The 58,407-nt window shown below is 38.0% G+C and overlaps 1 protein-coding gene across 2 annotated transcripts; it reads right to left on the reverse strand.

Annotated features, from left to right (window-relative positions):
- Positions 1–7,272: 7,272 nt before the first annotated feature.
- lingo1b (leucine rich repeat and Ig domain containing 1b) lies at positions 7,273–28,088 on the reverse strand. 2 transcript variants are annotated; one of them, XM_083549965.1, is made up of 2 exons: positions 27,616–28,088; positions 7,273–9,725 (listed from the first exon to the last, which is right to left on the reverse strand). In XM_083549965.1, the coding sequence occupies exons 1-2, from the start codon at positions 27,625–27,627 to the stop codon at positions 7,869–7,871; spliced, it is 1,869 nt and encodes a 622-aa protein (XP_083406091.1). In that variant the 5' UTR covers positions 27,628–28,088; the 3' UTR covers positions 7,273–7,868. The 2 variants fall into 2 exon arrangements, with proteins under 2 accessions (XP_083406091.1, XP_083406092.1); XM_083549966.1 differs by having other exon boundaries at positions 7,273–9,722; positions 27,616–27,979.
- Positions 28,089–58,407: the final 30,319 nt, after the last annotated feature.

Raw genomic sequence — 58,407 nt, forward strand, 5'->3', positions numbered from 1 at the left:
GTTCTTCCTAATAAGAAATCACTCTGATATAGAGTTTAATCTGAACTATTAAGAGTCCTGTCAGAGGACCAACTAAAGAACCCTTAATGAATTTTAACTTGTCGGGTTTCCAGCATGAATCAAATTTTAATCCTGATGACAATTCTGGCTTCTTCTCACAATAAATTAAACATAATCAGCTGAGATACAGGCGGATTTCATCACGAGCTCCCGATTTATGTTATGACCAATCCAAGGGTCTCAGCATGCTGGAATTACAGACACGTTTCCATTTTCCAGCTGCAGTCAAGTACATTTGAGAAATGTGGACAGTTGGTAGCTTGGGTTTTACAGATGTTCCTGCAGTAAATGGACGTGACGCGATACGATATTCTCAGAAATGTGTACTTCCTGACATTTCAGGTCTGACATTCTCTGCCAGATTGGGCTGACAAGTTCCTGCCTATTTTATTGACATACATGTATCTGGGTCTGCATCTGACTCAGCCACATGCCATGCAATGTCTCCTTCAGATCAAACATGCAGGCCAAGAATATCTATATATTTTTGTAGGAGCATTGCAAAATAGAAGCACGAAATATATTGATATCTATTCTGCTTTACTATTTCCTAAACCTTTGAGAGTACATACATATATATTTTTAAAAGTATTGGGTTACCTGACCTTTCCTGCTATACGTGGTTCTTTTACAAACTGTTACCACAAAGCCGGAGGCATTCAAATGTACAGGACGTCTTTAGATGCGCTATAATAACATTTTGCATTCACTTGAACTTCTAAACCCAAACCTGCTCCAGCATGGCAATGCCCCTGTGCACAAAGTGAGCTCCCTGAAGATCTGGTTTACATGCTTTGAAGAGAAAGATATTGAGTGGTCTGCTATAGAGCTCTGGTCTCATCCTTACTGAACACCTTTGGAATGAATTGGAACGCTGAATGCACCCCAGGTCTCCTCACCTACATCAGTACCTGCCTTTCGTAATACCCTTGTGGCTAATGAACACAAATATCCATAAGCACACTCGAAAATCTAGTGGAACATCTTCCCAGAAGAGTAGAGGGAATTATAAGAGCAAATTTGGACTAAATGTGGAATGCAGTACTTATGACAAGGTGTCCCAATACTTTTGAAAATATAGTGGATTTTAAAACACGTGGCCAGCAGTGGTGTACAGTAATAAAGTAAATGTATTTCATTACTGTACTTAAGTAGCTTTTTTGCTTATCTGTACTTTACTGAAATGTTTCCATTTGAGGAGACTTTGGGTTTAACTTCAATCAGGTTCAAAGTCAAATATCCTACTTTTTACCACAAATTAAAATCAATCTTTCCTTTTTATTTATGAGAATAAAAACTTCACTGGTCAAACATGCAGCAATCCACTAATCAGGTTCGAGCGTTTGCTCTGATTTTAACTTGTTTTGGTGGGCACTTGATGTATCTACTGATCACCAACATACAGTTCAGCATCAGTTCAACAGCAAGCAGAACATTTAGAGAGGAATAAATAATGAAAGAAACTCCAGACTCGAACTCGCCACAACACCCGTGGCCCAATTTATGCATTTTTTTTTTAGTAGTTGAAAAGAATGTTTTGGGCTTATGATCTTTTTACTAGATATCAATCAGTGTTTGACTCATTAATATCATTCTATTAATAGATCAGTGTGCTGAGGGTCACATCAGAGTCTTTTAACATGAACTAAGTTGATTAAGTAAAGAGTCTTGTGATAAAAAAAAATGATAATAGGAACTTTATAGTTATAATAAATCATAGTAATTTGAATACTTAATTACATCTGAAGGCAAAATACCTTTGTAGATTTTACTCAAGTAAAAGTTTATCTCTATATCTCTACTAACTTAAGTACATTGTTTGTGTACTTTGTCCACCACTGGAGACCAGTGTATTTTGTTTTAACATGGATTAATAGCATGCAATATTAAATAAAAAAAAGATTTTGAGCTTAACTTGATAGATAATTGGAATCTATGGTTGATCTATTTTAATGTATAATAATAGTTATTATTATTTCAGCTCTGATCAGGCAGTCACAATGATTTCTATCTTGAATTGAGAACAATATATAATATAATATACAGTATATACCTGGAAGCTCAATGGCTAAGATGTTTGCATTCTGATCGGAAGGTTGCGTGTTTAAATCCCAGCAGCGACAAGCTGCCCCTGCTGAGACCCTGAGCAAGACCCTTAACTTTGGTTGTTTAAATTATATAAATATAAGTTGATCTTGATAAGGGAATTAAATAAATATTATTAATTGTGAGATGATATATATGTAAATATACATACATATCATCCCACAAATAATGATAATGAATTAATTAATTGTTCAATTAAATAATTAATATGCATTTAACACACACACACACACACACACACACACACACGCACACACACACACACACACACACATATATATATATATATATATATATATATATATATATATATATATATATATATATATATATATATATATATATATATATATATATGTGTGTGTGTGTGTGTGTGTGTGCGTGCGTGTGTGTGTGTGTGTGTGTGTGTGTATATATAAATGTACCTCTTGGTTTCTCTCAGGCTCTCTCTATGTTTGTGCGTCACTGTGCGTCTTTGTGTGTGTGTGTGTGTGTGTGTGTGTGTGTGTGTGTGTGTGTGTGTGTGTGTGTGTGTGTGTGTGTGTGTGCGTGTGTACGTGCTGAGTGGTTGAGAGAGCACACAGTCTGCAACTGGATGCCTCACTTTCTCCCTCATTAAAGTCCAGCGTTCCCCCTTAGCTATTATGTTTGCACAGTAATAAAAGGCCAGCTGTTTGTGACTCACCTACAGTAGTGTGAAAATGTAATTATAATAACACAGCAAAAAAAAAAAAACCAAAGCAAAACAAACAAGATGGTTTTGAAGCTCTTACTCTAATGTATGTATTGTTATTTTGAAAAGCCTTCGTTATTTCAGAAAGCCTTACAGAATGAGCTGATGGTTTTTTTTTCTCCTAATTGGAGCACTGCATCAGCTCTGTCCTGCTCTTCATAAACCCCAGAATCATTCTTCATTTCGAAAACACCTGGTCATTATCGATACATTTGTGCAGATACAAATTTGTTAGACATCTGACCACCAAAACCTGACATCTGCAGCTGAATAAAAAAGCGTCTGAACTGCATCAGTAAAGACTGCTCACTTGAGCGCAGTGTTAATAATATCTTTCACACCACTGTAGCTGGAGGCAACGGGGAGGCTGGTCTTGAACAGCTAGCACATTCAGTTGAATCACCCAGGAAACCAATTTGTTTGAGAAAACTGAGATTTATAAGTTATATGCAAGATAAGTGCTGTTGATGAAAGCCATTTCCAGTGTTAGGACAAATTGTTCCTGCCTTTATTTATGGACTAAATCCAGCCATTAGCTTACATGTCCATGCCTTTTATTTGGAAGAGGTTTTGATTTGAAAAGACTTTCTGAAGGAAATAGAATCTAATTCGAGCACAGACAGAAGAAGCTGAGTATCAGCAACGGTTCTGGATTCGAAGCTCTCAGCCATGTGAATACAAAGAACCATACACTGCTGGACAAAATAAAAAGGCAAAATGTGAAGCTTTTAAGGATTTTTCTTTTTTTAACAAAACCTTTGGTCAGGAAACGAGCAAGAATTAAATGAATAGATAAAGTTGCTTACTAAGAAATTGCTTTTTCCTTTGGTTTTTTTAAATGCTTCGGCCTTCGGTCAAATTTTTGTTAAGAATGGGTGAAATATTTTTTACCAAAATAAATAATGAATACATTTTACATCATTTGTTAATTTACAAAAAATATAAAAAATGTAATACATTTTATATCAAACCTTTGAATCATTTACACCATTTAGCAGAAACCCATATCTACAGCGACTCGAATGTTCTTGCTTATGAATGGGGGATGGGATTTGAACTTACAACCTTCCTATAATAATAAGTTCACCATCTGCTTATTTCCTGGCCAAGTTCCTGATTTATTAATAAGACCATTAAAAGAGTAAGTGGACCATCCCACAGAGTCCTAGCGGTGCCTCAGTATACTGAGTTATGAGAAGGAGCATCCTCAGGAGAAGGAAGGTCTGAGGAGTAGTGTGGCAGAGCGTGCCACCACTGAATAGACCATCCCACAGAGTCTCATCGGTGCCTCAAGTATGCATCAAGGGATATCAACATCAAGTCCTACACAACAGATCTGATAAGACCATTAAAAGCGTAATATTTAAAACATTTTTCTTTTCACTCTAAGGATTATACAGTACAGCTTCAGAAGTAAAGATACTAATCTGTACATTTCCTTGTTGTTGGAATGGTTTGCTCACTGGTACATATCCTGTTTTCTACATCATGCATATTCTTTACCTAGAAAAGTGCACGCAGCTTACATTTAAAGCTTGGCAATAAAAAACATTCACGGTCCATTACTGTAGCAGAAATCTTTTTTTTAAATGTCCCTTGAGGGCACAATTGGAGCAACAAGAAAAGCTATGGTTTAGTATTGTTTATTTCAAAACTGAGATGAAACTAAAGAGATTATAGGCCTTGCTCAGAAAAATTCTACAGATTTTTTTTTTTATGAACCTGATGGACAGACATGTTTTGTGATTCTTCGTCTGATTAACATCAACTTTTTCTAATACTTGAAGGCGTGGCTTATCTGTCGTTCCTTCTTTGGTAAATTTCTCTAACAAACCTGGAAAGAAAGATGTAGCAAATACTCACTACCTGCTTAGCCAGTAGTACTGTGTCTGTTTTGCTTCAACGGATTAGACGATCATTAATTGCAGGAGTACCACTGGCCTGTATTACTAATCAGGCAGTAAAAAATACGTTCCATTCAGGAAGTTAGTTCATTTCAAAGGTCTCCTAATAGGCAGCTAATAACAAGATGATGCTACTTCCTCAATTAACACTGGGTCATCCTAGAGAGCATCAACTCCATTAACGTTAGCTGCCTATTAAGAGGGCTTTTAAGTATCATCATTATAACCGGGCTTGGAGGTCAGATACATGTAAAGCAGTGTTTAACAGTTAACACGCTTTCTCACAGAATGCCTTTCGATTACAAGATAAGCCTTTCAGGATGATGCTGTAAAAATACTCATGCACATTTAGCTAATAAAAATGTTCGCAAAAAACAGGGACAATATACCTAATAAACAGAGGTGTAAAGTAATGAATTACATTTATTTACATTATTTCAATTGAGTAGATTTTTGTGTACTTCTACTTTTCAAAGTAGTTTTAAAAATCTGTAATTTTACTTTTACTTAAGTATGTTTTGTTTTAAGTAACTTTAAATACATTTTAAATCGTATTTGATATTGAGTAAAAAACTAAAGAAAAAAACAACAATAATGCAAAAGGGGAAAAAACGCAACCTGGAAACTACTGATTTATTAATGGGTGAAGAACAAATGCTTAACTCACAATAAATAAAAATTGAGAAGGACAAGAAAGATGCAAGTGAAGCAGACCCAGCAGAAAGCGAAATGCTGAATCTGCATTTGCAATTTCTCTCATTATGATAAATGACCTTATACCAGGAGATTTATTCGTTTAATTTAAATTTGTTATTGTACAATAATTTGCTAAGATGTTTTTTCAATTTAAAAAGTTTGAAATCTTATTGACCTTTTTGAACTACACTAGAATCCCCCACCCCACCCCACCCCACCCCCGCTGTTAAAAAAAAGTTAATTTGTGTAAAAAAAACCTGTAAATTTTACTCTGAGTAAATTTTTAGACTGATAACTTTCCTTGTAGTTAAGTAAAGGTTCATTAATATAACAGTACTTTTACTTACAATAAAATATTGTATTACCTCTGCTAATGAATGCAAATCTGTTCAAGCGTTGATCTAATTATTGGAATTCTTCCAAAACGTATTCTTTGCCCATCTTTCCAGATTTTGCAGCACAATAGGGGATGCTTATATTTCTTGTGAGCAAACCCAATCAATATCATCAAACATGAAGGAGAACGTAGATAAGTTTCAGGATGTACGATGACGTCCTTCTATCTTTTCTATTACCCACATATCTTAAAAACTCACTTTTATGGAATATTATTGTCTTTTTCACCTTTCACACGGGTTCATCTTTGATTTGTGAATAAATATTTGCAAAAATACAGTATTTTTTTTTTTTAAATAATATCCAGTCCATGAGTAACTTCAATCTGCAATGTATGATGTCTTTCCTATTATATAATTTCATATATAGTGATTAATTTGGTTAGTTCATTTCATCATTTGGTGCAAAAGAAAAAAAAAACTGCCTATTTTGGACAAATGCCGAGACAATGACTACATTTAAAAAGAACAAAGCTTTTAGTCATGAGCAGGATTTAATGAGGATCCAACACATTTGAATGAATTCAAAGTATTAAGAATGTGTCGTATCCTAATCCTGAACAAATCACTTACTATAAGAATGTGCTGATACATTTGGGAGAGTTGGGACTCTTAAACAAACGACGGATAAAATCCTGTCCATCCTTTTATTCAAGTTATACAATGAACTGGACTATTCACAATATATATTAGTAATTCCTGCATTCAGTATGCATGTGCTGTATGCATTCACCTCACCTTTGTTTTCTGTAAATGGTTTGTGCATGCAGTACAATCTCCCTGCTCTGAACAGGGTGTGACCTCTGAACTGAAAGCCGAGGTCGATTAGACATTTCCGTTTCACAGTTATTATTATTTATGACATGTTCATATCCAAAAGAGCGTTTTTGCACAGAAAAGACCTTTTCAGTAAATGTCGAATGACAGTGCTAGTGAACCCGGATCGTACAAATTTGCACAATTTGCGAATAATATTTCTATTACCTCAAGCACCTTTATATAGCTGACTCACAGCTGAACCGTGAAAGTAAAAATGGACACTGAAGTAGAAAAATGCTATTATTTTTAATGATTTAAAGTCTGGCATTGTTCAAAATGCAAGGGGTAGACGAGCGTATGTACCTTTTATTTGCCTTTCGACCGTGAATTATGTATTAATAAATGGAAACTCATTAACAGAAATTATGAATTTGAGAAAGATTTTTTTTAAATGGGCTGGTAAAAAAACTTGAAGATTCAGAGTGTCATTTGTGAATATATCAATGTGAACACCAAGAACAGCTTTAATGGCTTCACCACACATAAAAAAAAAAAAAAAAAACACCAAATGGCTTTAGGGTCAAAGCTACATTTGGCTTAGAGATACTAGGCTTATATCTGGCAACAAAGTTATATTTATTCCATCCATTCAAAGGACGGTTTATTTCAGGATTAACACTTGACATTTATAATATGAGTGATTGTCAAGCATAATCATTCATTAACTGTAAATAAAAAAGAAACTGTATATGCCTTATAAAAACTTGGCAATAGACATTTACAGAAATGTAACCAGACACGTGTACAATTTACAATGTGTCCTAACCATGTAAGTACATCACAAGAATTCCAGTATTCTTAACCCTTGATTATGATTTTGCAATCCTTTAATTACTATATTCCCATGTACATAGAAAGAGTTATGTACAAAAAAAGGCAGAGACAATAACGAGTATGGATTAAAACTGGCCCTCTGTTTTCTGGCTTTTAAATCAGGTGGACTCGTGTTCATGTGTTACCAAAATAATCATGTGTCCCTTGAAATTCGTTCTGACTTTGAAGAAATAATCCCAACAGGTCTGAGCTGTGTATTTGAAAAAGGCTTTTGTTTCTTCCATCAATTCCACAACGGAAACAAAGACAAATTTACTCTCGAGTCTCGAGATAAATCTCTTGCCAGAGATTTTTCGTTCACATGGACTGAAGATTTGACTTTTACATCATTTTCATTCTGATCTTATGGGTTTCCTCAGTAGGACTGGTCTGCCCTTCTACTCTACGTGGCACATATTCAATTTCGATGTTTGGCTTGGCATTACCTTTCCCCCGACTCCAAAGAAAAAGGAGAACAAGACAAAACAAAACCACTCCAAGGAAAGAAATAAATCCCATAGTCGTCGCAATAATAAGAGTTTTCATATCAAATGGAAATGGGACTGATCTACCAGTCTCATTGGCACCACTGTCATTGGGCTGGTTGGAGATAAAAGCAAAGGTTTTATTAGGCTGATGGGGCCAGTTGGGTGAATAACTATGGACATGTAAATGAGCAAGCTTGGTGTCATTACCCCCTGCATTGGTCGCAATACATGTATAAGTGCCGTTGTCCTGTATTTGGGCATATCGTACTTCCAAGGTGCCGTCCAGAGACACTGACAGACGTCCAATACTTTTGGTAGTGATGAATTGTTTCCGAGGAGACTGCCACATGATCACAGGGGTCGGGTCCCCATCGGCCTGGCATGCGAAATGAACTGTGGTCCCTTCATCCACAAATCTCTGGAGGGCTTTGTGGTCACGAATCTTAGATTTCTGGCAGGTGAAGTAATTTGCAGGGAGGATATCCGGGAAATCTTTAAACTCTTTTCCTTGCACAAACTCAGGTGTAGCACAAGATGGCTGCTGCTTGTTGAAATTGAGCCTCCAGCGCCGGCGGAAAACCCATAACAAGCGGCAGTCGCATGCCAAGGGGTTGTCATATAGCGCCAGGGTCTCAAGATTACCGACCGAGTGGAAGGCAGACTCTTCTAAAGTGCTCAAGCTATTGCTGGAAATGTTGAGAACCTTAAGGTAGTTCAGACCTCGGAAAGAGTAAGGCTCAATAGTGACCAATCGACCCCCGACTAAGTCAAATACCTGCAGCCTCATCAAGTTGTGCAGTTTGTTGCCCTCCACAACCTCTATGGGATTGAATGAAAAATTGAGAGCGCGAAGGTACACAAGGTGCTGGATGGCCACATAAGGGATGGCAGTGAGGTTGCAGTGTGTGACACTCAGTGTGGTAATGTTGAGTCCGTGGAGGGACTTATCTGTCAAGGCTTTGAGAAAGGGCCAATTTGCTATCTCTAACACTTTCAGTCGGTAGAGTCTCCTAAAGGAAAACTCCCTAATGAGGTTGACATTAAAATGCCACAACTTGAGTACCAACAGGTTATGCAGATGGCTAAAGGCCTCTGTGGGCACCAAGGTCATGTTGCACCTCTCCATGGTGAGCTGCTCTAAACTGGTGAGCCCATGAAAGGCTCGATGAGAGATGAAGACCAGCTCACTATCTCCCACTTCCAGTTCTTTCAGATTGTAAAGGTCCTGAAACATGAAATCCAGCAAGATAACTATTTTGTTCTCACTTATATCCAGTCTGGTGAGGTTGCTCAAACCAGTAAACACGCCCAGCTGAATGAGCTTCAGTTTGTTGTTGCGCAGTCCTAACGTCCGTAATCCAAAGAGATTACTGAATGCACCTGGCTCGATGACTGAGATGACGTTCTCATTAAGCTGCAGGTCCTCCAGGTGGGGATAGTTGATGAACTCCTCTGGGTTGATGGCTTTCAGGCGGTTTTTGCTCAGGTCCAACAGTCGTGTCTCAATAGGAATTCCCTCTGGAAGGGCTACCAGCTTCCTGCGGTGGCACAGAACAGAGCGCTCCTGGGCATTGCACTCACAGCGTGACGGGCATCCTGTTGTGGAACCCGACAGCACGGTGCCCAGCATTAGGATAAGAATGGGCTGCCAGCATGCCACCAGGTAGCTGTGCCCACTCACCACGCCAGCCACCATTCTGCTGGTTACCTGCTGAAACACAAGCCAGAGGTACTTGGTCAAACTCATTGCCAGTATAAACATATAGATGTTTTTCTAATGTCATACTTTAATATTAACAGGCAAAAAAAAAAAACACGCAAATAACATAACATTTTCCCAAATAGATGCAGCTGAATGTTCATGCTCATACTCGACTCTCCTCGCACAGACTTGCTGCATAAACACAGTGAAAGCCTTCTAATTAATGATAGCACAGTTATCAAGAACAAAGAAGTAATGAATATGAAAATTATTAGCTTTCTGCTATTCTGGTTGTTTATGTTGTTAAGAAAATGACAGCATGTGGCCGTGTTGTTTTTTTTTTTTTGATCAATTCAAGTCAAGCAGAAAAAAATTGTAATACAGTGTAATGATAATACATTATAATCCTAATATTTAAGGAGAATAAATTGCAGTGAACAAAGCTACAGCCTCCAGAAATCACAATAGAACACTGATAACTAGTTTTCAAAGATAAAATATTCTTTAGTGCAACATTGGAGGGGGACGAACCCCCTGAAGATGACAGTACAGTACGGAGAAATATTGCGAGTCAGGAGTTATTAAATCCTGTGCGACTTAAACTCGGGAGGGGTGTTTTAACTGCAAAAGCCTTCAAGCTCTACTTCCCAAAACTGATCACACAATCCTCTTCTTACTCCTTACAGCTCTGTGGTTTAATAAAGATGGCGCATTAGTGCCGCCGAAAGGGATTTTTAATATTTAAATCTGTACAGACGCATACCATCAACATGCTACATAGTTAAGCTAATGCTATTTGCTTAATGCTAACCATTTCGACATCATTCGATCGGAATCTCCAGGCTAAATGATGAAGCTGTATTTTAGCCTTGCTGTATTTATAGACATGGTCTATAGTATTGACAATGTCTTGCCTCGGCTGTCTAAAAGCCCTGCTTTGTTACTGATAAAGCCTAAATTTGCAGCTCCATAAAAAAACTATTTATAAAGTAGTGATCTAACACATTAAATACACATAAATGTTGCTGCTGTCCCTCAGCTGCTCTCAGTACCGGATCATTGATCCGTTTTTTTTTTTTTTTTGCTAAAAGAACCAAGTAAATATGCATCAATAAAAGTAATAAAACAAGCTCAAAATGTAGCAAACCTTTTAATTATTATTATTATTGTTGGATCATGCATATGGAATTCATCCGATACACATATATTGACCTGACATGTTGCCTGAAAGCTGATGAAACATGACCAGACCTTTACTGAAATAATCAATACTGGGGCAGTTTGATGTATTTCCATGCTGGAGGTGATTATTTTAACTTATTAAATAATGACATGTCCTATTTATTTTAGCTTTTGAGGGTTCGATGTAAAGATGAGAATCCTCCACGAAAAAAAAAGTGAATTAATCGCCTGTTTTTTTATCTTCATATTATTCATTTCATATTATCCATTCATCTGTTATTATTTATATCTATCATATATCATACCCTTACCAACGTGAACATATGTAAATATTTTACACTGCTACCAATGCACTTCGGCTTAGATGCTATCTGTAATTCTTTGCCTTTTACTGTAACTTGTGCAATGACCATAAAGTTGATTCTAATCAAATATGCTAGATTCTTAAAAATAAATTCAGAATTAAGCCTTGGACTACGGTTCCTATCAGTCGTTGCATCCTCACATGCCATGCCACATGATCTCTGCACCTGAATCACATTTTTGTATTTAGCACAATTATATAAGCATCACATCACCCAGTCATTTCTTCGTCTCATTCTTGTCTTTCAGGCTCGGTGTTATCTGATCTGCAATGGCATTCGCTCTCCTATTTATTCGACATAAATGATAATAAATAAAAAAGCTACAGAAACAACAGCATGTACTCATAAACCTTTAATATGCTCCTAATTATATTTAGAGCTCATGTTACAGAAACATCAATATTGGCTAATCAGATTCATGAATTATAACAGTGCTGTGGTAGAAATACTTTACTTTTAGGCTACCTTAATAGACTGAATGGTTCTTATATCACTGATACCAGACCCATGTACATGGTTTAGGTTGCATTTCAGCAATAATGCATAAAAAACGACTTGATTAGTCATTCATGCAAGTTTTTGCAGAAAGATCTGGTTATATTAATGTTTACACTCAGTTTATGAAATATTAACACCCTAATTATAATATGTCTACATTTTATAGGGTTCTATACTAATAACTTCTATACTGAAAGACATTTACTTAGCTTGTCTTTCTTCCCAGTGAGCTTCTTTTAAATTTCAATCACTCCCTCTTGGTTGGGGTTTGGGGACTAGAGAGGTTGAGAGATTGATGAACTATAAAGATGGATTTGGATTGTAATTAATAAAAACTGTTTGCTATAATGACTGAAATTGCCATGAACATGTTTTGCATTCAAACATCCATTAGTGAAGACTTAATAACCTAAACAATGATGGAACTATGATGAATGGATATTTAGTGTCATCCAATTGAGAATGGGTTCCCTTTTGAGTCTGGTTCCTCACAGTGTTTTCTCTTCAAACCATCTCAGGGAGTTTTTTCTTGCCACTGTCACCACTGGTTCACTTATTAGGGATAAACTGAATTCGGTAAAGCTCCTTTAGGAAAATGTTTATTGTTAAAAGCATTGTACAAATAAAATTAGATTGAATTGAATGGATTGTGAGAACTCTAGGCTTTTCCACAATCACTTATTTAAATGCCCATATCATATATATATATATATATATATAAGCAAGCAAGAGTCCTTACTAGATCTAGAAAATATGATCACATCAGCCCTTGTTTTAATCAGTCTACACTGGCTCCCAATTAAATCTCGCATTGATTAAAAAAAAAAACTACTGACGTATAAAGCACTTAAATTCGTGCCACAGTATCTAAGTGAACTTCTGTATCAATATAATCCACAACGCCTACTTAGATCAAAAAATGCAGGCTATTTGTTGGTACCTCAAATAATGAAGACTACAGCAGGGGGGCAGATCTTTCTGTTATAAACCCCACAGGTAAGGAACAGCCTGAGCTTGAGACTCAGACACAGTGTTCAAGTCGAGGCTGAAAACATTTTTTTTTAGTCCTTTATCAGTAGCTTTTTCTTAGGTAAAGGAGCAGATCTGGAGGGATCATGGATATCGAGTGTTTGGTGAACTGGGATATTTGTATGCTCAGGTATGCTCCCCTCAGTCTCACACATTCACTCGGGTTTTTTGACGGTGGTGTGGTGGCGTCTCTTATCCCAGAGATCCCTAATGTCTGTGTTACCTTCTGGCTCTCCCTTTTTAGTTATGCTGCTATAGCGAGTCTTGCCGGAGTCCCCAAATGCACAGTATCCTTTACTTTCATACAGCAATAAGGACACATAATAATCTGTGTGCTTCTCTCCCAGTTACCACTCTCTCTCTCTCTCTCTCTCTCTCTCTCTCTCTCTCTCTCTCTCTCTCTCTCTCTCTCTCTCTCTCTCTGTCTTTCTCTTAGTTGAGTTAAACATGCCCCTGTGGTTCCAGTGACCACTGTTTCTGCCCCTCTCCTCTCCTCGGATCTGCCCTCGTCATCTTGGCCTGCCTCTGGATTCTCTTTTTCGATTGGAGGCCACTCTGTGCAGCTGGGGATGTTTCTCATCAACGCCCTGGGGTTCCACGAAATTACAGAGTAAGAACAGGAACTCTAAGGATTTGAATTTGGACTGTAGTTAATGTCAACAGTCTGCTACACTGACTCAGGACTACAGTTTGCATCTGATCCCCATCACTGCACACCTCAACATCGTTTATCTCTAATAAATGGTGATTCAGTGCCACACAGATGAGGACGGGTTCCCTTTTGACTCTGGTTCCTCTCAAGGTTCCTTCCTTATGCCATCTCAGGGAGATTTTTCCTGCCATAGTCGCCACCGGCTCACACATCAGGGACAAACTCACACTTATACACAGCTGTGTAAAGCTGCTTTAGACAATGTTCATTGTTAAAAGCACTATACAAATAAAAATGAATTGAATTGATCATTTGTGAACACTCAATAAACGCCAGTCTGAAGATCCAGTCTCATGTCCACTGCCTCTGTCACTGAATTTTTTCACACAGCTTAAATGTACATTGATTAATTATTGATTAATGAGTAATACCAACAATTGATCTTACGAAAATAACTAACCAACTTATACATAAACCCATTCCTACAATCCCCCAATCTTCTATAACAAGCCAGCTGTAAAGTCTGGACTGGTCTGTGTGTGGGCAAATGTCTCAGTAAAAGTTAACCTCAAATTAAAACCGAGCCTGTACCCACACACTGCGGCAATAAGCAATATGGCAAATTACTGAGCTATTCATCAGCATTGGAGAAATCTGATTTAAGCTTTTGGGTTCAAATACACACTGAAAAAACCCGAAGCAAAGCAAAATACCAACAAAAAACAAAAAAAACCCAGATATTTAAATCCATAGAAACTTATGCCAAAGCTTCTTTTTATTTAATTGGTATTTAGCTTTAAAATAATTTAATTATAACGTTCGTACTTCGTTCTTTTAAAATGGCGGAAATTAAAACATGCATAAATACCACTTATTATACTTATTATATAATGTCTCTGAGAAATTTTATGTGTTATGGTTTCATCAAAACCTGATAGAATCCTGAAAGAGCTGCATGCTATTAATCAGCAGAGCTGAACGATTTAGCTGAACGAAGAAAAAGCTTAAAAAAAGGGGCCTCCATGCAGCCATCTGTTTATTGCAGCTTTGCTGCAGAGGCGCTGAAAATGGCTCCATCTGCAAATGTTTCCAGGTGTGTTGGAGCGCAATGGGAAGTGCTCGAGCGGCAGTGTGAAATCGAGTGAGTAGCTCAGAAAGCATCTACTGTTCATTAGTGCTCCTTAGTTAGGTTCAAAAAACAGCGTTAGAAACCCACAGACCCTGACAGTCATATATCTGCTGAGTGTGATCGGCATGCATCTCGCCACCCTGTGGGGACCTGCTTGGTCGGCGTGTATGAATTGCAGAATCGATTAAATGACTAAAATAGCAGTCACAGCGGAGGTACGGTTGGGGGGGTTTGAGTTGTGAAATGGTGGGAGTGGAGGGGGTTGTGAAGGTCATGAAGTAAGCGAACCCACCATAAACATGGTGTTTTAATCATGCTGTATTTACTGCTGATCTCATCCTCCTCAGAACATCCTGTCCCCCAAACACCACAAACGAGGCAAGGATGTTTTTGATTAACCTGTTGTAATGATTGATAATGTGATATATAACTCATGTCCGTCTCTTTCTAACTTTAATTGCAGACGCATATCTGCAAAGGTTGAAAAACGGGATATCAGACGATTGTTGTCAATTACACTGAGTAATTTATTTTTGCAATAATTAGATGTGACCATGAAATTCAAAAATCTACATTTCTGCTATAGTTTTTGCAGAAAATAAGCCCCGAAATGTGTCCCTGATTTCCCTCTGATTGAAAGCTAATAGTAAAAGTTGTAATCTAGTGTAGATTTATTCATTGATAGAGACTCAAAGCACTTTTGTACGTCGCTCTGGACAGGGGCGTCTGCTAAATGCCGCAAATGTAAATGTAAAAGTAATGCATGTAATGCTTGGCTCCTAATTTGGAAGCTGCTAAGAGGCAAAATACATCCTAGTACAATAGCATCGTAATTATCCTGTCTTACTCGCACAGACATACTAACTAAAGGGACTTACTAAAGGGAACAGTATATAGAAATATAACCTGTCTAACCAATATACATTGTCATAAAAAGAAAAAAGAGAGTCAAAATGAAAGGCAAAGAAAAGGCATTAACAATTGTTTTGCTTCAGTGGTCAGCTGATGACAATAGAAAAGTCCATTACTCAACCCAATGGATTTATTATCCAATTAAAAGATTAAATCATTGCTCAGGAACACTCGCACTCCGTTCAGATACAAATCAAAGCGTAATCTGGTCATCATGAATTATGCATGAAGATTAGTAAACACAGCTTTACTCTGTTTCAGGGTTAAACCCCCACCACACACACACACACACACACACCCAGAAAGCTCTGAATATGGAGGACTCAATAATTCTCCAGTATCATACAGTTATCAATTTTGGAAATGACTTTTTATTTCACAAAGCAATTTCAAAGAAAGGATCCCTTTGTAGGAAAATGTACCGTTTAAGCTCAAATGGCCGTCTTTGTCCATTTATCCTTCTATATTTGAGAAAATTAAATATATATTACCGTATTTATAACTGAAGGAGGTTGTAGCTCATTGGTATTCTTGAAAATGATTGTAGAGCCAGGGAAAAAAAAAAAAACCCTTTCATTTACTATATCACAATTGAGGATTCATATGTTGACAATGGGACAAACAAATTTTTTTGTGTTTTTCGATCGAAAAAGCATTGTGCTAAATAATAGAAAAGTATAAAATAATCATTTTTAATAATAGTTTTATAAAGATTTTGAACATTATTAGTATTATTGTTATCATTACATAATTATAATAATGACTATTATAATATAATTTATATTCATTTATTAATAAACAGCAGGTCATCATTTAAACTGAATTTGAATGTTGTTTTAAACATCTGCAAAATGTATTTGTTTTGTTTTGTATGTTATAGTAGCTATAAACTATAGTTTTTTCACCAGCCAAAAAGCGTTTTACGTTTACAGCGTTTGACAGACCCTGGAGGTGATAATTTTTACTTATTAAAGAATGGCACGTCTTAATTTTTCTGTATTTTAGGGTCCGATGTAAAGATGAGGAACCTCACCACCTCAGTGAATGTGGCAAATGCTTCAAATAATTTATTGCATTTGAGGAAAGCACTTATCTTACAACTCTACTCTAACAATTAAACGGTTAATACTCTTGGGCCCAGCAACTTTGTGGTGCTGGGATTTGAACTTGAAACCTTTCAAACCCAATTCCTTAACCATTGAGCTTCAACCTCCCTGGTTAAGGAATTGGGTTTGAAAGGTTTCAAGTTCAAATCCCAGCAACTTTGTGGTGCTGGGATTTGAACTTGAAACCTTTCAAACCCAATTCCTTAACCATTGAGCTTCAACCTCCCTGTTTTAGAACCATTCTCTTTAAGGAAGCAGTCAGGAAGCGTATGGATCCATACGGCTGCTGTGGAGGGTTAAATTCTGGAAACAGGAGGCTTTGGACTGTGATTAGTGTGGATGGTTTGCCACAAAGACTTCGGGCTACAAAGGCATGAATATAAATTTTTTCATTCAGGTGTCCATTATTGAAGAGTTTATAACCTCAAAAATGATGGAACTAGTTTTTTTTTTTTTTGCCACTGTCACCACTAGCTCGCTTTTTAGGGATACATTTATAGGGCTTTATTTATGGTGGTAAAATGTTTATTTCCATTTAATTAAATTCTGTAAAGCTGCTTTTGGACAATGTGCATTGTTAAAAGTGCTATACGAATTTTTAGAATTGAATTGAATTGAATTCTTACTGACTGTTACAAGCTCCCTGTGTGTCCTCTCTAAAAAAATAAAGATTATTAAGTGATTCATTGTCAAGGTGTTTGGTTCTATGAAGAACCTCTTACATCAGTGAAACCGGTCCATTGCAGAAAAAGGTGTTTGTAGTAGAAAAAGGTTCTTTATAGACTGAAAAAATCAAAAATCATCTCAATAAAAAAAGCAATTTACTTTGCTTTGACCTGAACTTGTTGAACAGAATTAATTGTAAGATTTGTTGAATTAATAATGAATGTTAATATTTCATATTTTAATTTAATGTCAAAATGTTTCTTTTTGCAAAACTTGTAGAAACTTTGAATTTACGTTAATTTGATCATTTATTTACAATTGTTAATTATATTTTGATTTAAACTCTAAAGTTTGAACTGGAATATTGCTAGTAGTAATAGAATCTTCTAAGAAACTTTTACTATCAGCTTTTTCTGGAAGCAAAATGGCTCTTCTATTGCATTGATGTGGGAATCGCCTTTTGGTTCTCCGTGGTATTTTTATTTTTAAGAGATAGTATATGGTGTACACAAATTTGAGTTACATATTGGGATTCATGAGTCACCACTTGTATTTTCCAAAACAGGCAGGATAAACCTTCTCATTCTGTCTTCTTCACACATGGTATTGTCCAGATATTTCAAGCCGAAGCAGGATTGTAAGCTAGTTATTGGATTAAAAAAAACAAATAAAAAAAATACTTCAAATACTTAAAGCACATTTAAGAGCCTTAACAATGAGAACAAGCACAATCTGAGAGGCTTCAGTACGGAAATCGAGTGCCAGTAAGAAAATATAGTAAACATTGATGCGCCGAAATGCGAGTGTTGTACAAATGTGAAACATACAGTCAAAAGAAACAAAGCAACAAATAGTTAAACAAGGAAACAAGAACCACAACCTGGAACAAGAATAACAGCAACTGTGAAAGACGATAAGCGAAATAGGAGAAACACCGAATTCAGAAGTTTTAGTGACACTTAACAGGAAACAGGTGTGGGTGATAAGTGTAGCATATAATTTGGATGGGTGAGGTGCAGTGACTGATTGGAAATGCAGTTGGGGGCCATAATCATTTTTTGTGATTAAAAGTGAAACTGTAAGAATTTTATGATTGAGATAAAAATGGCCAGCTCCTGAAACAGAACCCTGAAGCATGGTCAATTTCCTTGAACACATCATGGCCTCCAAAGACTGCAACAACCCAGTGACCTCAATCACTGTCTCGTTCCCATTCGCATGATTTCACACACACCTGGATTCACCACTATATAAGCACATGCAAAAAAGTTCATTGCGATGTTTTAGTGTGGGGATGTATCAAGCTGTGTGTCCGTGTTTATTTTTCTATTATTCTTTGCTTTAGAGATTCTGTCTGTAAATCGGCTGGCCCTCTGCCTGCTATTGACGATGATTATGCAAAGTTTTGCTTTTATTATTTGCCTGCTGTCTGCCATCATTAATCATATTTCAAAAAGTATTACATGCAGCTGCAGTCATGTCTGCCAATAAACGTTAAACAAACCCCTCTAATGTTAAATAAGACCCTCTAATCAAATTCATAGTATTAACGATTATATGGTAAATAACGTTTTGAAAAATAATTGGTTGTTATAATTTGATTTTGAGGTAAATGTGCCAAACAAGGACCTGTATAAACAATTACTATGCATTAAAATGAAATAAAATGTAGCAGCTCAGTGGTTAAGGATGTGGGTTAATGAACAGAAGGTCGGGGGAATCTAAAATTGCCGAACTGCCACTCTTTGGACCCTTGAGCAAGACCCTTAACCTTCAGTGATCCAGGGGTGCCGAAAAATGGCTGAACCTGCACTCTGAGCCCAGGTCATTGCTGGGATATGTGAGGAAATTATTTTCCTGTGGAATCAATAAAGTATTTAAAAAAAAATCACTATTTACACTCTATAAATAAAAGTGAATGGACACATGTCTATAAGATTGGTATGTGCTTGTTGAACACCCCACATTTATTCCACATTTCCTGTTACTTCCACTCTTCTGGGAAGATGTTCAAATAGATTTTGGGATTTGTGTGAGATAAGGTACTGATGTAAGGTAAGGAGGCCTGGGGTGCAGTCAGTGTTCCAATTCATCCCAATGTGTTCAATAGGATTCAGATCAGAGCTCTATAGCAGGAGATATTCCACTCCAAATCATGTATATAATATATTCATTGAGCGGATTTGGGGCACAGGGGCATTATTATGATGGAACGGGTTTGAGTCTCCCAGTTTTAGTGAAGGGAAAATTGTGTACCTTAGAAGAACTGGCTGAAAAAGCCAATTGTCCCAGTACATTTGTCCATAGTGTTTTGTCATTGAAAATAATCCCATCTACCAATCAGGGTTGAGAAATCAATAATAAAAGAGCATAGTGTTAATATAATAGTGCACCCATCTGCTAGGTCTTGGTGCACAAACTAAGTAATGAATCCCATCAAATGCTAGGTTTTTGAAGGACAAGCATTAAATTGTACAATAAACCAATTTACTATGCTTTGACACAAAAAAGCTGCGAGCTGGGGCTGTTTAAATCGTGGCAGCTCTGTTACTGAGGCATCAAACATTCATGCAGAGCTCGAAAGGCAACCCGAGCCTTTCATGTGCAATGATAAAAAAAACTATTTTTAGATTGAACATGGTACAGTGACCTTAAGAGCGTGAACATTCTGAAGTGAAAGATATGTTATCACGTTTTTTTTTTTACAGCAACATTATAATTGTTTGAAATAAGTGTTTTCTTTTCTGTGGCTGCGCGAAGCATTATGACAAAGCTGATCGTCACCTTTGTTTCCGTTCGGGTGCGAATCGGTAAGAAGTCAGAAATAGTATTTCCTTTTCGATTGTATTTCCGTTCGCAATATGAGGCCATGACCGCTCGGGTTTGCACTGTAGCTACAGGCAAGGAAAGGGCCATGAGTGGCCATCATAGGTTTATTTTAACACAGAATCCCTCTGAGAGGAAGCCTCTACTGTTCTGTATTCGTGAATGGAGTGCCCTATATTTCCCGAAAACGCAACACCGTGTCCGTAGCTCGAGGAACAAAGAAAAAAAAAAGAGGTGTCTGGAGATATATAATAATTAAAGCCCTTACACTCATTCGGATGCACACAACTGCCATAAACATGCGTGTCGAAAGCCATATGACCTGTCAAGGTCAATCAAAACTGACCGACCACATTGACGGGGGCTCATCACCGTGATGTCATTGTGTAAGACTTTGCAAGCTCACACTTTAATTATCTGTTGATTGCAAGAGAGACACACAGAGAGGCAAAGAACGATTTCTTTTTCCCTCTCAAGGTGTCCGTCTGCTCCTTTTTTTTCCCTTCTGGGTAATGAAGATTTTTTTTTTTCGCTTCTTTGAAACACTCGAAAGTCAGGAAGTTCATAAGTATGCTTCTTTAGAGACATGTCCTCTTCCTCTTCATCAGTCAAATCCATGGCCATCAGTCAACCCAGACGAAGAAATCAATTCCATCTCCGATACAGCGGAACCGCTTTATTTATCTATTTAAGGCCGAGAGCTTCTACATCCTACCAGTGGAAATGAGTAATGTGTTCAGCTCACAACGCTATTTACGTACGATCTTTTAACTCGAACCAAACAAGCAACACGAACTTCGCGTTTATACAGGTGATATGCGTTTGTGGAGGAAAGATGTGATCTGAAATGGATACAAAAAAAAAAGCACGTCTCTCACTTACGATTCTTTCCTGAGAAAAAAGGAGAAAAATATCGTAGTGGTTCATTTCTTTAGTCTCCTCAGTTACGCTGCTGATTTTATGACCTTGTCTATGAGGCCCTACTCAACCGAGAAAGACAAACAAGAAATGAAGAAATGTGACCCATGTGCACATTCCAGTAAGGCTGGTAGAGGATATGACAACTCCAAATGACATAAAAAACCAAGATGATGCTCACATCCAACTACTGTATAAGTAATTCGAGTCAGTGTGAAGCAACACGTTATTATAGTCATTATATAAACTATGCAGTATTAGCTGTCACCATTGTAAGGCAGATTCATTATACTGTATGGAAATACAATACACACTTACTATCTACCTAATCAGGAAGTCCTGTACCCTTGTACAGTATGTTCATGCAATTATTCAATTAGCCAATCAGCAACGTGATGCTTAGGATTATGTGTGTACAAGTCAAGAGCTTCAGTTAATGTTCACAGTGACTTTCACCATATCGAGAATGCTGGAGCAAGGCAGGCTGTTAAGTGCTTTAGAAGCTCCGATTTCTCCTGTGATTTCCACACACAACTCTCTGAAGAGATAGCACAGTGTGTCAACAACAAAAAACATCCACAAAGTGGCAATTCTTTTAAAAAAATAGCCAGGAGGAAATGGTCAGACTGGTTTTTAATGTCAGGAAGGCTACAGTAACCCAAACAAACACTCTTTACAGCCGTGGTGCGCTGAAAGGCATCTCAGAACGAACACGATTCGCTGACGGTATTGGAATACTGTCAAGTAATATAATGTAAGCATGAGACAATTGATTCCTTTAATGATCTTAACATACAGCTATTAATATAATCTATTTCTTTAGGAAAAAAACAATTATCTAAAGATTGTAATTGAATGTATGCTTATTTGTGTGGATCTATTTTCAGTTCTGGTCACGTGGCGTAGTAAACAAACCAATCAGAACCTTTTTGTTGGCTTGTCAGAAACAGAATCAGGTTTATTGGCCAAGTGTGTTGATACACACAAGGAGTTTTGTTCCAGCTTTATAAAATTTATTAATAGAGACTGTTAACGCTCTATTAAGAGTCCTCGTGTTCTGTTAATGCTGAAGTTTATGGTTCAAACTAATGAACATACCCACACTACCCTAAATTAATTATTCATACTGTTATTAAAAAAATATCATGCTCAAATATGATATATTTTTTGATTTTACACATTCTGCAAGAAAGGACAGCCAGGTGGGAATGGTCAGACTGGTTTGGACTGTCAGGAAGGCTATGGTAATGCAAACAAGCACAGGGTTCAGTGGAGCTTTAGAATAATGAACCATGTAAGCATGGACCTTGTTTTTTTTAAAACTAACCACGTTAAAAAATATTAAATAATGTAATCAAATTACCCTTGAGTAAAACATTGCCAAAAGAAAATGTCTATCATGTAACTAAACTAAATTCCAGCGGTTTACAGTAACGGAGTAAATGTAATTCTTTACTTTACCTAAGCAGCTTTTTTCGTGTATCTGTTCTTTATTAAAGTATTTTCTTTAAATAAACCTTTACTTTAACTTCAAGGTTAAACATTCAAAAGTCATATATCTTACTACATTTTGGGACATCAGTCGTTCCTTTTTATCTATGAGTGGATAGAAATTGTATTATTTCTATTAATTATATAATTTTATTAATAGTGTAGCAAGTGAATTTTTAAGTCATAGAGGATCTATTGCAGCTTTAAAAAAAATACATAAACATATACCTATACATATACATATACAGTACAGACCAAAAGTTTGGACACACCTTCTCATTCAAAGAGTTTTCTTTATTTTCATGACTATGAAAATTGTAGAGTCACACTGAAGGCATCAAGGGCTATTTGACCAAGAAGGAGAGTGATGGGGTGCTGCGCCAGATGACCTGGCCTCCACAGTCACCGGACCTGAACCCAATCGAGATGGTTTAGGGGTGAGCTGGACCGCAGAGTGAAGGCAAAAGGGCCAACAAGTGCCAAGCATCTCTCGGGGAACGCCTTCAAGACTGTTGGAAGACCATTTCAGGTGACTACCTCTTGAAGCTCATCAAGAGAATGCCAAGAGTGTGCAAAGCAGTAATCAAAGCAAAAGGTGGCTACTTTGAAGAACCTACAATTTTGACATTTTTCAGTTGTTTCACACTTTTTTGTTATGTTTATAATTCCATATATAATTCCACACGTGTTCATTCATAGTTTTGATGCCTTCAGTGTGAATCTACAATTTTCATAGAAAAAGAGAACACCTACTCAACTTAAAATGTAGAATTATTGCAGATTTCACCAGGAAAAAAGTTTCAATACAGTTCACCTTAAGTACAAACCAATAAGTTTACGAAAATAAGCCCAATTATCTAGGAAGTCAGGCTTTGGTTTAGATCAAACCACACACTCTTGGGACTGAAATAATGATTAATTGCTGTTTGTGAAGATATGACTCAGCATCCTGTAGCACTTTATAATGCTTTGAGTCTCACTAAAATCTAGTGTATGCGAAGACTATGGAGGATATAGAATAGAATGGTGGAGTAATGGGATCTAATGGCTCCTCCTGGCCTAAAGGGAAGTATATCTCTTTTTTTTCCTTCCATTAACCTCATTCATAACATCTCGCTCTGTCTCTATCAGCTCTGAACACATTGCAGGGAACTAATAAAGAAAAGAGCGCAGACTCGTCAGATTTACACACCCACGACTCCTAAATATTTACACGACCCACTTAACAGATTATAAATGGCCACTTATCAGCGAATGATGACGGAGTTATTCAGATTTTTGTAACCTTGTGTGGCCCTTATTAAGGTTTTTTAATTTTTTTTTAACAGACACTTAGTTAGCAGAGCTAGGAAGGCAAATCGATTTCCTTGATGAATTTACTTTTAATAAAGATATCGTGCAGCCCTTTCGGCTTATAGCGTTCATTCTTTCAAGCCTACCAGGTGGTGAATATCCAAAGCCGTGGTTAGGAAAACCAAAAAAAATGGGATATCTTTAGACTTTTTAAAACTCTACAGGGGGTCGATGGCAAAGTCGTTATGTTAATCGGAAAGATTTATGTGCTAAGAGACATTTCAAATTGAAGTGATAAACCCTGCTCTTGTTTAGAATGGCAAGTCTGGAGACCACCATCCATTACGACATAAGCAGATGTCTTTATCGGTATTTACAACAGCAGTTCATCAGGCAGGATCAGGCCAGATCAATAATCGCCTGCCCTAAGCATTCATTTTCCTCCAAACACTCACACCACCAATTTTGTATGGGAAATCCGCTCATGTCCCGAGAATACAGATGCGGCGAGATGTTTTCTTTTGCTAGCGTGTTTTCCATTTGACTTCCAATTTCATCATCCGTTTGATCTTGTTTCTTGACTACTGTAATGTTTAGATAAAAGCCTGAAGTTTGGAGTGCAAGAAATGGCAAAGTTCAATAGGGTGTTGAAATTATTATACACATATATATATATATATATATATATATATATATATATATATATATATATATATATATATATATATATACACACACACACACACACACACACACACACACACACATATTTGTTGTAGAACTTCTACAGGTCATGGGTTGGCTATCAAGCAAAAGTAATATGTTTAATGCCAACATTAATTAACAAAAGAAGCTTCTGCCTCCAGCCCTACATGTGATGTAGAAATTTGTTGCACTACATTCGCTTGTAAATGCTTATTTGTTTTTCAGGCCTTAAACTTCAGATATGCAGGAATTTGTCAGCGATAACACAGAATGCATGAAATGCGCTCCGAGCTCACACATGGCCTTAGGTTTGATAATGAGGTACATCCATTACAAGTTGGAATCATCAAACACACTGAGTGGTTAGAAGACATTATTGCACTTCTCAGGCCACGGAGCGAACGAGTTTGCACCTGCTTCTTGCGGATTGTCGAATATCCTGTCATGCCAAATCTAATTGGAAGGCATTCGAACACAAATCTGTCTGCTCTGCAGCACGAAAATGGTTCATAAAGATCCTATAAAATGTTCCTCTTTCCTCATTAACGCTCTTGAAATTCACTTGAAATTCACCACTAGCAGCAGGCCTAGGCCGGTAATTACTCCAGCCCCTTTCCCTCCTTTACACACACAGGCCTCTTTGTTTTGGTTTTAATTGAAAAAAAAAAAAAAAACGGAGAGGAGAAATGGAAAGAGAATATAGGACAAACATAATCCCGAAAGCAATCTAACTCTTGCTACGCTTTTTGGAGTTCTTTATCGAGAGTTCCATTAGAAAGGAGCTTATCTCCCAAAATTAGCCTCAAGATAATCACTTTCAGGCTTCCTGAATTATACCAGCATTGTTCCTCTGGCCAGCTTTCCATCTCAAGCTAATAATTTTATTACATTGATGCGATACGATCAATGATCTCTTCCTCTCATTTTACACAAAGGACCAAACACACATTAACAGCGGCACCGGCAATATGATCAGGTCCTTCATCCAATACAGGCCACTCAGACATATTTGCTGGGTCTTGAAAATACAGATGTCATTTCTGATCCACATATGGAATACGGATTTATGATCAAATTCGTATAGCCAGACGGGGAGAATGAAATAGAAATGAGGACACGGGGGCCCTGCCCATTTTCCAAACTGTCTGGTTTTTTTTTTGGTTGTTTTTTCCCCATAAAGCTGTTTTGATTAAATATTAATAGGAGAGAGTCTGGTGAAGTGTAGTGACTCCATGACCTTCTGAAAACAAGTGTGGGAGGCTGGACTGAGCGTGTTGTGTCTCAAAATGCCACTCGTCCATCTCTCTCTACCTCCATCTCTCTCTATCGCTTTTGCCGTCCTTTTTAACAGTCTCTCATTGTGCGTGACAGGAAAGAGCCATTATGCATTATGATAGGCCCTCATTCGTGTATCAATCTACAATGAAATCAAACACAGCCTGCCGGTTTCTGTCCCACATCAGCGTCGTTTAAGCACCAAGCACTTCTAAACATAGCAGTGAGAGATGGCGGTGGAATGATGAGAAGACAGATAGAGAAACCATGGGAGAGCACAAGATGAGAGGAAGAAGGAAGGAGGGGGATGATTGGTGATTGGTGAGGATCTGAATTATAATCACTCAGGAATGTCGCTCGTTCACAAAAAAAAAAAAACAATCCTAATCAGTGAATATCTGCGAAGGAGAAGAGCATGCAGGAGTCATGTGACTTATCTCACTTATCGTCTTGGCTCGCTTATCAAGTCTGCAGAATTATCATAATACCATTGGCACCATGTGGGATGACAGTGTGCCCAGTCGAGGGGTTTCTTTGAGAATAAACTTCCAGCTTTTTTATTTATTGACAGATTTGTATTTTTTTTTTTGGTCCAAACTGTTTCTCAATTTATCGTACCAGATTCTCTGTCCAGTAAAAATATCACATCAGTTTGTCCCCTCGAATTTCTATATGAACGTGGCAGGCACACATTCTTGCACCACAGTTGCTTCATCCCCGGTGTTTTTTTTTTTTCAATACATGCTTACATACATATTTGCATATATTACGTGGTGCTGCATGTCAATCTGCTTAGAGAAAAGGCAGGAAGACGTTTGGCTCTATGCTCGATGCTTGGGAACGAGTGCCACCCAAACACTGCTTCACACAGTATGTCGCTTTATCAAGTGTCACCACATTCGGGCTGAGAAGTTAAACCTTTTATTATGCAAAAAACCACCTGAAAAACTCATCCTTGTCACCTCGTTTCTATTTTTTTAAATAAGGTTGCTTTTGTTCTATATTAAAAGAAGAAAAACGTCCAGGTAGTACCATTTGTAATAGACACACAGCTGATGACAAGGAAGAGCCTTGAATCTTTAATGCGCCAAATATTCATCTGTTAATTCGTTTTTGGCGGGCTGCCAAGATTAAGCCCTAAAGTGCATTACTGGTAGACTCTAAAACACTACCTCATCAACTGAGAAACTGTATTCGCTCAGAGGTTACAGAAAGGAAAAGAAAAGACAGGATAGAGGAAAAAGGATGAATCTAATCCTATAGGTAACGGTGAAGCGACTGTACTGCAATTAAGAGTGGGCAATGACAAGGGGGTGTTTGCAGATTTTTCCCAGCACACACTGAATACTCATCATATTTTATGTAGAAATAATAAGAGCAACACTACTATAATAATCAGGCATGCGCTTTATTTTGTTAGGAATGAACAAAAAAAACTCAAAGCAGAAAAACAGAAAATTAAGGTGGAAACATTTTTTTATTCATGGAACAAAATGTCTGTTTCTGTTTCTGTTTCCATTCAAATATCATGATCTCTTCTCTAATCCATATTAATCTCAAATCCAATATACAGTAACAAATTCAGCAGCATCATTCAGCACCTTCCTGTCTGGAATATGCACCCAACACACACACACACACACACACACACACACACACTCACACACACACACACACACACACACACACACACACACACACACACACACACACACACACACACACACAGATACATATATATATTTATCCTGAACATTTCAGGCACTTTGATTCTTGTCTTTATTGCAAAGCCATCCTGAATCCTGTAACTGAACCTGTACACACAGTAGTGTACAAAAAAAAGCCCCCTTACCAGAAATGTCATGCAGAGAAGTAGTCTAATTCTGGCAGGTCCATTCTGCTGGGGCGCTGTTTAGATCCAAACTGGGCCGGAGAGCCAGTGAGGCACTGAAGAGGCCTTTGAAGAGGAAAAAACAATCCCTGAAGGTGAGCTGAGCTTCGGTTGAACGTTCAGAAGGTGGAACAGGAGCAGCTGCGGTCCTCTGAATACACGTGATCCTGCCCCAGGTACAGGCAGCCATGTAAACAGGAGTAGACCGGCTCCCTCTGCCTCGAATACATGCTGTATCTAGCGGAGCGAGAGCACGAGTGAGGGGAAAAAAGGAATATGGAGAGGGAGGGGTAGCTGCTGTGCAAGGTGGAGGGAGGAGCCGTGGTGCATCGAGATCGAGGCAGAGATGGAGGGAGAGGAAAGAGGAAAGAGTCAGGGGGGGGTGTGTGTGTTCATGGAGCGATGGGGAGCTTGCTGAAGATTGCAAAGCCGAGAGAATGAAGAGACCGAGAGGAAGACAGAGAAAGAGAGAGAGAGAGAGCGAGAGAGAAGGAGAGGGGGGGAGTCTGCACAATGCTCAAATCAGGGCCAATGTGACTAATGAAATTCAGTTCTGAATTCGTTTGTCTGAGTGACTGCAGTAGATGATGGAGAGACCGAAGAGTAGGCGATGGTCGCAAGGAACACATCCATGTCATAACCATGTGGGCTATTTAAGAGATGATCGCACTTCCGTAAAGTCTTTCCTCCCTCCTCCATCGCGGAGTCAGTACGGATCCGCTTAATGCCGGGGCTTTCATGCAAGGTGCAGTCCTCGTCAAAAGCATGTCTGAGCTGCAGTGTGACAAACAAATGACTCAGGCAGGTAAACAGGCAGAGACAAACAACAAGCAACAGACCTAAAAAAGAAAAAGAAACAGGGCAAGCTTGAGCTCCACTCTGACAGACAAGGCAAATGCAGCCGCTCTGTCTCTTGCACCATGAACTGAAAGGTCAGTCTGGTCTATAAGGACTCGCCTTGTGGGAAAATAATCAGGTGTAAATCCCAGCAAAGTCTCTCTTGCGATTATTCTCAACAATAAAAGGGAGGCAGGCACGGCAGGTAGAAGGATGTGTGGGATTACTTCGGATAACCGGGAAGGAGGGAAAAGCTTGGTGTCGAACAGAAAGTGTGGGAGCTCTTCAGTAGCTGAGAAGCGAGAAGAGAGCCAAGAATTCTCACTGCAAGCAAAAGGGGGAAGGGAAAGAAAAGGAAAAGAAGGGTGCAAACACAGAACACAGCACACCATGTGATGGATTTATCTTCATATAGGCCTGGTAAAAAGCAGACGAAGCGTGCGTGTAAACGAGTGCATGCGTGTACAAGATACAGCTTTGATCAGTCCTAGTCGTTTTGTTCGCATTTCATAATCTCCTTATTGGAACACGAGCACAGAGCTGGCATATCAATGACTTGCAGTTTCAACTGATGCTTGCTTCGTGGTGACAACCGAGTCTGCCTCTCGTGCCTTACGCTATTCCATAGTGTTCCTGCTCCTGGTGTATAGCGTTTTCAAATAATGTTCTTTTCAGCAGATGCTGTCAGAATAACACCAGACTTTATCGCATCTGCCATCACAAAACATAGAAATTATTGTTCAGGATGCATCACATTTACGTGATAATAATTAACAAATGGCGGGATTGGCGTCCCCGATTTGATCGTTGACTCGCCTTCCTGTCCGCCCAAAACCTTCCTCTCCCCTTGTCCAGAGTGGTTTTCTCCAGGTTCTCAGGTTTCCTCCTACCTACCTACCTAAGTAGGTGGACTGCCAGATCCAAATTGTCTCTAGATCTAAATGAGTGTGTGGTGTGTGACTGATAACACATTCAGAATGTATTTTCACCCCCAATGTTCCCATGATAGGCTCGGGATACACCTTCCTAGGATAAAACTGCGTCCTAATAATGAACGACCAAATAATTTCGCACAAATACACTAATTCATGAAGGATGTTAAGCTAATCCATTTGTATGTTAAATAAATGTGCAATAAATTAAATAAGTATGTTCAGGCTTGCCGGCTACTTGCGAGCTGGCAAGTAAAAGGGGTTGAGGAAATGTATCTGCCGTCTGAACGTAGCAAAACAGCAATGAGGTTAATATTTGAAGATTTCTGTACAGCGCACTAGACTCATGCTAGGAGACGCAAATAGCCTTGAACACATAGGCGTATGTTTGCAGGACCATTTTGCTAGAAATAAGATTAAATGTCAGAGCCACTAATGTCAATGCTGGTTCGGTTGGCCGTTGCACTCAAATAGGTCATGTCCTCAAGGTGTACTGAAAAGACGATACGGCTTTAAGCAAAATACTCCCAAAATAGCTTTGCTCCATTTTCGTTTATGATTCCTACTATACAATATTTGTAGGTATTAAAGATTGTAGGATTAGAGTTAACATTGTGGTGCATTGTTTTTAACATATTTGCATTAAAAACTAAATTTATACCAATAATATGTGACCGATATTTGATATGTAGATTGATTTCTCCTCGCTAAACTCTTTCTCGAGCGAGTTCTCTCAGCACCACTGCTGCTACGTGAATATCACAAAACCACAGAAACCGAAGGCGTGTCCTGAGAGTGACATAGAATAAAGATTAACATGGCAGAGGTAGAGCTGCGTCTTCCTGGAGACAGAACAGGAAAAGAGCATCTGGTTCTTTTTAATCTTTTGTTTGTGAAAGGGCCATGCGTTAGAAGTCAAAAGGCACTTGTGTAAATGTATGATTTGCTGTCTGTCTGAAACAAAGAAATAAAAGTAAAATGAAAAGAAAAGATAAGAAAACTATTTGTACCTTGTTAAATTGCATAGCATTGTATTTTTCCATCGCATTGCATTGCATTGAACTGTATGGAAGGATATTCCAGACACTATTAATAGGATTTGCAAATTTTATTTGCAATTGCGTTTTCCAAATGTGGACACATAAATTGTGGCATGGCTTGTCAGACATAGCAACAGTAACTAAGGAGGACAGGTATCTACCTTAATCTATGCAGAGTATGAACTGTCATCAACGTGCTGCGCAAGCAACATGATGTCCGCCACAATTTTCTCAGACAATTTGCATTGTTCAAAACATTCTGCAAAATCGTCTATTACTGGTATTTCCCCTGTTGGCCTTCGACTGTGAATGACTTCACAATACAAACAGAGACTTGACTGACAGACTTTCAGTGTAAGAAATCGGAAATGCGGAAATGCGAAAGTGAAAATGCAAACGTGGTCATTAATGTAGTTATTTAAACATGACATAGTCATAACTCGTAAGACACGGGAAATACATGCGTTTGGATTATTTCACAATAATGTCCACATATGGAAAACACAATTTGCAATTCCTTTTGAATATTTTCCGGAATATCTATATTGTAATAGAAGTGAATCGTATCGCATCGCATCGGTAGCTGCTTCATATGTATCTTTATTGTATCGTATCGTGGCTATGCATCGAGATAAGAATCGCATCAGCCTCAGTTATGCAGATGAACATCCCTAATAGGTATGGCTTGTTGAGTTGAATTTGATGAATAAAAGGAGAAATCTGCAAATTATAATAGATATGTAAAATGAAAGTAAAAGATGCGTTGAATTATTTAAAGGGAAACTCCACCCTCAAGAAATGTATTTATATTGAAATATTTATGATGTCCATAGTGCTAATTTGTCAGTTAAGGCTGTTTTTATTAATTTTTTTCCAGTGAAGTTTTAAAACAGTGATGTCAGGAGGAGGCATTGCTAGAGACATGCTTTATAATATAAACAATTTCAGTGACCTCAAACACCAGGTGTAATGGTTAGATCAAAAACAAAATATTAACATGGACAAAAGAGGAAATGAGTGAGCTAGACAAACTGATGGACTAAAGCTCTGCTGCATTGCTCTTTTTAGATAGAAATGAAGCTAGGTTTAAAACCGTGCACTAGAGCGACTATCAGTAGGTAGCCCAAGACATTGTGTGTAAAAATCTAGAAAAGTGTGGTGAAATGTGAAAACAGACCAACATATCAAGGAATGAGGTTTAGAATCGAAAGTGAAGTCAGAATTTGATTATTAGAGGAAATCATGGACACCACTGAAGATCAGATGCTAATTATTAATGACCACAGGGTGAATCTTTAACCAGTGTTTCTTTATAAATCCTTAAAAAATCAGTCTCTTATCTAACATATTTTTTCCTTACAGGTTTATAGTTTCTAGCAGGGGATTTTGAATTAGTGACTAACCATTTGCTATAGCTGCTAGGGTGAATTTACTAATGATTACAACAGAATTAACAAAGTTGGATCTTTTCTAATTTTCTGGCTGGTTCAAAATGACTGGGACTATATTGAGACTACAGTTTGTGTCATTAGCTAACCTTATATTGAAATCAGACTTAGCAATACATATCTTTATGTTTGCTCCCAGCTCAAAAAAAATACAGGCTCTCTGGTAAAAGCTAATATTTGTATTAGGTATGGAACAAAAATTTAAACAGAAGCAACAACATGAAATTTAAAAAACTAGCAAAACAAATCAACTAATAAATTGCGTGTCACTATTTCTAATTTTCTGAGGTTTTTTCCCCCAACTTTTTTGCTAATTAGGAATCTAGAAACACATAACACCTTCTGAACTAGCTTCAGGACATTTATACAGGACAGTCGATTAGCCTCGTTTTCTTGAGTCAATTTGCTGAAAGAAACATTTCCAGGCTGTAGAATTATTTGTTTCTGCTAGTTTGTTTTTATGTCAAAGTGAATATAAAAAATTCTGACTTAGCTGTTGGTATTCCAGGGTGCACTTGCTTCTCTTTTAATGCAGAGTTTGCTGCTGAAGGATTGAGGGGAAGCATTATATTTTCCCTGACATTTTTATAGACTGTTGATGCATCAGCAGCCTTCCTAAGCAGTGTCTGAGCTGATCGCAGTCTTATTTGTGGATTCCTACTGCAAGCCTGTGCATTGCTACGTTCTTTAGTAAAGGTGGTAGCTCAGTGGTTAAGGTGCTGGGTTACTGATCGGTAGGTCGGGGGTTTAAGCTTCAGTATTGCCAATCTGCCACTCTTAGGCCCTTGAGCAAGGCCCTTAACTCTCTGTGCTCCAAGCAAGCTGGGATATGTGAAAAAAGAATTCCGCTGTAATGTGTATGTGACAAATACAGACTATTCTATTTAGCATTTCCTCCTGGTGTTTAATGTGGTAATAACAAAGCAAATAACCGCCAATAAATCCTGCATCAGAAAAACCTTTGCTTTTTATTTCAATTTACAGGAGTTGGGTGTCACCCGAATACCTAAATTGGCACCGTGAAGCCACATATCCTTTGTACTTTATTTTCTTTGTTATTGCTACACTGTATCAATATCCCGGAGTCTGAATCACACCTAGCCATGCTGGGAATAATTGCGTTTGCACATTGGTTGTGGCTGGTACAGATGTGCTTCAAAGGGAACAACACTTTTCTCGCTGCTCTCTCAAGCGTCTCCCGAACCTCTCAGGTACTGACACCCAGCCGCAGGTGGCAAATGACTACATCAAAGCGCTGCTTTAATCAAACTTAGCTTTTAATCCTGCCATTTATTTTAATGAGTCTGGCTTGGAGAAAAGGAAATCAATTTCTTCTTTCTCGATGCGTTTTGAGTGGCGGATTCGGGAGGTGTGTTTATGAGTTGTCTGTGCAGAATCAGAGAGATTTCATTTTGCCCGTGCCCTACAGAATTCCCCCAATTTCTTTTCCTGTCATAAATGCAGCGCTGCCATGACTTTGGTTTGGGGCTGTCTAATTTCAAACTCATGGGACTGGGAGTGTGCACAATACCCGGGGCAATCATAAAATAAATATATCCTGCGTACATCTGAACTGAATTTGAATACATCTGTTGTTGTTGGTTTTTTTTTTGCACATGCTGTTAAGTCACATAAACAACCGATAGAGGAACAGATGACTTTGAAGAGTATATTGAACGGAAAGCAAAGCGGGTAGAACAATAGAAGACGTATAGACATGAACTGCAAATCCTAAAAAGATCGTTCACCAGTGCCTGACAGAACCTCGGAACATTAATTATAATTAGTACCCAAGCCTTCTGTCACGTGACGTTTTTTAAAGGGAACAATACACACAGTTTCGACCAATTTCATGTTAACCTTGAGTACCAATAGATTAGTATTGCATCCTTCAAATCCTCGAAGAGATTAAAGTTTTATTAGATTTATTAAAGAACAATACAGCTTTACGCTTCTCTTTAAAAACAGCCAAGGTCCTGGAGGCGTGCCGTGGCCAGGGATAAAGAGTAGCGAGTACACACAGCTTTTATGTAGCGATCGTCTGCAAGCTATGACATCGCCGAAAAAACAGGAAAAAAATCTTTATAGTCTTAAATAAACTATGACTAACAATCAGATCCAGCCGTACATATTTGATCCAGAATCGGATCCTAAAATTAAACATCAAGAGCAACAGCAGCAACAGCGACTACAGCATGACGTCTCTATATGGTTAATAATGAACAAGGTTCCCTCAAATCCAAAAAAATTTGTTTTTTTAGAGTCGTTCTTTTAAAACAAGTCCTGTGCAGCTCTACCTTTGACCTTAATTGAATGAAGCACAGTGATGGGTGCACTCTTGCTCTCACTCTGGTTGCTGTGAGAAGTGCCCAAATATGGAATTTTACCCTTCGTGATGTCATGATACTCGAAAAAGAAATCCTAAAAATGTATAGGAATTTGGAAGGAGTGTATTTTTCCCAGAAATCTTTTTTTTATTGGCCACGTTTAGCATGAGAATCCAACGCTTTAACAGTGTCAATAACTGTGGATTGCATAACTGTGTAATCTATCATAAAAAGAGAGAGTGTTTCATACGTAATGATAATCATTGTAGTTTTCATTGTGCACTCATGTGCCAAGCAATTTATGTTTAGAGCATCGGACTTATATTGCTCTAACCTTTAACATCATGCATGACAGAACCAAAGGGGGTGTCTAAATAAAGAATTAATCACAACAGGGCATGCAGTTTAAGGAAAATAATCAATGATCCAGCTGGTTGATGAGGCCTGGTGCGAAATGGAGAAATATAATTACTCTGAAGATTTTTAAAAAATAGAAAAGCGTTTTGTTTTTATTTTTCCACAGCAGTTTATCTACAACGGCACAAAACCCACAAAGCCCTTCATCTTAAAGACTCTCTTTAAGGTTGAAAAATTTACAGCATTAAATTGAAGGCTCCATTCGAAAATGCTAAAGAGACATCTTCTCAAATAAAACTTCCTTTAATTCATGTCTATCCACCACACAGGTCTTAGTTGTTAATAAAGGAAGTGGTACTGGCTAAGACAGTGGACCCTTAACCTGCAACTGCTCTGTTGTGTAAATTAGATCATTGTAAGTCTTTCAGGATAAATTTATGTAAATGTAAAGAAATTGAAATGGGCAGTGGAGGGGTGCGGTTGCAGGGAAAAGAGGTGGAGAAGGTGGAGAAGTTCAGATACCTGGGGTCAACAGTGCAAAGTAATAGAAAGTGTGTTAGAGAAGTGAAGAAAAGAGTGCAGGCAGGGTGGAGTGGGTGGAGAAGAGTGATAGCAGAAGTGATTTGTGAAAGAAGAGTATCTGTGAGAGTGAAAGGGAAAGTTTATAGGACTGTGGTGAGACCTGCGACGTTGTATGGATTAGAGACAGTGGTATTGAGTAAAAGACAGGAGGTGGAGCTGGAGGTAGCAGAGCTGAAGATTGAAGGTTTTCTATGGGAGTAACAACGATGGACAGGACGTTTTGGAGAAAAGGTGAGGAAGGTGCAATTAAGAGGGCGTAGGCGTGTGCAGAGGAGGGACATGGGGTATATCTGTAGGAGAATGATGAGGATGGAGCCACCAGGAAAGGGGGAAAAGAAGAAGGCCAAGGGGAGGTTTATGGATGTGGTGAGGGAAGACATTTGTAGATGACAGGGTAGTATGGAGACAGATGTAAAGGACAGGGTAGTATGGAGACAGATGATCCGCTGTGACAACCCCTAACGGAAGTAGCTAAAAGAAGAAGAAGAAGATGAACATGGTTGTGATTAGCAACATTGAAATCTGTCACAAAATTTGTAAAAATAGCCAGGAAAATGACTATTAGCTAGCTAATATGATAATGGATTGAAAAGATTCCAGTACGTATCCCACCCATGCACTTTTAGTCATTACCCTGGTTTATATTTGGATATTACAAAGCTTCTTCAAACATAAAATTATTATCTACACTAAATCTTCTAATATTGGTTAAAGTCTGTGGTTTAAAATGCTTATGTCAGGACCAAGGATACTGCTTTTCAGATAGTTTTTCTTTTTTTTTTTTTTTTCATTTTAGCTTCTGGCACAAAACAATGTTCCCTGGGAATCATGTCACAGAAGTAGACTATGAGGTCTTGAAGTCAGCAAGAACAAACATCCCCTAAAACTTTGACGTTATTTTTTCAATTTTTAGCTGACTGATGGAAAAAGTCGTATTTCTCTGTTTCTTTGAAAAAAAAAATTTCTCCAAGCTGTAAAACACCCATGTTTCATTAATATTCATCATAACTCTAGTCCACATTTCTTTCGCTTCCAAAAGAAATCCTATTTTCCGGCAAGTTTCATCCATAGGTGAATTTTGTGATGTCATGTACAATACTGCAGAAACCCCGAGGCGAAAAAAAAAAGAACGATGCAGTAAAAATGAACGAATAATTGACAGTGTTTCTTTTTCTGAAGTCTCACATGTTTCTTTACGGGGCACTTTGTTCATTCAGGAGAATCTGGATTAGTTGATGGAAGGTCGCTGCTAATCTTTCCAGATTAAGCAAATTTAATCCAGGGTGTCTGAGTGGTTAGGGAAGCAGATGGATTTGGCAGGCTTGTGGAGCCTATAGTTGATGCGAGTTTGCACAAATCCATGAATTATTAAACGACACCAGCAGCAAATCCTGATCTTTTGTCCACCACCCAAAAAAAAGGCTGGCACCAAGTTTACTTGGCTTTTGCTAAATGCCCTCCTGTAATGAAGTCATGTGCAGGGTAGGCTTGTCTCCCTGCGTCCCGCTGGACAAAAGGCAACAGCAGTTCTTATTACTCAAGTGAGTCTTCAGGCATTTACGGCTCTACGTCTAACAGTTCGAACACAGCAGTAAAGACGATCTTTTTTTTTTTTTTGGCCAGATGGTGTTTTTTACAACGCAGTAGACTTGCTTGCGCTGGCATTTTACACAAAATGTCTAGCTCGCGGTCTACAAACGTGGGCAGGTTTTCTAGTCAACTAAGCAGAGGATTCATTACCGATCCCTTCAAATTATTAATTTATTCTCTTTTTGACAAGCAAGCCTTTTCATCATCCGAAATGGTAAATATCAAAGTGCTGCTCTAATGTATTAACGGACTCCAGGGGTGGATTGGGAACACAAATCTGCCCGGGGTTTCGCTTTAATGCTGCCCCCCTACGTTCATCTAAAAAAAAAAAAAAAATGTAACGGCATCAACTTGTATTAAAAAATGCTGCCAATGGGTGAGGTCCAACATTCAGTATAAGAAAATGATAACTAGAAGCATTTACACATTTCTATACATGATTAAGAGTTATTTTTTCCATTAAATTTTTAAAAGCAAGTGGTTCATTTAAAATGTTTACATTTATGACATTTTTTCAAACACTTTTCCAGACCAACTTACATTTATCTCATTCATACAACTCTGGGGTTAAGGGAATTGCTCAGATGCTCAGGAATGGCAGCTTGGTAGTATTTGCACTCACTACCTTCGGATCTAAAGTCCAATGCCTTAACCATTATTTGTCTTTAATAAAAAATTCCCCAAAATACCAATTTACTTACTGCCTTAAAGGGTTTAACAATGCTGGCTTTGCAGTGGTGGGATTTTGAACCTTCAGATCAGATTTTCTATCCATACACTGAAAACACTAATCAGGCATAACATATGACCACCTGCCTAATATTGTCTTGGTCCCTCTTTTGCTGCAAAACTGTTCTGTACCCATCAAGTATTAACAGCATAAACTTCTTCAGCAATTTGAGCTACAGTTGCTCGTCTGTTGGATCGGACCACGCGGACCATGTGCATCAATAAGCCTCGGCTGCGTATGACCCTGTCACCGGTTCACGACTGTACCATTCTTAGACCACTTTTGATAGACACTGACCACTGCAGACTGGGATCAAAATGTTCATTTGCTGCCTAATAAATCCCACCCATTAACATGCCACAATGAAGAGATAATCAATGTTATTCACTTCACCGCTCGTAATGTTATAATGTCCTAAAGTTATGACTGATCGGTGTATATACCCTGAATGAAAACAAGAACGTTCTCCCAAATCATTCACATCACATGGCAACATATCAGAAATGCTTTCCTGTTCTAGAACAGCACGAGTCCTGTAAAAAAATATCTCATACTTGCAGAAAAACTTTCCAATCCAATCTATTGATCACCATTATTACTGATGCATATTAACATTTAACAATACATTTTAATGCTATAATATTTTGCTGTTTAGGCTATGCCACTGACTACCTGCTGTCTCAGCTGTTCATTTTTATTTCTGCAAGCTTTGCTGCATTTGCCAGCAAAGCCCTTCTGTTCTTTTCTCACACATTCTCCACTCTGCCTTTCCCCAGCCTTGTCTGGTCTACAAGCATCCACAAAGACAAGGATAGTTGAAAATTTGGCAGGCTGAAATCATCCCAGGTGTAGTATTGGATTAAACGTGTCATGAACGGGGTGAAAATTCCTGAACTTCCCACTCGCTGGTCCGCCCCTGAGGGAACGCTCTGGTAAAATGAAGTGCAGTTAAGAATAGGGGGGAAGGGGTGGAATTGTATAGCGTTTATCTGGTACATTATACACCCTGAGGAAATCTTGTCTGTCCTACACACACATTCATTTTGATACATCTGAGATATTTTTTTTTTCCTCGTCGGAAGAAGCTAACATGTGATGTGTGTAATGTAATGCCAAAAGATACAGCGGGAACGCACACGGAACAGTCGCGCCGTACAATATATCAAACAAGCACAAATCATTTTTCCACTTCGCACCTGTCAGGAGGTACATTCGATCCGTCAGGACTTCATTCCACTCTGCATCATGTGCACAAACTGCTCAGGGACACAAAAAAACCTGTGAAATGGTGCTGCAGAAATCATCAGCACCATGACAGGCTGCCATTAGACCAGACGACTCTGTCTGTTCAGTCATTATGAGTCAGGTCCGCCGGCAGCCACCTTTTGTTCCCAAGCCGCCCAGCTCTACTGCTTCAAAGGACGATGAATGACCTCATTACATGTAGGCTGCAATATCTGTATCACCAAACAAAAGCTGCTTCACACATCCAAGTCTCTTACAGCTCAGGTAATTTATGGTAGGAATAGGCAAGAGGGACCTGGGACTATGTTCCAGAAAATCCCATCGGCTGCTTCGAATATAGGACAGGGCATTTTTCTTAAACGTTGACCCACATGCCATTTTAGCCATTTGTAATTTTATTGCTATGAAAATGGCTGACTTTAAAGCCACCGTCCAATTAGGGCATCATTATTGAATGAAAGGTGACTGTGCTCAAAATTTGCTCCAGGAATAAACAAGAATTATTTCAATCTGTATGTTTTTCGGATCAACACTTGTGGTCAGTATAAGATTTGCGATACATTGTGATTCCATGAAGGCACATCAGTATAAAGGTCTTAACATGCACTACGTGAGAAGTTACCTTGCCTGAGGCCCATCATATTTCTTGCAATTTGAAGCTTTCCTAATTTGTATTCTCAAGGAATAGATAGTCTGAAAACTACTTTGAGAGCTAGAGGGCACATGAGAAGAAAAAAAAGCAGTGACCTGTCGCAGCAGATGCTATGCATTATAGGTTTATATTAAAACTGTGGGTGGGCAGAATCCTGCAGATACAATGACAAGTGACTGGTTAATCCTAGAGTATAGCATGACGTGTTGCTCGAGCTGTTAGCTGTTTGGTAATTCAGTATTAGATGGATATCTAATAATACACAGATGATGATTATGTGAAAGCAATGCTGAGGAAAATGAGCTTCTGCCTGCCTGGGCCCAAAAAAAAAAAAAGATATTGATTCAGAAGTCAAATTTGACTGACAGATGGTTGATTTAAAATGCATCTACTATCAAATCCACCCTATGACCCTGATACATATTTTATACAACCTGATGCAAGTTTATCTTCACATCAGGAACAAGACCTCAATACATAGTTTATGCTTATTATATCGAAAAAAAAAAAAAAATCTGATATTTTATCTTATATTTTTATCTTTTTTCTGATGGCTAAAACTGTTCCAGTTCACAGAAGGTTGGAGACAAAATGCTGTTCCTGAGCGCTCGGAACCAAGCTGTGAAAAAACACAGGACTTTACAACAAACCTCAAGAGCAAAACACTAATATGTGTCAAGCTGACATGGCCACTCGCCCATTACGTCCCCTAGAGAGGACACTGTCGATGGAGAGGAGCAGTAGGCTGAGAGACGGCATTTAAAAGGTTTAACCAGTCACTTTCCTCACAGAAACCTTAAAAAAAAAAAAGAAAATCAAGCAGTTGAAACTTCAAGACAGGATCAGATTTGTCCTTAATTAAGTTATTGATTGATCTGTAGGTCAGCAAAATAGGAAATATTAAACTTTTCCAATAAACGTACAGTACGTAATGTCTATTCAACTTGAAAACGGGAAGCTCTTAACCTACTTCACGGAGTCTAATTGCTTCGTCTTGTGCCTCAGTCGGTCTGTCTAATGCTGTCTAGTCGCACGAATTTGATTCGACGGAATGAATCATTGTCCCGATCTGATGTGTTTTTCCTGCTTTGCTGAGCTGACGACTTCGAACAATGCTATCTCTTCCGCTCTGTTCTTATCCACACTCCATCCTTCCCACATCAACTACTTGAATTATCATTAATATGGAGAAGTGAGTGAAATGCCTTGAGGAATCTCGCGGCTGAGTGTGAGGATTCTGAGAAAAACCTTGAACTCATAACTGCTGATTAAAATTCATTTCCTGTCTCTGCATCCAAATATTTTATTTTTTTCATATCCAGGCACATATGAGTTTGAAAAGGAAATAGAATGTGCTTCTCAAGCGCATACGGAGATGCTGGTTTTGTTACTCTTGCGGGGACAGATGTGATCTTTAGCAAGAATGCATGTCTTTTTCCAAAACAAGCTCAAACAACAACAGGCTTTCTGTGGAAAAAGCTCGCCTCAATATCCTAATTACATCCTCTCAAATCGACTGGACGATTGCCTGGAAAAAATATAATGCTTGTTTTTGCCACATATAATCTGTACTCTGCTTATATAACATATTTATTATATATATATATATATATAACATATTAGAATAATACACACAGTATTAGAGAAATATTCATGACTGTATATAGTATCTTAAGGTTCTTTCAGGTTGTAGAATATTTTGTCATAGGTTGGGGTCACCAATGTACGTGTTTTTTTTCCGGTAATACTTGTCAAATATGGTCCCTGGTGGTCTAGTGGTTAAGATGCGGCGCTCTCACCGATGCGGCCCGGGTTCGATCCCCAGTCAGGGAACCAACCCCAGCCACTCTTAGTGCCGGTCCCAAGCCCGGATAAATTGGGAGGGTTGCATTAGGAAGGGCATCCAGCATAAAACATGTGCCAAATCAAACATGCGGATGATCCGCTGTGGCGCCCCCTAACGGGAGAAGCCGAAAGAAAGTTTTATTATTTGTCAAATATACGGGGTGTTATCAAAAAGTTTTGATACTAATAGCGCTGGTGCTATTCCGACCACGTGCATTACCACTTTTGCGATTTCATCATGGACAGCAAGAGCAAACGTGAAATTCGCCATAAAATTGGGTACAATCTGCCACATTGGCATGACATACCTCTGACATATGGCGACGAAGCAACGACTCATTCGAGGTGTTTGAGCGGTAAGTGTGTTTCAAGAACAGAAGAACCTCGCTGGAAGACGACGAGAGATCAGAAAGAGCTCCAACGAGCTCAAACTCAGAAATGTCGAAACCATTCAGCAACTTGCGCATGATGATCGTCGGAGAACAATCCACACGATCTTTTTTCAGCACCCACCCTACTCGCCAGATTAGACTACTGCAGACTTCGCCTTTTTCCGGAAGATGATGATCCAGCTCAAAGGTCTGTGTTTTGACACCGTTGCAGAGATCCGGCATAAATCACAGAACATGCTCATAAATCACAGAACATTCCAGAAGTGGCAGGAACACTGGGAGAGCTGCATTACTGTGCAAGGGGAATATTTCGAAGGTGATAGTGTGTAAATATACAAAAGTACATTATTGTAAACGGAGCTAGTCTAGAAATTTTTTGGATACAAACTTTAAAAAAAAATTTTTTTTAAATATCTGATATTGATTACTCCACATCATATATTGACAAGGTACTAAAGATTTCCTTTAAATTCTGTTCAAAAAGGGGGTTGTTGTGCTTCTTCCTCAATATAAGGAAAGACACTCTGGGAAGTGTTTACTCTTGCCCATCATGTCATGCCAAACCTAAAACAAACCCAAGCACTGGCTGAGTTTCAAACCTGGGCCACTAAAATGTAGATGAGGTTTATAACGACAGAGAGTAGTGATGTTTTTGTGGGTTTGTTTTGAGAAGTAATAGATTCTCTAGCACATGTATAGACTAAATACATGTTATGTGCATGTGACCTGGTTATGACGAAGCTAAACTTGTGTAGAAGTACTCAAGCTTTTCAAAATTGAGAATAAATATCGACAATCAAAAAGTGGTGTATGTATTTCAAGGGGATTTAAATTTTTGTCTGAAAATCTAATTTATATTTTTATTTGGTGTCTTTAATCAGTAGTACCATATGCTTGCTGTCATTCGGGCAATGTTGTTTTTCAAATAAATGACCTCTAACTTTATTAAGCATTGAACCTAGTAAGAAATAAAATATATGGACAAAAGTTTAAGGGCATCTGATCATAAGATTTCTGCGTTTTGAACATTCCACATTTAGTCCCTATTTGCTGAAAGAGTCTCCACTTTTATGGGAAGATGTTCCACTAGGTTCCTATTGTGCAAATTTGTGCTGATGTAGGTGAGGTGAGGAGGCCTGGGGTGCAGTCAGCATTCACATTCATCCAAAAGGTGTTCAATAGGGTTGAGGTCAGAGCTCTATAGCAGGAGAACCACCACTCCAACCTGTGTAAAGCATATCTTCATCAAGCTGGCTTTGTGCACAGGTGCATTGTCATGCTGGAACTGGTTTGGGACTCAAATCAGTGGAAAATGTTATGTTACTGTCTTCAAAGACATTTTCTACAATTGTGTGCCTTCAGCTTTGTGGTAACAGTTTGGAGACTTCAAGAGTCTTGATAATTTATAGTAATTTATAGTAATAGCAATATATTATGTTAACCGTTCACATCCTTCTGTAAATCTCTGTGTATAGTAATAGGCATCTGTGTATCATGTTCACAGTACATATATATTCATCTGTATATTATTGTTCATAGTACATATATATTCATATTCATCTGTAAATTATATTCATAGTATATATATATATATATATATATACAGTGAGGAAAATAAGTATTTGAACACCCTGCTATTTTGCAAGTTCTCCCACTTAGAAATCATGGAGGGGTCTGAAATTGTCATCGTAGCTGCATGTCCACTGTGAGAGACATAATCTAAAAAAAAAAATCCAGAAATCACAATATATGATTTTTTGACTATTTATTTGTATGATACAGCTGCAAATAAGTATTTGAACACCTGTCTATCAGCTAGAATTCTGACCCTCAAAGACCTGTTAGTCTGCCTTTAAAATGTCCACCTCCACTACATTTATTATCCTAAATTAGATGGACCTGTTTGAGGTCGTTAGCTGCATAAAGACACCTGTCCACCCCATACAATCAGTAAGAATCCAACTACTAACATGGCCAAGACCAATGAGCTGTCCAAAGACACTTGAGACAAAATTGTACGCCTCCACAAGGCTGGAAAGGGCTACGGGGAAATTGCCAAGCAGCTTGGTGAAAAAAGGTCCACTGTTGGAGCAATCATTAGAAAATGGAAGAAGCTAAACATGACTGTCAATCGCCCTCGGACTGGGGCTCCATGCAAGATCTCACCTCGTGGGGTCTCAATGATCCTAAGGAAGGTGAGAAATCAGCCCAGAACTACACAGGAGGAGCTGGTCAATGACCTGAAAAGAGCTGGGACCACCGTTTCCAAGGTTACTGTTGGTAATACACTAAGACGTCATGGTTTAAAATCATTCATGGCACGGAAGGTTCCCCTGCTTAAACCAGCACATGTCCAGGCACGTCTTAAGTTTGCCAATGACCATTTGGATGATCCAGAGGAGTCATGGGAGAAAGTCATGTGGTCAGATGAGACCAAAATAGAACTTTTGAGTCATAATTCCACTAAACGTGTTTGGAGGAAGAAGAATGATGAGTACCATCCCAAGAACACCATCCCTACTGTGAAGCATGGGGGTGGTAGCATCATGCTTTGGGGGGGGTTTTCTGCACATGGGACAGGGCGACTGCACTGTATTAAGGAGAGGATGACCGGGGCCATGTATTACGAGATTTTGGGGAACAACCTCCTTCCCTCAGTTAGAGCATTGAAGATGGGTCGAGGCTGGGTCTTCCAACATGACAATGACCCGAAGCACACAGCCAGGATAACCAAGGAGTGGCTCTGTAAGAAGCATATCAAGGTTCTGGCGTGGCCTAGCCAGTCTCCAGACCTAAACCCAATAGAGAATCTTTGGAGGGAGCTCAAACTCTGTGTTTCTCAGCGACAGGCCAGAAACCTGACTGATCTAGAGAAGATCTGTGTGGAGGAGTGGGCCAAAATCCCTCCTGCAGTGTGTGCAAACCTGGTGAAAAACTACAGGAAATGTTTGACCTCTGTAATTGCAAACAAAGGCTCCTGTACCAAATATTAACATTGACTTTCTCAGGTGTTCAAATACTTATTTGCAGCTGTATCATACAAATAAATAGTTTAAAAATCATATATTTTGATTTCTGGATTTTTTTTTTTAGATTATGTCTCTCACAGTGGACATGCACCTACGATGACAATTTCAGACCCCTCCATGATTTCTAAGTGGGAGAACTTGCAAAATAGCAGGGTGTTCAAATACTTATTTTCCTCACTGTATATATATATATATATATATATATATATATATATATATATATATATATATATATATATATATATATATATATATATATATATATATACATGTAAATTACTGTTTATAGTCCTATATTACCATTCTATTTAACATATGTAAATCATGTAAAAACTGTATATCCTGCACTTGCTGATATTGCACTCTGGTTAGACCCAAACTGCATTTCGTTGCCTTGTACTTGTACATGTGTAATGACAATAAAGTTGAATCTAATCTAATCTAATTGTACTTCCGTTAAAGTAGATGCAGTCGGGAAAATATGACTCCAGTAAAAGTAAAAGTGTCCCTTCAAACCATCACTTGAGTAAAAGTACAAAAGTATTTGCCTCTAAATGTGCTTAAGTGCTTAATCCAAAGCACTTTGATTTATTATGGCTATAATGTTCCTATTATCAATTTTTGTCACAAGACATTGATTTGATTTAAGCAATCAACTCAGTTTAAGTAAAAAGACTCGAATGTTACTCTTAGAGCACCAATCTATTAATAGAATGATATTAATGAGTCAAACACTGATTTATATTTAATAAAATGATCATCAGCCCAAAACCTTCAAGCTAAACAATTTCCTTTAGAACCAAATGAAGTCACACGATTTGAGAGCAGCCAGTATTTGGTTTTAAGTTTATTACATTTACTTCCTTACTATCCATCAATGATTATGTTAATGTCTGCTGAACGTGGTCAAAGTGCTATACCTCGAAGTAACTTAAAAAGTCATTGGTTAAAATCAAATGCTACTCTTAATTCATAGGATGTGTATCTTTTAATATTTCAGAGTGATTAATTCTTTGGAGGAATAAAAGCAATTTTATTCATAACTGTCCAACTGAGAAGGGCATTGTTATACATCACACTTAGAATGGACTCATTTACAGAAAAGAGCTACATTGGAGGAAATAGGAGAGTCAGGCCTGATACTACGAGCCATTTTTCAGAGTCCGGGGTGATGGCAGAGATCCGATTACCCGGGATGATAATGGAGGCATCACACTGTGGCTTTGGCTTCGAACGCAATGTTGAAAAAAAAAAGTATTACTTGCAGTAGTGTGCTGCTTTGTTTGTCTGATTTCTCTCATTCTCTCTCTTACACTTTTCCCCTTACGGAGCTAAACTTTCAAAAAGACCTAATGAAATCCAAATTACACGTATTATATAAGCACACTTAGTCTATAGCCTAACATTTTCCCTTACCTTGAAAAATACAGAGGGTTTGTCAAGGAAATTGCAGGATTTTCGGCACTAGTTGACAGTCGAAGCGGAGACCCAGGGACCTGGCAGTCTAAGCAGAGTGCTTATCATGCCTGACTCATTTTCGCCTCACTTCCTGGTCAAGAATCAGCATTTATCATCTGCTTTCACCATTCATCACACTGTCCACCTCTCCTCTCACCCGGCACTACAGCTTCACCTCACACGGCCCTTGTGCAGGTTCACAGCCTGGTGTCTGGAGACTTCCACTCACAAAGTGGGCAAAGTGCAGGGAACAAATGTGAGAGAAACAAGAGTCGCTAAACAGGGGGAACACGTTTTCTCCTCCACCCCTGAACTCCTGTTCAAGCCAGGCGACTACACAAAGGTTATGAGGACATTCTTGACTGCTCCCTCTGCAGCCTGCATATTTCTTTTAATGCCTTGCTTTTCTTTTTTTTTTTGCTTTCTCTTTGTTTGCTACTTTGTTTATGAAAGCTTCATGATTTTGCCTATCGGAAAGATCCTACTGCAAGCTTCTTTCTTAGAGATAACGTCAATAAATTTTATACTTTACACACCCTGTTTCAAGGATGCAGCATTTCAAAGTAGCGATATCTGGTCAAATGTGAACTGAGGATCAATGTGAGTGTCAATCATGTAAAGGTCAGTCGCGCAATACGATCGTTTCACCTTCTTGCTGTAACGTTTATTAGGGTCAAATTTTATTGGCTTGTTTTGAATGATAGTGAAATTTTAACATCGAGTCTAACAAAACATTTGTATATATATATATATAGTCAACTTCCTTTTTTGGTGCTGAAATTGGGTCTTTATTGAACAGAATAAAAGGATTCAGTTCGTTACATAAAGAAAATACATAAAAATTATAATCTCCATGATAATCGAATTGGCAATAATAATATTCTAATAAATCTGTAATAATTTATTTATTATTATTTAAATAACTAATTTACTTTAAATCTATCATTTGGATAACAAATAATCTTATCAGCATCAAAATCCTCTATAAAATAAATAAAGAAAAAAAAGAAACGATTTTGCTTCTTCCCATGATTTTCCAATAATTAGTAATTTTTAAATAATTTTTTATGTACATTTTACACTAAGGGCCGGAATATTATACTGAACAATATTATTACAGTGTAATGATTATGATGAAATACAATGTTTAGGTATGATTAAGTATTTTTATATCATACACCAGCATTTAGGACAATGTTTCCATGTGTGCAGTCATTTTTTTTAATAACCTATATTAACTTAGACCAAATTACATAAACATTGTGTATTTAATATTGTGCTTTAATTCTAAATCGCATAGCATGTACTATGTACTATATATTTCCATGTATACCATCAATCTTGTTTTGCAGTGCTGAGACAAAAATGGTTCTCCAAACAACCACCAAAACATTAATATATTAAATGCATCGTATTCTGCAGCCCTGAAACACAGAGTAACAAATCTGAATGCATAGGTAATTGCCAAGTGAACATTCTTGACACTAACAAAAAAAGAGAAAAAAAAGCAATGAATATACATTAAAATGTGCAAACCGAGAACAAAACGAAACGCTGAAAATGGGATAGGATCAGACACACAATTAAGAATGTTAATGAGAGACAGCAGTAAGCATACGTTTAGCTAAGCAGAGAGAAAGCAGAAGAAATAGAAGAACAAGAAACAGTTGAAGAAGAAAAGAGAGAGAGAGACAACAGAACAAAACTAGAGCTTAACGTTGGGGAATTCGGCATCGCTCATCCCACTGGAGAGCAGTTTACGCCAGCATATAAAGGCTGAACAGAGGAAAGTAAATTTTTTATATTCAGTTACTGGCAATTGAAGTGTGCTGGCCGTTTATTTATTTTATTATTATTTGTCAAGGACGTTCATTTTTATAATATGTAATTCCTGTCAAATTTTGGAAACATCTAGTCTTTTATTGTCTTGCAGACACATGAATGTTTCATTTGTTCAAATGCAATACACTTGGAAATAAAAACAAAAAACACAAGAATTGGACTGTGAATGACTCGATTGGACATTTTTGGCTCTAACAGAAGGATTTCTTTAAAACGGAGATGATCGCAAACTGCCTCACCCCCACAGTCAAACATGGAGGTCGAAGCTTAATATCTCTTGGTTGTTTTAAAGCAGGGAAAGTTGAAGAATTATTCTAATGAAAGCATGCAATTCCATCTGGACTGTGACTCATTTGAATCGAACACCATACAACAAGACAACCAGCCGAAGCGTATGTCCAAACTCTGTAAGGGTTATTTAGAGATCAAAACATCAGAGTGATATCTATCATGGAATGGCCTTCCCAGTCACCGCGCCTAAATTGAACTGCTCTGGGATGAACTGGTTCGACAGATCAGAAAGACATCTCCAAATAGTGAAGAACATCTTTGGCAAGTTTGAAAAAGGATTCGCAAAGTATTTCAGTTGAATGTTTGGAGAAATGAACTGTACAGGTGCCAAGAGTGTGAAAAGCTGTTATTCATGCTAGGAGAGGATTTTTCAATGAAAATAGAGTTTTTTATGTCTCTACATGTTTTGTATATTACCCTTATATAGTATAGTATAGTATAGAATAGTATAGTATAGTATAGTATAGTATAGTATAGTATAGTATAGTATAGTATAATAATAGGTTGAAATAACAGACAGACAGACAGACAGACAGACAGACAGACAGACAGACAGACAGACAGACAGACGTCTCTAATATTAATGTGCAATGTTGAAACTAATACCACTGAAGGAGAAGGTGTGTCCAAGTATGGCTGTGAGTTTACTAAGTCTTCCTCTTTTCCATCATCACCTCAAAACTATCCAGTGAGCATCCTAAAACCAAGCCAACAATTCTTTTCTGAACCTCCTGCTCTGATGCTGCCTCCCTAGCCTACTGCTGCAAAGAAGACTACACTGGCTACCACAGACTAGTAGAAGATCCTCAACATCATAATCATCAAAATCAGAGTCAGTGGTAGATCCAGATCCTTTGCTATTGACGTGAATCAGGAACAAGCCTATTATTGCTGGCCATAATGCACACACACATTCATCAACCCTCAGAGGCATTTTCGAGACATGCTAATCTACATACCCTTCAGGGATACGGAGGTCCTGGAGAAAGCCCACACAGACACTTGGAGAACATGTGAATCATCACACAGCGAGGAAACCAAGCTGGGATCGAACACGAATCCCCGGAGGCAGTAGAGCTACCACCGTGCCCTCCCATGGTAATTTCATAGACAATAAACATCCTATCAGCCTGAGAATTTGCTCTTTTATGGTCTTAATTGCATTCCCGATAAATGGACTCGATAGCATACATAACAGTGATAGGTACTGTTATCGAAACGACATTTATTAGTTTTTTTTTTTTTTTTTTTTTTTTTTAACTGCATTAGCAGCATGCTGGCAGAGAGGAACAAGAATCTGTATTGTTCAAATGTAACATAACCTAAAGATTTTTTTCTAGCGCTGTTTTATGGTCTAATGCAAGTTTTATGACCCTTATTGCAAGTTTATGGCGCACATCTTTATGTTAGCAGTTACACCTAAGTTGCCAAGGTTTTTTATTTAAAGCGAAAGCGAATAAGGAGAATCAATCTGGATATATTGCCGATTTTTATTGGATTTTAATGTCTTATTCACAGTCTTGTCCTGCTTACAGTTGTAGTGCAGTGACTGCTGAAAAACAATGAAAATATAGAAACTGAAGGTGATTTCGTATTCAGGAAAAGAATGAATGATCAGGGCGGCCACTGATTGGTCGGCTTCACTGCATATTAGTATGAAATTATCCTGCTTGGTTTTCCATCCTAATAGGAGTGGTCTCTCCCAGCAATTTTGTGATGGGTTTGATGAAGATAAAGTGTAAATCTGCTATGGTTCTAACATCCCCAGATTTCAAGCTAGCATGAAAACTGATTTTTATTAAACCATCAAAAGACCAAATGAGGGAATATACAGAATTCTGAACTGGGATTCATTGAAATCAATCAAACCATTGGAGGGCTATCACGGCCAGCAAGGTCTTAACTCTATCTCAGAATCATTGACTAAAATGTAAGATATTTTTGTTCATGTATATGTATAAAAAATATCCCAATAGTTTATTCTCTTCATTTCATAGCGTTTATCTTGGGCGTGCAACACCACCTAGTGTCTGTATATGTTCGATTATTTTATCCAATCAGATTTCAAGCGACACATCATGTGCTAAAGGTGTCAAAGGTTTCTACCTGAGGCCTTCAAAAATCAGCAAGCGGACACCTGCTAGCATAAAAAAACAGGAGAATGGAGCTTTAACCAATCAGATTTCGAGCTGGTGGCACTGAGGCCACCTGGCAGGCATCCAATAACCTTACCATTTTCATGTCCTTTGATTGGATGGTCAGAAAGCGCACAAATGAGAACTCGCAAAAATCTGTAGCAAACTCAAATATAGCTTGAATATATTTGTGTGGATTTAATAGCTGTCTTTTCATTCCAAAATGGCCAAAACATTTTAAAAAGTTTTTAAAGCTTTTTCTCGAACCTTTTATACTTTTGCGTTATCTTCAATATAGAATTTGCACAAAAACACACACTTTGCCCTTATTTCAAATCCCCATTAAAACCGTAATCCACGAGAAAAACATGTTCTGAAAGAGATGATGTATGCGTGCGGTGCAGCTGTGGCTGCAGTGAAAGGAGACTTGTTGAATTGTGTTTCTTTGGGTTTCTTGCTGTATTCCTGCCAATTATTCTCCCTGTATGAGATTCCTGTCTGTGATGCAGTGCTCTGTTATACTGTGTTTCTCTATAATATTGGTAGTTTCTATAGCCGTGGTGTCATAATAGTATTAAGAGGTGGATTGACTCAGGTACAGTAGGACAGGTTTATTCAGGTTAATAATATTTATATGATTTGAGCTTTACTAAGCTTTTTCCAGCAGCCACAAAGATTCTAAACACCCTCCCATATCCCCAATTTATACTCAACCTTTTACTACTGTCACACCTTTGTTTAATTTACTTTGTCTAATTTCATTCCCATGTGCAATATTTTTTTCTTTAACTAACTAGACAATCACTGCACTTCCCGTCATGGGCCAATATGTCATCTATTTGTGTTAAGCGCAATCATGTTTTTGTATTCGTCTTTGTTTTGTTGAGTCCAGCACTGCGGTGCAATACCCGTACATTAAACCGGAATCAAATTCCTTGTATGCTCAGGCATACTTAGCCAATAAAGATGATTGTGATTCTGATGACAGTGGGCTTCTATTGGTTTGCTAGTTTCCTAGTAAACAAGCAAACTACGCATCGTTATTTACTGAGTAAAGCCGAAGAACTTTACACGGCTTAAATAAACTGAACCAAGAAAATCCATTCAACGGGGAAATCCATTTAACAGGGAAAAATTTTTAATTTTTCAGTCTGAGCTATTGCATTGTTACAAAAAACACAGCTCATTGGACTTTGCTGCTATTTGCTGAGGAGCTAAATAACCAACATTCCTGCCAGTTGGCTGAAGAATACCCTGCTGATAAAAGTGAGAGCATGTTAGGCAATTAATTAGCCTTGATTTTAATTTTGTTGGCCATGATATGGCTCCTGTTACTGCTGTGTACAGATGATTACTACTACTACTAATAATAATAATAATAATGATAATAATAATAATATTAATAATAATAATAATTAGCATCATCATTATCATATTAATAATAACAGTTATTTAAAAAAATCTGCTTCATTTTAGACACTTTAACTGTCTTTTATGGATTTTGGATTCGTTTGGAATCATGGTTGTTGCTCTGGAGATGCTTCAGCTCAGTTATGTGAGGTACTTTTGGGTAATTTGTCAATTCTGTGCAAGATTTTCATTTTACCTCTGCACCCACCCCCTTTCAAAAATCCAAGGCTGTCAGGCAGAGTGTTGTCTAAAAATAGAGAATAGGATTTGGATTTGAGACATACCAGATATTGATTTTGATAATGGAAGCATCTAAGACAGCAGCAGTATTTAAGATGGATACCTTTCATTGAATAACCATTTCAACCTGCACACAGTTCATTAATACACATTTAATAAAGAGTCACCTCAGAGGAAATTGTTGTTTTTATGGGATTTTTGTTTTGTTTTATTATTTCCTATGAGATATAGGTCATATATGAGTTGCCAGTTTGTGATGCTAAGCAGCAGGGTTTAGCATTGATACTGATACTGAACTGGCTCATGCAATCGGATGTTGAATGTTTGTGGGGAAGGCACAGTGGCACAGTGGAAAGCATCGCTGTCTTAGTGGATTGACCACCTTATATTGCTCCAAGGTCTAAATGAGTGTGTGAATGTGTATAAGCGTGCTGCTGTGTGACGGACTGGCATCCTATTCAAGGTCTTTTCCTCACTCCACTCCCAGTGTCTCTGGAATAAAGCTGGTAGATAAAATCACAGAAGATGATTTTTTGCGTATAAATTTGTATTGAAGAAGAGTATTTTCTTAATCATTATATATCATTTATAAAAAAAATCTTGCGAGGAGTGAGGCTGAATACTCAGCGTCCACATTATTGGGAACATCTGTTATCCTGTATGTTCATGCATGTATCTAATCAGACAGTCATAAGGAAAAAGCACGATGCAAAAAAAAAAAAAAGCATCAGGCAGATAAGATCAAGGGCAATGTTCACATGAAAAGGATGAAAATTGTGTAAGTCCTATGCTATGGTCCTCACAGTCATCAGATTTCAAGCTAGCCTGATTTTCTGGATCCATCAGAAAACGAAATGATAGAATATACGGTATTTTGAAAGAATGAGGTTTCATCCTTGCTGGTATCTAATCAGTCAATCATATGGAAATAGCACAATGCAAAAAAAAAAAAACATCCTGCAGATTCAGATCAAGAGCAGTTCATGTTTAAATCAAACATCTTTGTGTGGGATTGGTCTCTTCTAGGACAACAATGCTCATGAAGCTTCAGTGATGGGGTTGATATGGATGGAAATTGTGTAACTCCTATGCTAAAGTTCTCACAGCTACCATATTTCGAACTAGACTGAAAACTGTTTTTGAATCCATCAGAAAATCAAATGAGGGAATATACAGTTTTTGAAAAGAATTGGGTTTCATCCTTGCTGGTATCTAATCAGCCAATCATATGGAAGCAGAACAAAATGCAGATCATGCAGATACAGATCAAGAGCAGTTCATGTTCACATCGACCATCAGCATGGAGAAAAGGTGATCTCTGGGACTTTGGTTGTTGGTGCCAGATGGGCTGATGAGAATATGTCAGAGACTGCTGTAAACATTTATCCAGAATGGTGCAAAAAACAAAAAACATTAAGTGAGCGATGGTTTAGTGAATGAAAAGGTCTATTAAATAAGAAAGAAAAAATGGTCAGATTGCTTTTGAGCTGCCAGGAACGCTTTAGCAAGATCTTTAAAAAATTTTAAATAAGCACTCTTTACAACTGTGGTGAGCAGAAAAGCACCTCAGAACTAATTAAACCTTGAGATGGATGTGGAAGATAGCAAAAGACCACATTGAGTTTCTACACACAAGATTTTTTTTTTTGTTTTGGCATCATGTTGTGCAAACTCTAGAGAGAACTCTGTGTGAAATTTCCAGGAGGTCTTAAGGCAATACTAAACAACCATGCTGCAGCTAAACGCACAAAAATCACGGTTTCCTCTTATTCTGGTGTTTTGATTTGTATCTGCATGATATTATGGACTGTGCTCATGATACATGATTGAACGATTGGATAGATGCATAAATGAACAGGGGTACAGGTCTTCCTAATTAAGTTGTCAGTAAATGTATATTCTCTGCAGCTAGCTAGCTAATTAGCAGATTTGAAACTAGCCATCTTGGCGTCATACAGGAATCCTTCTAAACACTGGGCTGTGAACAGAAAAGCTGTAGTTTGGAGCCTGTAGACCTTTTTTGGGTTTTTTTCTTTTTACCTCACATGATACTGTTTTTATTTGTAGTATCTGCAACACTAGAATCATCCTTTATATAACATCTGTAATTCAACCCTTGCTTCACAACACCATCAGTAATAGTAGATTGACCTTGTTCTGTGCCTTGCAGCAGTGCAAGGATTATATGGGTTGGAGTTAATAATAAATAATTGATAGATAGATAGACAGATAGACAGATAGATAGATAGATAGATAGATAGATAGATAGATAGATAGATAGATAGATAGATAGATAGATAGATAGATAGATAGATAGATAGATAGATAGATAGATAGATAGTGTGTGTATATGTATATAATATAAACTACATGGACAAAAATATTAGGACACCTGACTTTTTCAGCCATGTGTGATTCTTCCTTTACTGTTACCACAAGTTTAAACCACACAATTGTAAAGGATGTGTTTTGAGCTAGCAATACATTTTCTTGAACTAGAAGACCCGAACATGTTCCATCATGACAGTGTCCCTTTGCACAAAGCCAGCTTCATGAAGATAGGCTTTACATGGGTTGAAGTAGATGCTCTTAAGTGGCCTGAAATAGCTCTCTGTTCTCAACCGTATAGAACACCTTTCTAATGAATGTGAACCATGACTGCACCCTAGGCCTCCTCTCCTCTTCTCTCTCTCTCTCTCTCTCTCTCTCTCTCTCTCTCTCTCTCTGTTATATGCAGCACATTTAAAACTGTCTGGCTACACAGTATTAGGTCTAATAGGTCTCTAGTATAAAGGCACTTTATGTCATATTATATTCAGATGGAAAAATTATGACAATGCAGTATACAGCAACTTAGTTGATTTTAGACACACAATATTTTCATCTCAGAATAGGACAATTCCAGCTGGGAAAGCCCAATTACAATGCCAGTTAAACAATTAAACCGAAAAAGTGGTCATGGCTCATAGAGTAATGTTTACAATATTGAAATAACAAATTATAGATTCACTTGCCAAAAAAACGTCGGCTTAACCAGCTGTGCCCAGCTGTGCCCGTTTCACTATGATGAGGGAGCGGCCCTCGTCGCTTTTGCACTTTATCTCCATCTGCTGGTGAAGCTCCATTGGAAATGTGTAGAACTAAATCATGTTCCACTGCCCCCGGGGGGGGGGGGGGGGGGGTATGGTAATGATTGTATTAAACTCTGGGGTGGGATTCTGTGTTTAACAGCAATCAATTCGGCGCATGATTCATTGGGTGCTGCAAGTGTTGTACTTGAAAGAAAAGAAAATGACAGCTCGGTTTGCTTTGATTCTACACAATCAATTTTTGTATTTAAAGTGTACTTTAAACAAATGAATAATCGATCCGTCACTCAGGCAGGATGCAGAGCCTCTTCTAGAAACACTAATATAAACTATGGGTGGCACATCATTCACAAATTACTGAATTATTTTATAATAAAACCCATGAGGAGAGTTCAACCTTGATCAGTATATAATGTCTGTGATAAGATTTCTGGGCTTTCTTCAAAAACATATAAATATTTAAAAGAAAATGCTTTGCAGAGGGTCCTCAGGAGTGACAGCTTGGTGTGGTTGGGATTTGAACTCATGAGCTTCAGAGCAAACGCCCAATCCCTTAACCACTAACCATGAATATGTATTCAATTATTCCCAATAGTCTATTCTTTTCATTTCATAGCCTTTCTCTCAGGTGCGCTACTGCAAGGAGTGTCTGTATACGGTACTGCGTATCTGCGTTGAAGGCCTTCAATATGATGCGATCCCGAGGCATCCTGGGGTTGCTCCAGCCCTGGTTATGTTCCACCTTTGGATGCCAATTGAATCCCACTTTATGTGGAGTTTGGACACTGGAGCTCCTGGAGTGTTGAAAGGCTCTGGCATGGAGAAGCTGGTGTTGGATCTGTGATGATCGCAAATGTTGAGCTATTTTATGAGTTGCGCAGTAGCTCCTAGTTTTATAACCTCAACTGACTGTATAATACTGTAGAAAGAACATTACTCATAATTTTACACTCCAATGCTCATGTTAGTTCTCTCTCTACAGTGTTCTGAATTGTTTTAAAGACTATAATCACACTCTTGATGTCACCCAAATGAGGATGGGTTCAACTTTTTGAGTCTGGTTCCTCTCAAGGTTTCTTCCTTATAACATCTAAGGGAGTTTTTCTTGCCACAGTCGCCATGGCTGATCATCAGGGATAAATACACATCGTTCACCTTAACTGTTAAAATTCTCTAAAGCTGCTTTGAGACAATGTCTGTTGTGAAAAACGCTATAGAAATAAACTTGACTTGACTTGACTATGAACAATCTGAAGCTTGCAGCATACAGTTCATGCTGCTTGAAGCCCTGACCAATCAGATTGTGGGCTGGAGTCACTAAAGCCACCCGGAAAGTGCACCAGTAAGAGCTCGCAAATAGCATCTGTAGCAAGCTGCACAAGCTAAAAATATTTGATTTAATAGCTGTTTTGTGGCTGACAGAGAAAAATAAATTGATTTAGTCACAGACACTTATTACTTACAAGGACATTTAAAAGATCAAGAAAATCTGGACCTTTGACAGACGCCCTTATCCGTAGCAACTTTCATTTATCTCATTCATAAAACTGAGCAGATATTGGGTTAAGGCTTTGCACAGGGACATTTAAATGATGGACATTTCAAGAAAAACTCGACAATTCAGAGAACATTTCAAAACGGTTGTTGAGCTTTTTTTATGAACTGTTTATTCTTTTCCTGTAAAAAAACCGAGTCGCATGGAAAAAATTGCACAGAAATGCATGAAAACCCTGGAGTCATGTTATGAGATTAATATAGATTATTTTGCTGGAGATGATGTATGCGGCTGGTGCAGCTGTGGCTACAGTGAAAGACTTGTCGAACTGTTTTAATTGTTTTTTCTTGCTTTAATAATTCCATTCATTCACGCTGTATGAGATTTCCATTTTCTAAAAGTGTCTATGTCTTGTTTCGTCTTGCTAGGTGCAATCTTCAAGTAAGCACACCTAGTAATACACCAGGTTCTAAGTCAAAATCTCTTAAAACTTTTGTCTCTGCGAAATATCTTGTTCACTTTCCAAAAAACTTCAGAAAAACTAAAGAGCATGCAGCCCTTTTAAGTACTTGAATGTCCACGTAATAATACCCTCAGCCCTTTCGCTGTCACGATGCCCTCCAGTTGCTGCTCACCTCCCAAACAAGCAGGCCAGAAGTTGAACTGCGGAGTCTAGATTGCCCTCAGGTCTGAGTGTGTGTGTGTGTGTGTGTGTGTGTGTGTGTGTGTGTGTGTGTGTGTGTGTGTGTGTGTGTGTGTGTGGTGCCCTGTTATAGACTGGCATCCAATCCCTGTCGTATTCCTGCCTTGAGCACAATGTTTTCAGGATCGGTTCCAGATCCACCGGGAATAAATTAATGAATTCATGATGACCCTGAAATAAGAGTACTCTATATGAGTACTCTATAAGCAATCTGCTGTGGTCCTGTCTATTCCGGTCCTACAATAAAGGATAAAGCAGACATGACCGCATAACTAATTTCAGAAGATAATACATGAAAATGGCCTTTGTTTTGTTGCTGTTTATCGACATTACACTTCACAATTCACAACTTCTTTTCTAAATCTATTAGCCTTTTTAAGAACGAAAAGGTCACGAAATGTCAATACAGATGTTTTAAACACCTGCGGCAGCTGTGAATCTTTAATCTGGTCCAAAAAAAAGCACATTTGATGTGAATCCTATTTAAAAACAAGACGATGCTGGCCACTAAAGCAGTCAATCATACTATTGTCTGCGTCAACAGGATTTAAGTAAAGTGAGTCTCCAGCTTTAAGTTCCTGGATGTCAACATCTCTGCTTCACTCTGTACATCATGTATTATCTCTGTAGTATTATAACTGTATATAATTATAAACTCGTAGCATATCCTAGTTTATCTTATATACAGTGGGTACGGAAAGTATTCAGACCCCCTTAAATTTTCCACTCTTTGTTATATTGCAGCCATTTGCTAAAATCCTTTAAGTTCATTCTTCTTCCTCATGAATGTACACACAGCTCCCCATATTGAAAGAAAAACACAGAATTGTTGACATTGTTGCAGATTTATTAAAAAAGAAAAACTGAAATATCACATGGTCCTAAGTATTCAGACCCTTTGCTGTGACACTCATATATTTAACTCAGGTGCTTTCCATTTCTTCTGATCATCCTTGAGATGGTTCTACACCTTCATTTGAGTCCAGCTGTGTTTGATTATACTGATTGGACTTGATTAGGAGAGCCACACACCTGTCTATATAAGACCTTCCAGATCACAATGCATGTCAGAGCAAATGAGAAT

Source organism: Silurus aristotelis (genome assembly GCF_946808225.1).
Source record: "Silurus aristotelis genome assembly, chromosome: 9".
Classification (NCBI taxonomy): Eukaryota; Metazoa; Chordata; class Actinopteri; order Siluriformes; family Siluridae; genus Silurus; species Silurus aristotelis.